At 43.4% G+C, this 72,089-nt stretch overlaps 1 protein-coding gene across 2 annotated transcripts; it reads left to right on the top strand.

The window, feature by feature from the left end:
- Positions 1-18,578: 18,578 nt before the first annotated feature.
- tshz3a (teashirt zinc finger homeobox 3a) lies at positions 18,579-44,587 on the top strand. 2 transcript variants are annotated; one of them, XM_070973077.1, is made up of 2 exons: positions 18,579-18,937; positions 40,464-44,587. In XM_070973077.1, the coding sequence occupies exons 1-2, from the start codon at positions 18,898-18,900 to the stop codon at positions 43,748-43,750; spliced, it is 3,327 nt and encodes a 1,108-aa protein (XP_070829178.1). In that variant the 5' UTR covers positions 18,579-18,897; the 3' UTR covers positions 43,751-44,587. The 2 variants fall into 2 exon arrangements, with proteins under 2 accessions (XP_070829178.1, XP_070829179.1); XM_070973078.1 differs by having other exon boundaries at positions 18,868-18,958; positions 40,488-44,581.
- The last annotated feature ends 27,502 nt before the right edge of the window (positions 44,588-72,089 follow it).

The following is a 72,089-nucleotide window of genomic DNA, read 5'->3' as shown; positions in this document are numbered from 1 at the left end:
AACTGTAAATAAATACTTTGAATGATTTTGACATATATGTAGTCCCCTTTGTAATTAATAGTAAAGCAAGCGTATCCATCCATGTTCAAAGATATTTGAAGGTAAACTGATTCACAGTTTATCTCTCTGTTGATCTTCATTTGTAGAGCCAAGATCATTTTATTGGTTGAACACTCCTGGATGTAACTTTTCCCTGTAGCTGTTACATTTGGTATTGCTATGCAAGGTGACCAGAAAATAACAAGATGTGGCAATTGTCTTACTGCCTATTAATTTTCCCATATAACGGGTCATCTTAATCATCAGAACAGTTGCCCCCCCTGAGAAATTTGTCAGGAGCCGCCACTGTTGGTGAGTATGACATTAGCATTGTGTCTGTGCATTATATTGGGGCATGTAACAGGCCCATGAGAGCACCAGTCTCCCCCACTCCACATCCACCCACCCAAATATCTCGACATGTTATCATTTGTTACCAAAAGCTATAGCCACTCCATGTAGAGTACTTCAGATAGATTTCCCATTTTAGATGAGAGCAAAGTGGAGTCAGCTTTGATTGGACCCGACATCAGAGGAGTTCTTCAGGGCAAACCAGCTGTGACTGGGTTGATGTGTAGTTGTCACTATATTGTAACGTGATATAATATGAAATGATATTGAGCAGTGTTGGTTTGGCACTAAATTGATAGCAGGGCTTCAGGTGTGACAGCAGCCAGTTTATGGCTTTAATCCCAAGGTCTTTAAAACCTTGTTTGACATAAATTGAGTTTGGCTTCTTGGCACAGGAAAAAAGAGCAATGACAGAGAAAACATTGTATGTTCTTCTGTCTTGTTTGACTTAAATCTTAATTTTTTTTCTGTCTCTGAAGCCTCAGTAAATGTAGATGCTAATGTCAAAGTGGTGCAGTGGGGAATTTGCTGTCACTGCATCTGTTTAAGCCATGACAGGCAATTTTGACACCATCTTTACACTATCTCACAGATCACATACCAATAAATACTGATCAATCATTCAGACCTTCAATTACAGTACTGAATCTAAACAACTTTAGACGGTCATCTAATCTCATTGTCAAATCACTGGCTAATGCCAGTGATTTGTAACAAATCTTGTACATAAAGCTCAGTGAAATCCCTGAACAGAGGTCTGAGGGACCTGTTACAACACTTCAGCAAAGTCAATTTCTCAGCAATAATGTTCATAATGGAGTACTCCAGTGCTGTTATTGTGTGAATAATTTAAATGGTGATTTAGGTTTTAGGCAGTAAGGTCACAACTGCAACACCTAATCACTCGTTCCAGATGAGATACAGTATAAACATATTTTGAGATGCTTCTGAGAGGGCAAAATGGCTGCAGATGACAGAAAAAAAATAATTTGGTGTGTCGCCTCAATGTTCCAGCAACATCTGTTTTTAAGGGCAAACTGCAGTTATGGCACATTAATTGACTTTGTAATGAATGACTGAATGTCATTGCAGGCCATGAAATCACCAAGAGGGAAGTGTGTGTGTGTGTGTGTGTGTGTGTGTGTGTGTGTGTGTGTGTGTGTGTGTGTGTGTGTGTGTGTGAGAGAGAGAGAGAGAGAGAGAGAGAGAGAGAGAGAGAGACATGGGGCTCTATTTTGGTAAACCGAGGCGTATAGGGGTGCGCCAGGATGGGCGTTGCGGCGCAGTAGGGGGGAGGTGTCGGCATAATGAGCCGTCGCATTGGAATTTTCAACCATTTCGGTCTGCGCCGGCGGCGTAAAAGTGCGCTGAAAGCTCACCACCTCAGACTTGGTCAACTCTGTGCGCCGGTGGCGCAAGTGGATTTTCGTAAACCGGGTGAGTCGTGCACTCACGTCACCAACACCTCACAGTCAGGTTTCCACAGTGTCTGGCATTTCACTGCGATCAATTAAAAGCAACAGCCGCAATTCAATGCAACTATCTGAGTCAGCACATACAGTCAGACCTAAATTTATATATTTTGATCAGTATCTCATCTGACCACATCGAAAGCGCATTCGGCACGCGTAATGATCACTCAACCTGACTGAATGTACTTGTTACACTTGTACAATGACGACAACTTTCATCCAGGTGCCAGTGTCTTTATTGTCCAGCGAACACAGTAAAACTGCAAAACAGAACATGGGACCTTGAATGACTGTCGGCTTTCTGTATTACGATCTTGAACCGTCTTGTGCTTTCCGACTGGACTTGCTTCCTGCTACAACAGGATTACAGCCACGAATCATACAGTCACCAGTAACATAACTAGCACTGTCCTTCAGTTAACAAATAATGCAATTATTACAATTGTACAGTTAAACAAATACCTAACACACAACAGAACAAGGTGCAGTCTACCACAATAACAAATTCCACATTTTTAGCTGCTTCATGTCTACAAACCTCTGAACTTATTTATTCGTTCACAAGATAACAGTAACAGCACAAGGTAAGGCTACTATAACTGCAGCGCGGCGTCATTAACTATCATTTTACACTCACACAAGGCGCTCAGTCGACTTCTACAGCGGGCACGACATGCTACGTGCCATATTAGCAGCTGAGGCTAGCAGTAGTTAGCTGCCTTACTTGTCAACATCAACTACATTATAAATTTACAGATATGGCACCACAACCTAAGAATAAACTTAATATCACTGTACAAGGCACTTGTGCACTTTGCTCACCTGCAAAACAGAACATGGGACCTTGAATGAGTGTCGGCTTTCTGTATTACGATCTTGAACCATCTTGTGCTTGCTACAACAGGATTACAGCAAGTCAGCCTCACTACAAAGCCGACACTGCCACCTTCTGACGCAAATGGGTATTGTCCCACAAATACTTTAGGTGAAGCAGGTCACAAAGGGCTCTATTTTCGACTCCGCCGCCGGCGCGGCGCAGGCTGCGCAGTGGTATTTTCGAGCGGTGCAGGCAGGCGCACGGCGCATTTGGTATTTTGGTAGACCGAGGCGAACAGAGGTGCGCCAGGATGGGCGTTGCGGCACAGTAGGGGGGAGGTGTCGGCATAATAATTGGAATTTTCGACCATTTCGGTCTGCGCCGGCGGCATAAAAGTGCGCTGAAAGCTCGCCACCTCAGACCTGGTCAACTCTGTGTGCCGGCGGCGCAAATGGATTTTTGTAAACCGGCGGAGTTGTGTGCTCACGTCACCAATACCTCACAGGCAGGTTTCCACAGTGTCTGGCATTTCACTGCGATCAATTATTAGCAACAGCCGCGATTCAATGCAACTATCTGAGTCAGCACATACAGTCAGACCTAAATATATATATATTTATTTATATATTTTGATCCGTATCTCATCTGACCACATCGAAAGCGCGTTCGGCACGCGTAATGGTCACTCACCCTGACCGAATGTACACAGGTGAAACAGGAATGCGAACTTATCGGTTAACGTCACTGTGCCAACAGAAACAGCCGTGGCATCCTACAGAGCATATACTGCATCTATCTCAGAGCACTCGAGAGACAGAGAGATACAGACACATGAAAAAACGTAATTGATGATGTTGTCCGCTATTACCCACGTCATTTCATTCCAAATACAAATGTTATCATTGTAATGCGTTATCTACAAAGATGGAGTACATCATTGCTTTGAGGATGATGATGATGATGAGGAGGATTTACCATATAAGGACCTCATATTTAGTCATCAGAATCAGAATCAGAAATCCTTTATTCATCCCCAAGGGTAAATGTTTTTGTTGCAGTGCTCCTTACAAGAATAGAATTAGAAAAGAAAGAAAATAGAGAGAACTATATATATAAAAAGCAGATATTAAAGTATATATACACACACACACACACACACACACACACATATATATACACACACACACACACACACACACATATATATATATATATATATATATACATACAACAGCAAGAAGGTTGCCGGTTCGATCCCCGGGTCAGGCGGGGCCTTTCTGTGTGAAGTTTGCATGTTCTTCCCGTGCATGCGTGGGTTCTCTCCGGGTACTCCGGCTTCCTCCCACAGACCAAAAACATGCTCATTAGGTTAATTGATGACTCTAAATTGTCCGTAGGTGTGAATGTGAGTGTGAATGTTTGTTTGTCCTTACATGTGGCCCTGCAATTGGCTGGCGACCGGTTCAGGGTGTACCCCGCCTCTCGCCCATTGTAGCTGGGATAGGCTCCAGCCCCTGTAACCCCGAAAGGGATAGGCGGTATAGATAATGGATGGATATATATATTAAAAACAAAATATACCACAAAATATAGAACATCATATAAAACAATATATATACTGAAAAAAAATAAACAGTATATACAAACGGGTGTGCAAAGTAATACCAACGGATGTCAGGAGACATGAGTGACGTCAGTCTCCTGGAAACTTGCCATGCGCCTCGCCAGCGGTGTTCTTAAAGGTGAGGCCAGGAGCTGCTGTGATTGGTGAAGATTTGACTCGGCTGTACCAAACCCACTCCACGCCTTCTCCCCTCCCTCTTTCCGAGTTGCGCCGCTGGGTGGGACTGAAATGAGAAGGAGGTGGAGATGCGCCGCCGGCGCAGCTCACGAAAATACCAAAGTCTGCGCCGCCACGCCCCATCAGGTTAGGTACAGGGTTAGGAATAGGCAGATAGTGGTTATGGTTAGGGTAAGGCTCCAGGAAATGAATGTAAGTCTATGTAATGTCCCCACAAGTGATAAAAACACAACGTGTGTGTGTGTGTGTGTGTGTGTGTGTGTGTGTGTGTGTGTGTGTGTGTGTGTGTGTGTGTGTGTGTGCGTGTGCGTGTGCGTGTGTGCGTGTGTGTGCACATGCAACATGATGCTTTTCCATCTGTTGGCAAAAACATTCCCCTTCTAACACTGGCATCATTGATTGCTGTGCAGTGGCCAGAATGGGGAGGGATTCAAGATGGCCTAATGGGGATTGGGGATTGAAAGACAAAGATCGAGTGGACATTATGCCTCTGAATCTAAGTTAAGGGTGCTTCACACATTTATCTCATTAAATTACAGAGAAACCAATACAACAGAATCAAATGGGGCTAACAAAAAATTTGTTGAGAATGCATACACAGGATCTTCATACTTCCAAGATATACATCACACAAATGTAGACATATTACCATAATAACAGGAGCTTTGTGAGGTACAAGATGGATGCTGCTGCAACTGTTCAACAGAGAGTAACTGCATCTCAGTCACACATAACTATAATTATGTAATTAGTTTCGTTCTCTTTTGTTTGTGTTTGTATTTGTTTGTTTGTGTGTCAATGGTTGAAAGATTGGTGCCGGTAATGGTTAAATGGGATCTTAAATGTTTGTTAGTTTGTTTGTTTGTTTTGTTTTTTTCCTGTGCTAAGATCTGGTACAACTCACTAACCATGTTTTTTCTGAGAAAAACAGGATGCTGTTTCATGAGTAGCTGACTGCAGTCCAAGACCACTTTGCACCTGGACTGACAGGCTGCCATCAGTGTGCTAATATGAATTCTGATCACTCCGTGATTCTCCACACATGACAATGTCAGTGGGCACACTGTAAAACCCAGGTAAATGGAGATGGCTAAACAGTCAGACCCAGATTCTTCTCTCTTCAGTGGTAGCACTACAAGATATGCTCTATAATATAATAACTTGGGAGCTCTGCCCTGAAGATTTCAAACTAATGACAAATCTGTATGGCAAACCAATTACTTAAACAATTCTGTCTTTCAATCTTCATGCCTACATGAGCCTAGGGGTGTCAAAGGCTAATTACCAAACAAGATAAGGAGCAGAGGAGACTTGAATGTCTTCCATCCCATAATTCACAAGGATAGAGGTACCTCACAAAATGCATCCATAGAAATAAGCCAAGTAATGTTCTAATATGTAGTTAACTTCAGATTTGCTGTACTGCTGAATTTGTTACCTCTGGACTGTGCCAGCTGTTTCCCCGTATCTCCTGTCTTTGTGCAAAACTAAGCTCCTGGCTATAACTTCATTAGCAGTGGTTTCACAGGGTAGGGTGACACTGAGTGGTGTCAGTCTTCTTGTCTAATTTTTGGCAAGAAAGCAAATAATCCTATTTTGCAAAATGTTCAACTAATCCTTCAATAGTACTTAATGCATACCTATCAGTATCTATCTTTAAAAACTGTTATTTTATATTACACAAACAATATCAATAATTTAATATTACATATTATATTAATATTACACAAGCAATTGGTTTCACATATGAACTCCATGACTGACCAAGATAACAAAGAAAAAAGCCCAACCTGACATTAAGTCAAGCCAACATGATAGAGATGACGCTCACTCTGCACCATTGTTCCTCCACTTGTCTCCTCCACGAGAATTCTTGCTTCACTCAGGAGAATGATCATCCTGTCTGCTCTGCTAAGTCTCCCTCTGCTTGACATCTCAACACGAGAAGAGGGATGTTCCTGTCTGTCTCGTCACATCACAGCTGTCCTGATTCAGATTCCTCCCATCCAACACTCTGTGATGCTTCTCTTTAGAAAGCTGCCCGTCCATCATAAATATCCTCCTTTTTATGTTCTCCGCCTAGGGGGGGCTGACAGCACTAAGCAGACTGATATGACAGAGGCACGGTGTGCCATATGTAGCTTTGAATTTCCTTTACTAGGTAACACCAAAATTTTACTCAATCAGTAAAACCATAGCTCCTAAAACTTATTGAAATATTTGCACAATTCAAATACCAGCAAACGCACAATAGAGTTACACCTGATCCTGCATTTTTTTTCTCTCTGAGAAGTGATAATCATATAAATCATTGTGTTTTCATCAGTCTTTTTCTAAATATTCTGAGCAATTCAGCAAGAACTTAAACTAACTTAAATTAAATCTCGCACATTGAATCCATATAAATGTAAAACTGTCAATAAAGGAGATATAAATAGATAGGGGGGTTCATAACCCACCTAAATATTTCAAAAGGGTCATTTGGACAATGAGGCAGAGAAAGAGAACTGAAGAGACTTGATCAAATGTCTGAGTTCTGCCTCTACAATCAGAATTGTGCTAACTGAAATGGTGTGGTCATTTACCATCCATAAGGGATGAACCACAGCAGATTTTTTTAGAATAATTTATCACAAAATGATAGAAATCCTCTTTCATCTCACAAATACCTTTCCTCTCCTGCCTGGACAATGATTGAGACAGAGTTACTTGTTGGCTGTCTGAGAGGAAGCAGTGAGAAATGTTACAATGCCTGACCCATTCAGTTTGTGAATGTTAATGGTTTTTAATGAAGACATGAACTGAAAACTCAATTATGCAGCCTGAAATGGGGGAAAGGGATGAAAACTAAAAGGAAAGTGACAACATTACAGCTGAAAAGTATTTTTTTATATAGTTTGTAGTTAATGCTTAAGGGCACAAATGGCCCCACAGACAGATATGTAGCATGCCAAAGTCTTCCATGAGTGTTTACGGTGGATTGCTGCACTGTAAATGATTGCTGTAAATTTACAGCAGGATTTCAACAGTAATAAGGTGTTTTTTTTAAAATACAATGCTTTACTGTTAATACTAGAAAATCTGTTAAATTACACCCTATTTACTGTTTTTTAACAGAACTGTAATGTATTCCTAAATTACAGCACTTTACCGTTAAAGTATCTTAACTAACAGTATCATGCAGTATTTTTTTGCATTCTGAGAAATGCATCACCTGAGCTGCACATGTGAAGCTAGATACTCGCCTTTCCTGATCCATCCCCATCTTACTAATTATTTGGTGAGTAGCAATTTTATTTGATTTATAAATTGGTGCAAAGAATGTAGCTACTGTAAGCAATGTTTTCTTTTGTTTGCATTGATGATTACAGCATGTGCACATCATGCTAGAAGGATTCAGCTGCTACATTTTCAAAGATGATTGCCAATTAATCAAACAACACAAGGGGCTCTATTTTCAACTCCGCCGCCGGCGCGGCGCAGGCTGCGCCGCTGGCGCAGTGGTATTTTCGAGCGGCGCAGGCAGGCGCACGGCGCATTTGGTATTTTGGTAGACCGAGGCCTACAGAGGTGCGCCAGGATGGGCGTTGCGGCGCAGTAGGGGGGAGGTGTCGGCATAATGGTCGGGCGCATTGGAATTTTCGACCATTTTGGTCTGCGCCGGCGGCGTAAAAGTGCGCTGAAAGCTCGCCACCTCAGACCTGGTCATCTCTGTGCGCCGGCGGCGCAAGTGGATTTTTGTAAACCGGCGGAGTTGTGCGCTCACGTCACCAATACCTCACAGGCAGGTTTCCACAGTGTCTGGCATTTCACTGCGATCAATTATTAGCAACAGCCGCGATTCAATGCAACTATCTGAGTCAGCACATACAGTCAGACCTAAATTTATATATTTTGATCCGTATCTCATCTGACCACATCGAAAGCGCGTTCGGCACGCGTAATGGTCACTCACCCTGACCGAATGTACACAGGTGAAACAGGGATGTCTGGTGATCTGTGACTCAAATTGCCTGGTGACGAATGTGTATGCCACTTTCCCCGGGTCGGCACATGACTCGTTCATCCGGCGAATTCTAGCATCCCTACAGTCTTTCAGGGGGACACCTCTCTGGATGTGTGGCTGCTAGGTAATAACGGCTATCCACTGAAAACGTGATGACGTCATATATCACACCGTCAACAAGACGGCAGCGTGGTTTTAACGGTGTTTTCAGCAGTGCTCGGTCAGTCATCGAACGCACACTGCGATCAATAATTAGCAACAGCGACGATTCAATGTAACTGTCTGAGTCAGCACATACAAGCGCGTTCGGCACGCGTAATGGTCACTCACCCTGACCGAATGTACACAGGTGAAACAGGGATGCGAACTAATCGTTTAACGTCGCTGTTCCAACCAGAAACAGCCGTGGCATCCTACAGAGCATATATACTGCATCTGCCTCAGAGCACTCGAGAGACAGAGAGAGACAGACACATGAAAAAAACGTAAGTGATGATCGTTGTCCGCTATTACCCACGACATTTCATTCCAAATACAAATGTTATCATTATAATGCTTAACGTTATCTGCAACGATGGAGTACATCATTGCTTTGAGGAGGATGAAGAGGAGGCCGAGGATTTACCATCTAAGGACCTCATATTTAGACATCAGAATCAGAATCAGAAATTCTTTATTTATCTCCGAGGGGAAGTTTTTGTTTGTTTTTGTTGCAGTGCTCCTTACAAGAATAGAATTAGAATAAAATTAGAGAAGAAAGAAAAGAAAGATAACTATATATATAAAAAGCAAATATAAAAATAAAATATTTATATTGAAAATATAAATATATATACAAAATATACCACAAAATATAGAACACAATATAAAACAATATATACATATATATATACTGAGAAAAATTAAACAGTATATACAAACGGTTGTGCAAAGTAATACAAAGGGATGTCAGGAGACATGAGTGACGTCAGTCTCCTGGAAACTTGCCATGCGCCTCGCCAGCGGCGTTCTTAAAGGTCAGGCGAGGAGCTGCTGTGATTGGTGAAGATTTGACTCGGCTGTGCCAAACTCACTCCACGCCTTGTCCCCTCCCTCTTTCCGAGTTGCGCCGCTGGGTGGGACTGAAATGAGAAGGAGGTGGAGATGCGCCGGCGGCTCAGCTCACGAAAATACCAAAGTCTGCGCCGCCACGCCCCATCGGCGCAGCAGACCTGTCAAAAATCAATCTAAATACAGTCAATTGAGATGATGCACAGTGCACAGTGGAGAAACAATCAGGGATACAGCAAAGCAAATCTTCAGTACTTAATTTGTGATCCAAAAATGATCTTAAAAATAATCTTGCCTTTATTTGAATCTGTACTGTGACACACAATAATTAGCATGCACTGTAGTCTTACAAAATATTAGTCTAATTCAGCTGTTGAAGTGACTTACATAGACTGTAAAATGTTTACACAAGACTATCATAAAGCTTCATGAATTCACTGGCAAAATGCAGGTGTCAACCTACGTTGACTAAGTAGAAATTAAAATGTGCTCCTTGTGTTGTTTGATTAATTGATAATCATCTTTGAAAATGTAGCCGCTAAATCCTTCTAGCATGATGTGCACATGCTGTAATCATCAATGCAAACAAAAGAAAACATTGCTTACAGTAGCTACATACTTTGCACCAATTTAAAAATCTAATAAAATTGCTACTCACCAAATAATTAGTAAGATGGGGATGGATCAGGAAAGGTGAGTATCTAGCTTCACGTGTGCAGCTCAGGTGATGCATTTCCCAGAATGCAAAAAATACTGCATGATACTGTTAGTTAAGATACTTTAACGGTAAAGTGCTGTAATTTAGGAATACATTACAGTACAAAACAGTAAATGGAGTGTAATTTAACAGATTTTTCTTTAGTATTAACAGTAAAGTACTGTATTTAAAAAAAAAAAAAAACACCTTAATACTGTTGAAATCCTGCTGTAAATTTACAGCAATCATTTACAGTGTAGGAGAAGGAACAGAAGAACCATGTGCCTTAATGTAACATGAGTTTAATCTGCAACCCAAGACCAAAGGCAAGAACTTCATCTCACCAATTTTCTTTTCAGGAGTGGAAATTACTCTGTGCCATACATAGCTGATTCATACAAATTAATGACCTGGGTTATTAATAGGCAGATATTCATATATTAAACACTATGAGTAAAGGTAGCTTTAATTATGCATCCTTTATAAAACCTGTTTAACTTCAGCACCTGTCATGTAGGTGCAATTTCAAAATGAATCAGATTCTTGAAAAAAGAGAGACTTAATATAGTAATTGTGCCTCCTTCTCCTTCTATAGAAAAAGACTCAGGCAGTTATTTATTTCTATGGCTTGGTTTAGCTACAGTGTTGGCCAAAGTAGGTCAAATAGTATTTTCTTCATAGTGTTTATAGTGTAGATATTCTTTTAACTTTACTATGGATACAACATATTTAGATAAATGCTTTTCACATTTTACTGGACACATTGGAGCCATTGTGTGAGTGAGAGTTCCTGCCCTGCCCCATCTGTTGTCCAAAGGCACTGCTGCATTGACAATGTCGTCACTTCTCCCCCAGGAGGACACCTCAGAGTGATTTGTGGTCCGGGAAAACTGATGAACTGCTATTGCCACCCTGTTTCTTTGCAAGATCAATTTTACATGTAGCAGTGTTTTATGAATGATGGAAACTTCCTCAACCCATCCATACAGCTGCCCAAAGACACAGCTCTGGAACCCATAGCACCTACAAGGCAGGAATAAAGCAATCACTCTTCTCAACAGGGCCATATATTACACACCAACACCCACACATGAATACACCTACATGAATACACAGATAATCCAAAACAACATGCACATAAACACCTCTATTTGCGGGAAATAAATGGAAACCTTATTCAGTATCATTTTGCTGCCTTTTGAGTTTTATTCAGTATCATTTTCAACACATAAAGCAGCAAACCTTGGCACATTATGGAAGATTAGTCCTTAGATTGGACAAAGGAGTGTTGAACAGGACTCATAAACTGAATATTTGCACTCTGACACTGCACTGCATTCCACTGCTTTTCTGGACAAGCCCATGAATGTGTGTATGCCAGTAAGAGTGATCTGATGATACTGATGGATCGCTTGCAGCACACATCTGAAGGCTGAATAACGTTGTGAATAAGAGTAGCATACATAGATGTCATGAGTCCTGCCTCCCACAGAGAGATTGAAAGCGAAAAGTGGAACGCAATACTTGGAGTGTTCTGGAGGCTATGACATTGAAAGGTCTCTCCCCTTTTTTGACAAAAGATTTCAATAGAAAATAGAAGCGGTTCATGCTTTTTAATCACAACTTTAAGATTGATTGGGCGAAAGTGTGTGAAAATCAATGCAGACTGACAGACGTTTCACTTTTATGATCATCCAGGTGTCAAGAGCAAAAAGATACATAGTCCCTAAAAAAAATATACACACTTCCGGTATGAAATTACATTTCCTAAAACAACGGAGTAATACATTCTGTAAGAACTATATGCTTTAACTCTAACTCTAACTTAAAGAACAATCTATTTCAGACTTTCATCATTGCAATAACATTATAGCACTAGTGAAATAGTGTCCCCATTTTTTATGATCCAACCAGGTTGCAGTTGGTAGATGTAAGAGTTTTAATGCACAGAGCAAAGCAAGACATGCTGAGATAACTTTCATTTACAGTATAAGCCTAGGAGAGCCACAGTGTAGAGGCCATATAGTATTTATGAGTTAATCAATACAGTAGCTGGATGACACCTTGTCCCCACTGCTTTCTGTCATGATTCCCGCTCTCTAATTTTGAAACAGCTGCTTTCTCTTCCTGCAAGATGGTTTCATTTGGCTATAAAAATGCCAATCCCTGGGTTACTTCTTGTTCCTGGGGGAGATCATGATGGGGGCAAGTCCATAGGATGAAATGTATTCACATAGTCCTCTTAGAGACACTGCTTAACCCCTGACATCCCATTTGGATTGTAATTTCATGTTGTTAAAGTGGCAGGGACCCAGCTTCTGTGAGCCTCTTAAAGACAAGGAGGCAGGAGTGAGTCCTGATCACGGAGGCCTTTAATTCTTGTTGTTAGGGTGAGGATCTTAGTGCGTGCATGCACAAGTATGTGTGTGTGGGTCAGCACACATTACATATACAGGGGGAGACCTGGGACCATCCTAGCCTACAAGATACTGCTTTCTTGTTTTTTGTTTTTTATCCAGGCAAGCAGTGCAAAAAAAAAAAAAAGACCTCATTTGTCCTAACGCTTCCTTAAACTGGCTTTGATCTCTGCCTATTGTAGACATATGGGAGAAGTGATGCTTTTATTGTTATGAACACTAACATTTAATTGCTCAGATTAAATCAGAGAGGAAAAGATGTCAGGCATGTTTGCTTTTTGAGGCAGTGGTGAGATAGTTGCAAAACAAATTTTTTGCACCAGTTTTAAAATATAGACACTACGAGAGCATGTTTTTCCCCAATATAAACACAATTGCAAAAAAAAAAGCAACTAAAGCAGTGTATATAAAGGCAATTGCACTCGGGTCTCATTGCCTTCTGTATCAGCACTTGCTTTGTTAAATAGATATAATGACCAGGCTCATTAAACTGCATATTCTATTTATTTGTTCCTAGGCCTGCATAGTTGATATATCATAGCTTCATCAAGTACATTTTGCATACTGTATTCATTTTACACAATACGTGATGGATGGACAACAAACAGCAGAACAGTTTCAGAACATTTACTTTTTTATTATTTCAAATAATTCATTACACACTCGAAGTTTGTTTCAAAAGATGGATAAACTCCATACAGTGTAAAGGTGCTCATATATTAAAGGATATTTAACATGAAATTAACTCTATCAACTATGGAAATAAAAGTGCTTTTAAGGACACTGAAAAAACAAGCAAATTATGACTGAAAAGGGTCACCTCTTAAGACTTATTATAAAGGATAAAAACTCAAAAATATTTGACAAATGTACACTCAAAGAACGGATGAACTCCAGAAACTACGACTACACTTCAACAGGCAAACTATGTCTTGACTGATACACTTTAATAAATTGCACATACAAAAATGCTACAGAGAATGTTCAAGGATATTTAACAAATAATGACTCAGCTGCTGTTTGTTACACAATTGCATTTGGTAATTTCTATCATCCTATCACATAGTTACATTGTACAAATACATTTTATCTGACCATGTAACTTGTGATAGATAAATTACAACTACTACTACCACCACTACTATTATTACTATTAGGCTGTTACAAAGTGCAATTAAATTTTCAATTCAATATTCCTCTATTTGTCCCTCTAGGGGAAATTCCAGATTTCACAGCAGCATCAATAAGTGAATAGAATATTCAAAAAGACAACAAGTGCATTCAATTAACACAGTATATACAAAGGGGTGTAATAGAAAGAGAAAGAGAAACAACATCATCCTAAGAAAATGTACCGAAAATATTGCACAGGTTATTGCCCAGGTGCATAGATTGTTTCACATGTTCATGTTCAGTTCAGGTATTGCACAGATTGTTTCACATGTTCATGTTCATGTTCAGCTCAGTTATTGCACAGATTGTTTCCCATGTTCAGTTCAGTTATTGCACAGATTGTTTCCCATGTTCAGTTAAGCTATTGCACAGATTGTAATACAAATTATTGTAACCCCTACTTGGAGCAGTTTCTGTTGTAAAGTCTGACAGCTGCAGGAAGGAATGACCTGCGATACCGCTCCTTCACACACTTTGGATGTAGCATCCTCTCACTGATGGAGCTCCTTAGTGCAGTAAGTGTGTGTTGGAGGGGGTGGGAGTCATTGTCTGTCATGGAGGACAGCTTGGCTGTCATCCTCCTCTCCCCCACCTCCTCCACCTGTTCCAGAGGGCATCCCAGGACAGAGCTGGCCTTTCTGATGAGTTTGTCCAGCCTCTTCCTGTCAGCTGCTGTGATGCTGCTCCCCCAGCAGACTACTCCATAGAACAAGGCAGAGGCCACAACAGAGTCATAGAAGGTCTTCAGGAGTGCCCCCCGCACCCCAAAAGACCTCAGCCTCCTGAGCAGATAGAGTCTGCTCTGTCCTTTTTTATAAAGTGCAGTGGTGTTATGAGTCCAGTCCAGTTTGTTGTTCAGATGAACACCCAGGTACTTATAAGATGTGACCATCTCAATGTCCCTTCCCTGGATGTTCACTGGTGATGGGGGCGACGGTGGTGGAAGTCCACAACCAGCTCCTTGGTTTTATCCGCATTAATCAGCAGGTGGTTCTGCTGACACCAGTCCACAAAATCCTGGATGAGTCCTCTGTATGACCTATCGTCCCCATCTGTGATGAGGCCGACAATGGCAGAGTCATCAGAGAACTTCTGCAGGTGGCAGGTGGGTGACAGGTGGGAAAAGTCAGCTGTATAGAGGGTGGCTGGCCTGATGGTGTTGAAAGCACTGCTGAGATCCAGGAAAAGGACCCAAACAGAGCTCCCCGGCAACTCCAGGTGAGACAGAGCTCGATGGAGGAGGAAGATGAGGGCATCGTCCACTCCAATGCCAGGCTGGTACGCAAACTGCAGCGGGTCCATGGACGAGCTCACCAGGGGACGCAGGTGGGCAAGGACCAGCCGCTCCAGGGCCTTCATGAGTGCCACTAACATCGCACAGCTTGTAGCGGCGAGGATCCTTGGGATGTGGGGTCTTTGGCACAGGTACCACGCAGGACGTCTTCCAGAGTCGCGGCACCTTTCCCAGCCTCAGACTCAGGTTGAACAAATGTCCAATGATCCCGCTCAGCTGATCAGAGCAGGATCTGAGGTGTCTGGTACTGAGGCCGTCCAGTCCTGCAGCCATCCTGGTCTTTAACCTCCTCAGCTGATTTCTCACCTGGAGAGGTGTGAGAGACAAGTTGGAGCATGGGGGCTGAGTGTCTGGGGGCTGGGAGGAACAGTGTTGGGTGGCGTTGGAGGTGGTGAGCTGAATACTGGCGGGGGGGGGCTGGCAGATCAGAGCAGGGCTGCTGCAGTGCTGGTACAACTGGGGGAGGGGCCGATGTTTCCTCAAACCTGCAGAAGTAGCTGTTCAGCTCATTCACCCACTTTGAATCCCCAGATGCCTGAGAGTTTGTTCTCCTGCAGCTGTTCCTCCATTCTCCTCCTGTATCTGTCCTTACCCTCTCTAATTTTCCTTCTGAGCTCCCTCTGAACAGTTTTCAGCTCCTCTTTGTTTCCTGACTTGAAGGCCCTCTTCTTCTCCTTTAAAAGAGCCTTAATGTCAGGATTAATCCAGGGTTTGTTGTTGGAGTAACACTGTACAGTCCTGGTGGGTACAGTGTTCTCCACACAAAAGTTTATGTAGTCCATGATGCTGTCTGTCAAACTGTCGATGTCCTCCTCATGAGAGTCGTTGAATATATCCCACACAGTTGTCTCGAAGCAGTCCTTCAGAGCCTCTTCAGTCGTGTCAGACCACCTCTTCACTCTGCGGGACACAGCTGGTTGCCTGTTGACAAGGGGCTTGTAGACAGGCAGGAGATGAACCAGGTTGTGATCGGCTCTTCCCAGAAGAGGGAGGGGTGATGATTTGTATGCCTCCTTGGTGTTGGCATAGAATAAGTCCAGTGTTTTATTGTCTCTGGTGGCACATGTGACATACTGGATGAATTTTGGCAGAGTGGAGGACAGAGAGGCATGATTAAAATCCCCGGAGATCAGTAAGAGGGCCTGTGGTCTGCAGCCTGCTGATCACAGAGTTGATGATGTCACAGGCTGCTTTGGCGTTAGCAGAGGGAGGAATATACACAGCCACCACTATGGCGTGTGAGAACTCCCGCGGCATATAATATGGCCTCAGACTAACAGCCAACAGCTCAATGTCCGGACAGCAGTGCTGCTCTTTGATAGTGATGTGCATGGAGTTACACCATCTATCGTTCACAAACACTGCCAGCCCTCCTCCTTTCCTCTTACCGCTCTTCTCTGTCTGGTCCGCCTGTATGAGTGAAAATCCATCCAGCGCTACAGTCGTGTCTGTGTGCTGCGTTCCCAGCCAAGTCTCTGTGAACAGTAGCAAACTGCACCACCGGTAATCCTGTTCATGTCGGGTCAGTGCTGCCAGCTCATCCATCTTGTTGGGGAGAGATCTTACATCCCCATGATGATGGCCAGGAGAGTTGGTCTGTAAGCTCTCCTCCTGTCGCGACGTTTAATACCTGCGTGGCACCCCCGCATCCTCCTCCTTATCTCACGGGGGACATCAGGTCGCTCCTCCGGCTGCACAGCTGTGTTACGCAGGGCCAGCAGCTGATCCCTACTGTAAACAATGGGAGCCATTGTCTCTCACGGACCCACAGACGCGGCGAAAGTTGCACGGGTTGTAAAAATGGTAGCAAAGTAGCGCCAGAGTTGCCGTGTTTAGCGTCTCTGATGCGCCAGATATTTACAAACACTTTGAACAAAAAGAATAAAAAAAAGACGAACAAGAAAAACAGAAAGATAAGAAAAACTAAGAGTCTAGAGTCTAGCGAGCTGCTGTAAAAGGCTGCCGCTCGTATGACACCGGAAGTTGTAACAGAGTAAGTGGAGTAAGTACTACTGATTAATATTAGTAGTGTTAATGTGATGTCATTATGAAAGTAATAATAGCTTATAATAATAACAATTAAAAAAAAACAGTAAAAATAGTACTAGTCATACTTCATGAAGGATCTTGCGTTCTTTCTCTACCAGGTGCCGGCCTATATTTATATTGCCTGAGTGCATCTGGCCAATTAAAACAAACAAACAAACATATACATATATTAGTATATTCCTGGAGGGGAACTTTATAGAAGAGTGAACACCACCACTCTCACCAAAAACACCCCATTGTGTTGCTAGTTGAGAACTCACTAAACAGAATGCCTTGTAACTATAATGAATGTAGAGACTGCAGCCTATTTTTCAGAACTATTCTCAATTCAATATTCCTTTATTCGTCCTGCAAGGGGAAATTCCATTCTCCATTCTGAGGGTTTTCAAAACCAGAAGGGGGGGTCGAAGCACTGGAGATATTACTGACAGCACATTAACTGGCGCTCTAGGCTATGATTTTTTGTGCATTGTGGAAGTTGTGGAATAAGCTAAGGAGTCCACTGCCCAGAACCATGGCTAAACTCAGACGCAGTAGCCTGCTTATGCTGGCAAAAATAGAGTTCACGTATCTGCAACATCTAACTAAGATAATAAGAGATAATTAAAATGAACGTAACAATGCAACCTCTCTCACAACCTGCACTATTCAAAGCGTACGTTATCCAGATACTTGTCTTACGACATTTACATCTACGTAGGTTATCACTGAAGTTATGTTTGCTAACTATACATAGCACGCTAGCCAAGTAACAGTCGCTAGCTAGCCATAACTTAGTGACAGCAATGAAACGTCCAGTGTTAGGTGATGCACAATACTAACTTAATTTCGTATAAGACTTACCTTTTATGATAATGAATAATGGTTAAGGGCAACAAAAAGCAAGGGCGACACTAGAGGGCGCCGCCAACACATTTGTCGCCCTAGGCAATGGCTGAGGTCACCTATAGCAATCGCTGGCCCTGTATCCCTTCCTAATAACACTGTTCCTGTCACTGTTTTTTTCTTTGCTTTTTGTTCATTCTGTACATTCGTTATTTTCACATAAAAACAGTGTCCTCGAATATTTTCAAATCACTTAAACATTTAAAGAGGCCAATGGTAATACTTAGAAATAAGCGTTAGTCCTGGGATATTACCGTGAAAGATTAAACCTACAATGTGACAACGGTCAAATTCAATGATGTTGAGAGATGAGAGACATATTTTGACATTTTTAGAATATTATTCAGATTGTTGGTGTGTCCTATGGCCTGTGTGTAATATAGCTCACGGATGTGATTCATATAAAGCAGAGGTAGGAGGACACTCGCCCCTCGTATCCGCGCCTCTCTGAGAAGTAAAGAGTTAACTGAGCGGTGGGTTTGCCCATTCCCCTGCTTTAGGTGACGCGATCATCTCTCTTATTCCTCAACTTTGCCTGTTGCCAGACCAGGCACCCGAGGTGGACTCATCGCTGACGTTCTTAACGCGATCACACTACAACATTTCATCCCCCACCCCTCACACCTCCCTGCCTCGACCATTAATTTTTCCGCTGACTTTTCCCTCAGGCTGCCATTCCGTAACGATGATTTTTAGTTTTTATTTCCATCGGACTCCCCGACCGTGTGCAATCTACCGCATGAAGGCGTAAATCTGGTTGCATGGAGGTGGATCTTCCCGGATACGGCGAGAGGGTGTATTAAATAAAAAAAGAGAAGAGTTTCACGGAAATCCCCACAAATAAAAATGCCACGAAGGAAACAAGAAGCGCCCAAGCGCGCAGCAGGTATGTATATCCAACTGTAATGTGCGTAAAAACAAGGGTTATTATCATAAAACTGTGGATGTTTCCTTTGTTTTGTAGAGCTCACTATACAGTCACTGCATTTCCGTTTTCAAATTGTGTTTTTTTCCCCCCTCTCTCTTTCTAACGATGTGCTTTGTCACTCTTGGCTGCTCTTGAGAGAGCTCATAAAAACAGTTGTACAGTTCCTATACAACACTCTGAGATTCTGTGGTTCTCCACGCTGGCAACTACTTTAGTCCCATCGGATGAGTTGACTTCTGTAAACTTTCGCTTCGTATTGTTCCAAACGTGAATCCCTAATAGTTAACCGATCCTAACTATAATCTAAATTTGATCTGCGAGAGTAAACCCACTGGAAACAAGTAGTGTTTTCTTGTTTGTGAGTGCCCGAGGCGTGTCACAAGGGATACATAAGGGCTTTGTGCGCATTTAATTCCAGCGGGTAACTCTTTTGCACAAGCGGGGGAGACAGTCTTACCTCTGAGCTTTTTTCTTTTCTTGGGATAACATAAACAATTTGAAAGCAGACAATGGGACTTCGTAGGTTGGAAGGAGCCTTAATCGACAGTTGCCATGTCTGATTTGACGGTTGATTGATTGGCTGTCATGCGGCTTTGATCTGATCTTTCCCGATTTGCATCAGAAAATCACTTCTCTCCATGTGCTTCAGGCCCCTGACGTCACGTTTAAACCACTTTGAAAGGCCCTGTGTAGTCTCTCTCTCTCTCTCTCTCTCTCTCTTTCTCTCTGTCTGTCTGTCACACACACACACACACACACACACACACACACACACACACACACACACACACACACACACACACACACACACTTTCTGATGGCCAACTGACTCTAGAAAAAGTGTGAGTGTGTGTATGTGTGTTTGTGTTTGTGTGTGTGTCTGTGTGGGGGGGCATCATACTCCTGTGTAGCTACACATGTTCACTTATTCACTTTGAACACACACACACGCAGGCATGCACGCGCACACACACACATACACAGTGGGTAGAGGAGGCAGCAGGAGTGGGTTAGAGGTTGTAAAAGGAGCCATGTGCTATGTAATGGAGGGGAGGAATGGGTTTGCTCTGTCAAACTGGGCCGTCACAACAGCTTTGTTTCATGTTTGATTTAATTGTCTCTCCCCTGACAGGCCCATTCATCAATGGCTTTAATGGTCAATCAGAGACAGGCTGAGTGAGTGCTCCCATTCTTTTTAGCCATAAGCTGGCCTGGGCTTTTATTTCATCAAAATGCCCACCCTAATGTGCGTGCTCACTGGCTCAGTGAGTGACTGTGGGGAGCACATAAAGAATGACTGAAGGCTTTCTGATTTCAGATCAGTGAGAAGGATAGTCTCCTCATCTCTCTACTCTCTCTTCCTTGCTACAAGGCTGTTTCTCTATTGACAAAAGGGAATAAAGGCTGTAATATAGATCGTTTTGTGTTTTTAGAAAACAACTTTTTTTCCCCCTGAAACTACGCTTCTTTGTTCATTCATTCATCTATTCTTCTTTCTTCATTTTTTCACACTCCCCTTCTACCCCTGTCAGTCAGCCCGTGCAGCTGCAAGTTATAAAGTTGTCAACTGTTCAATGGCACACAAAGGGTGATGATGAATTGATTGCAGCACAGAGCTTGGTGATAGAGAGAGCAAAGAAAAGGATGACAGATGATGAGCCTTGATTAGGGACTTAGGGGGAGAGTCAGCCCACTGCAACCTTGAGACTTGCATGAAACCCCCCCCCCACCACCACCACCTAATCCACACATACACACATGCATGCATGTGCACACCCACTCATATACACACACCACTTTGCTCTCTCATTGTCTCTCTGCTTCTACCTCTTTCTTTCCTTCCTCCGTCTTAGAGAGATTCTCTTTGCACTGGAGAAAACTTGTTTTGCTTGCTTCATTAGCATTGGTCCTGTTAGCCGTGAGGCTGATGGAGTCCTGACAGTCCCTGTGATTGGAGATGACAAGCTCAGGGTGCCCAGCCCAGTGAGGTTTGCCACCACTTTGATGTAATCAACTTGATATTACACAGAGCCTCTTGCCTTAAGTTGTGCTGTAATTCAGTTTTCCGCTACAGGTGACAAATGGGCCTGCCTACCTAGGTCGGGTCTGAATGCTGCTAACTATGAGGGCAGCTGGTGAACAAACATGCGAAAGAGACACTCCTAGCTGTAGAAATACAGGCATCCTTCCTTTGTGGTGGTTGGCCATTAACTCTGCCAAAGCCTGGGGCCTGAATCTGTTGAAATGGCTGCAGAAATTTAAAACAGTCCACCAACTTAACATGAAATCAACATCAGCTTTACAACATCTCGGCAAAGATGTGGCTATTTCACTGAAATGTCTAACCTGTACAGTATGTCTGCAGAATGGTTGGCAGTGTGTTTACAGTGTTCAGAGTGTTGCATGTGTCAGTGCACAGTTCTCTGTCATAACCTACTCTCTGGCCATGGGTGTGTAAGTGTGTATCAGAGTCCAACGCAGAGGGAGAGTGGTGGGGAGGTTAGTCTGGTTTGGACCAGGCTCCACAGCAACAGTCTTCACTTTCTGCAGAGTCAGGATTATAGCTTGGCCAGATTGGCAGCCATCACTCATGTCTGTCATGAGAGAGAGAGAGAGAGAGATAGAGATAGAGAGAGAGAGAGAGAGAGAGAGAGAGAGAGAGAGAGAGAGTGTGTGTGTGTGTGTGTGTGTGTGTGTGTGTGTGTGTGTGTGTGTGTGTGTGTGTGTGTGTGTGTGTGTGTGTGTGTGTGTGCTCAAATCAGTGAGCATACACTTTGTCATTTGTTGGGTTTGAAGTGTGTGTGTGTGTGCATGTGTTTGTGGTTTTGTTTGTGAAAGTGATGAAAGGAATTGTAACTGTAAACCATCTACTGGGGTTTGGCCATACAGTAATTCACTGAACTGTTGCTCAGGTTCTTCCTCTCTTTCAGCTCTCTGAATCTTTGCCTCTATACAGCATTTTCAAATCAAGGAACACAGCACATGGCACACAAATATGTGTTACTGCTTGTGAAGATGTGAGCATTCGCAGCACACATTGCAAACACATGCACACATGTGGTTGTAAAAGCACTAAGTGAAATTAAGCTGTTTTTAAGTCTGTCTGCCTTCCTGTTGTTTATGTGTGAAAATAATGCCTGTACAAAGGCACTGGGGGACTTAATTATTCAACCAGCATATGGACTGACAGCATTTGCAAACTTTAAAAACAATAAGCCTCAGGACCAGTCCGGCTTTATCACTGCACATGATGAGACACGTTACACAACAAAAACAGGAGACACTGATTTTGAGTTTGGATTCAGAGAAAGCATTCAATTCATTGAGATGGTCCTTTTTATACAAAGTACTATCAGAATTTGGCTTTCATGCAACTATAATTGACACATTTGCAGCACTATACAAAAAACCAACGGCTGGGATTAAAATCAGTGGAGATTTAACCAATTCATTCACTCTGGAAAGAGGTACTAGACAGGGGTGTTGTGCATCGCCGCTCCTCTTCACCTTATTTATAGAACCCTTGAGTCAATGGATTAGGCAGAGGTCAGATATAAAGGGGGTAACAATGACATCCGGGAGCAAAAATTGCCCTTATTTTCTGATGATTTATTGATAAGCATAACACAACCCACACAGACACTCCCAAAACTGATGAAATTATTAGAGGAATTTGGTTCCATTTCTGGTTAGAAAAATAACATTAACAAAACTCAAGTATTAACGTTGAACTATAACCCCCCCATCCTCAATCAAGACTATAATTGGAAATGGGACGCAGAGTCCATTACATATTTGGGTGTCTCGCTGCCCAGGGACTTCTCAAGACTATATGACATTAACTACGACCCATTAAAATCAAAGATAAAGTCTAATATACAAAGATGGAATGTTATTCCCTTTCTAAATATAAGCTGATGAATATTCTTCCATGGATGCTATATCTTTTTCAATGTCTGCCAGTCAAAATACCACCTAAGCAATTCTTAGAATTGGACAGATTAATAGCAAGGTATCTGTGGCAAGGGAAAAGGTCCAGAATCAAATTTAAGACACTGCAATTAAGAAAAGGGTGGAATGGGTCTTCCCTGCTTACAGCAATACTACCATGCAGCCCAACTGAGACCTTTAGTCTGCCTGTGTTCACCAACATACACTGCAGCACGGAAGGGAATAGAAGGCACAATGATAAAGGGAATCTCAATAACAGCCTTACTAAGTGACAACATTACAACATTACAGGGAGAACAGGAGATTCCAGAAGACTCTATATCAGGCAGTTTTTTTGAGGTCTTGGCAGGAAATAACCAAAATCTGCAGATTAAGAGAAGCTTCAAAAATTATGAGGTGGTGTGCTTATGATACAGATTTTGCACCAAATAGAACTGACGATACATTTAAGATATGGATCTCAAAAGGTTTAATTACCTATTATTCATTTATCCACAAGGGGGCCTTTCAGAGTTTTGAAGCCCGACAGAACGTGGACTGGGAAGAGATGATTTTTTTAGGTACCTGCAAGTGAGACATTATTTTGTCCAAAAATCTTAAAGAGGTGTCAGGAAAAGGCGAGTCAGGGTTCATAGAATCATTTTTATCATTAACTAGACCCAGGTCATGCGACAAAATTATCTCAAAATTATATAACGCCATACAATTATCTAAACAAGGGAATACAGGATACATAAAGAAGAAATGGGAAAGAGAAGCAAAAGTACTTGTTCACATCAGAGAGCTGGGAGAAAATATGCCAGCTACAGTGGTTCTCAACTGGGTCAAAAACATGGCGGTAGTTCGGCTGGAAAAATACTGCAAGATTTTTTATCACTCCCATTCAGAAAATACATCAAGGTAGCAGAGATGCTTTTTGGAGACTCTGTGGGTCTAATGGAGCCAAACACTTTCATATTTTCTGGGACTATCAGACTATAAGGCCTTACTGGGAAGAGATCCACAAACACATAAATAATGTTTTTGGTGTAAATATTCCATTTAAATGTAAAATTTGATATTTGGGTGATGTATTGTTTGAAACATGGAACAACAAAGATGAAAAACTGCTGGCTATACTTCTGGCAGCCAGTAAGAAGTCCATCACAAGGAAATGGTTAAAAATAGAACCACCCACCACTGATGACTGGATTGACATTGTGCAGAAGATTTATGTCATGGAGAAGATTTCCTTTTCCCTCAAGGTTGAAAAAGAGAACTTTTATAGGATCTGGACGAAATGGACTATGTAAAACCGATTAGATCTGATTTCATTTAACTGTACTCATGCCCTGTGTAATTCTTTCCTCTATTTTATGTGTTGATTTGACGGTCTAAGGTGGTGCGCTCCCATGTTTTATTTTGTTATTGCTCATAACTCAATTCAATTCAATTTCAATTTCAATTCAATTCAGTTTTATATGTATAGCGCCAAATCACAACAAAAGTTGTCTCAGGACACTTTCCATACAGAGCTGGTACAGGCCGAGCTCTTTTATCTACAGAGACCCAACAATTCCCTCATGAGCAAGCACTTGGCGACAATGGCCAGGAAAAACTTCCTTTTAACAGGCAGAAACCTCAGGCAGAACCAGGCTCTGGGTGGGCGGCCATCTGCCTCGATCGGTTGGGTTAGAGAGGGAGAGCAAGAGAGGGAGAGTGAGACAGACAGAAAGAGAGAGACAGACAGAAATGCAGTCAGAGAGAGAGAGAGACCGAGACAGACAGAGAGAGACAGACAGACATGCAGTCACAGTAACAGTGACAGTGGATGTAATAACAGTAGTAGCAGTTGCAGTGGACGTCAGGCAGGGCCAAGGCAGCAGACGCAGGTGCACTCCACAATCCAGCTTCAGCCACTGTCCATGGGAACCTGCGAGATGACAAAGCACAGAGACTCCGGGAAAGGAGCTAAGTTAGTAACACTCCATGGTAGGACATGAAAGCGTGCAGATGGAGAGGGAGAGAAAGACAGAGGAGCTTGGTGTATCTTTGGAGGTCCCCCGACAGTCTAATCCAATAGCAGCGTAACTAGGGGCTGGTCCAGTACTGCCATTTCCTTTCTATTTTCCATGAAGTTTGCTTTAATTTGCGGGTTTGAGGAGTATACCATGGAGCTAACCTCCTCTGTTTAATTATCTTCTTTTTTAGGGGAGCAACAGAGTCAAGTGTCATACGCAATGAACCTGTAGCACTATCAACCAGGTAGTCAATCTGGAGAGGACTATGGTTAGCATAAGAATCCTCTGTTGTATTGAGACATGGCATTGAATTAAATACTGATTGGATCATATCCTTAAATTTAGCTACAGCACTATCAGACAGGAGTCTCGTATAAGAATTTTTGCCTACTGGATGGTAGTCTTGTAATATGAATTCAAAAGTTATTAAATAATGGTCATGGTCAAGCTAGCTTCATCGGCGTGTAAATATCTTTAGCTTGCGAGCTAAAGCAATAAGTATCTGAGTCCAAGATATGTATATTGTATAAAATGGTTCGATTTTATGAAATCAATAATAGCTATGCACGTTATTATTGAAGTTACCTGTGAAGTCTCTCCAGGGCTGGTGGCGTTGTCCTGCATGTTTGCGTCTGGGGCATGCACAGTTGGAGGTATCGCCGATCGATTACTTTCTCCTGCGACAACTTCCGGGCACTGAGCTGTCACTCAAAAACTCACTAGCCTATGGCAACGCACCCCTGAAAAAGCCCGCCCACGTGAGAGATTTGTGTCAGAATCGCAAACAAAAACTCAGGGAGTGCAAACAAGAGAGCTGGCAGCGAGACTGTAAAGCTGACGGTGAGAGCAAAAATCTGAGCAGTGAGAAAGAAACAGAGGATATGACAAAAAGTAAAAGACCAATAGTTTACTCAATTGCACAAATAATTTGTTTGGAAGTTACAAGTTTTACTTTTTTGCTTCAGTGAGTTTTATTCTCTCAAATTTTTATTTTTGTTTGATATTGAAGAAGTTTTGTTTGATTATTTTGACACAAATCTGATTCCATACCAACTGAGTCTAATACTGAGATAAACGCAGTGCTAAGGCTGTCATTATCAACATCGACATGAACATTAAAGTCACCTACAATAATTGCTTTATCTGCTTTAAGTACTAAACCTGATAGAAACTCTGAGAACTCAGCTATGAATTCGGGACCAGGAGAGCGGTATACTAAAACAAATAAAACTGGCTGCACTGTTTTCCATTTTTCATGAGAAAGACTGAGAACAAAGCTTTCAAATGAGTTATAGTTTAGGTTTAGGGTTGATTAAAAGGCTTGAGTCAAAAATGGCTGCAACTCCACCTCCTCTGCCGCTGCCTCAAGGAATGTGAGTATTAATATGGCTTGGAGGAGTAGCTTCATTTAGGCTCACATACTCTTCAGGACACAGCCAGGTTTCAGTCAGACAAAAAAATCAATATTATGGTCTGATATTAACTCATTTATTAAAACAGCTTTAGAGGACAGAGATCTGGGGCCCGTTGCACAAAACTAGGATTAAGACATCCAGGATAAGTGACTGAGCTGAATTCAACGAATCCAAAACATGAGCATCCAGGCTTAATTGGGTGCACAAAGACCAAGCCAGGATGAGCAGATTCAACAAGCCAGGTGAAACCTATCCAGGATAAGTATGTGCACGCGGCTTCCTCAAACGCCATCGATCACAGATTCACCGATTCACCATGGCAACTAGAGCGGCGTACTGTTCCCCGTCAGAGGCAGAAGTCCTCATGGAGGCTTACGAGGAGGTGAAGGACCAAATTAAAAAGAAAGGCAACACCGCCACAGTTATAAAACAACGAGACAATGCGTGGCAAAGTATTGCAGACTGCCTGAATGCGTAAGTAGCGCACAAATACCCACTTACTGCTCCGCTGAAACCATCACAATTACAATCCAAATAGTTGAATAACATCTCCGAAAACGTACTTGTACTCTGATTATGAATAATTTGAAATTGTAAGTGAAATTGTGTAAATGTAACTCCATCAGACTGCCTTGTTATACCATGATATACTCGATTCTGTTTGGCTGCAGGGTGTCCGTTAAAAAGTGTTATAGGACACCTATAAAAAAGTTCTGGTCAATTAGCCTGATTGTTCTAAATTAGTTTATTTATCACATTGGCAAGACATTCATGATCAATGGCAATGTTACATTTAGTTTTCAATAGTTCGTCACCTGTCTTTCTGTCTTGCTTATTTTACTTACTTGCTTGATACAGAGTGAATGGTGGATAATATTTATAAAAACAATTTAGGATAGACTTACTTGCTTGAGACACATTTAATGATCAGAGTCAATGGTGGATAATATTTCTTGCAATTAAAACGATTTAGGAAACTATCTGTGGACTTTGATTCTTTGAAACAAAATTTTGCATCATCCTCTGGACACACACAAGCGGTAAGAGGTGCACTTGCCCTCTGAAATGATACTTTGTATCACGTAACATAACGTTAAGCGATCATCTCACTTCCCTCCACTGATTAGGCCCAATATAACAGCTGCGGCCGACCGAGCTGCAGGTTCTGTGGCCAGAGCCGGTTACCTTGGCAACTCATCGCAATGAGAGATATTAAATAGTCCACTCAGCCACTTCTTGTGGAAAAACTTTCTTTCTTCTTCTTCTTACTTTCTTGTGGATTTTAACGGTAAATAACAACATTAACGTATTAATAATTAATTTAATATTTATTTCTTTCATAAGTGACCATGGTTTAAGCGGGATAACGCCCTTCGAGGTGTCCATTATCAGAAATGAATGGACGACGCTGAGGCGTGAACTGTCCGACACGAAGCAGTTGCTTCCGTACGTATAATATGCTTTGATTCTGTGCTTTCTATCTTGTAGAGTCACTGTGTGACTTCAGTTTGGAAAGGAACTGATGCTTTGATTTGTCCTTATTCAATAAAGGAACATCATGTTACTCTTTGATGTGTATTTATATTTATATTGGATGTGTATTTTATATATAGTCTATGGGAAACTGTCTATCTGATGATTGCAACATCACCTAAAATCATCATTTATCCGCAATGATTGAAATTAATGAAATTAATTAAAATTGAAATTAATGATGCTTATGTTTTGTGTCAATGTTTAAATAATGACAGTGGATCTAGTTGAATGTGATAACAATGTGCAGTGGGCAATGGAATAACTATTGGTTTCCATTTGTGATGACTGCTGACTGAGATGAGGGATGAGATTAAATAGATCCTGGAATTTAGCCTGGTCTGGAGCGGGCTAGCTCCACAGAATAAATCTCCATGGTAACTTAACCCATAACATATCCCACTTTCCACTATCCTGCTTTTGTGCAACCGGATCACAGATAAGTTGAGCCAGGATAATGAACATGTCCTGGCTTAATCCCTTATCCTAGTTTTGTGCAAGGGGCCCCAGATCTTAAGGAATCCACATTTAATTCTCCTATCTTGTTGTACTATTGCAGTGGTTGTTTTAATTTTAATTAGATTTTTATGTTTAACTCCTCATCTCTGTAGTTTTGGTTTACTTAGTTTATGTGGTCGGGGGGCAGACACAGTCTCTATGGAGTGTCGGGTGGGTAACTGCTCTAATGGAGGCGCAGAGACGCGTGTAGGACTGCAGCTCTGCCTCCTGGTCTCAACTCTGAGTTGTCGCTAACTTTACGTTTCTCAAAATGGAGCTGCCAATAATCAGAGTTGGTTTCTCAGCGGGTGTGTCGCTGAGTGGGGAGAACCTGTTAGAAACATGAAGTGGTTGGTGGTGACCTGTGGGCTTCAGCTTGGGACTATGCTTCCTTCGAACAGTCACCCAGCCTCCCTGGTTTCCCGGCTGCTCGGGAGCTGTCGAGGGACAGCACACCAAGCAGGAGAGAGATGGAGAGGGACAGAAAGAAGTCATCGCTAGCTGCTAGGCTAAGCTGGTGTAGCTAGCAGAGCAGACAAGCGCGTAGACAAATAAAATTAACGGTCGCTAAATAAACAGACTTATGGGTGCTTGAGCAGAACTAATGTTACTTTAGAGCGCGGATAATAGGCCGCTGTAACAAAACACTGAGCAAATTACACTCGGAGGAGAAAGAGCGACAAACGCACACTACTACTAACGCAGCAACCGGAAACAGGGAGTGAGACGATACGTTTACCTCGGCAAGTCAGCACGTCAGATTAGTGAAATGGAGATCACCTGTGATTTGCTATTATAATTAGTTTGTAAAAGAAGTCCCAGAAGGGCAATATAGTCAAAATCATCTGGATTGTCTGTATCCAATGCCTACCTATTAGAATGACTATGGCTGTATATATGGTATGTGGTGGAACTATGCCTTTCCAAATAAAAAGAGAATTAAAAAAAAACAAATCAAAGTCCTGTGGCTGATTTCCGGTGAGGTTAAGTCACGTCTGTGATCTCTGTGTCTGATAAGAGCATACCCATGAGGCTGTAAACTCCAGTGGAATAAGGAAGACTGAGAACGGGTTCCCTACAGGTGTTGACAGATAACTTGTTGTTTTTGCTATAAGCCTTGACTGATTAACCTGCCTGTGTAATGACAGAAATGCCCCCTGCTGGCAGCAAGTCAATGACAAAGAGAGTGTAAGATAAGATATACCTTTATTAGTCCCACAGTGGGGAAATTTCAGATAAGATAAGATAAGAGAAGACTCAAAGAAGGCAGAAGGTTAGGAAGAGGATGAGGTGCTGGTGTCGGGGATGATGAGGAGAGGAAGAGCAGGAGCAGTGGAATCAGAGACAGTTAAGTGATGAGATGGCACACTTAAGAGTCACCACAACCTGTTCCTTTAGGAGACTTGTAGCAGAATCTAGTCACTCCAATGGGAGAGATGAACATGAACACAGATTATGACTGATTCTTTTGACCTGTAGTCACTGATGTAAATATTGGATGCATTTATCACCAGCAGCTTATCTTCCAAACATTCTTTATCAGACAAACAAATCAGGAGTTCAAGACCTTTTCTCTTTCTCTGCAACATATTTTTGTGAGATCTAGAGTAGGCACATTGTGCTAGCAGATATAAACAAGCAGTAAAATAAAGCATGAACATAAACATTTGTACTGCGCAAACATTAAATTTGTTTTGCAACTACAGTTGAATTGTTTTGTCATGGACAAACAATAGTCTCTCAATAATGTGTCAGTGTTAAAAATGGGAGGGGGGTGACAGCACCCAGTTAGGAGACAGAAATTGTATACCATTTTGTACCATTGGCATAGCTTGGCAATCTTATGTTATAGAACATAATTTGGTGAAATGGACTCTCTTATTAACACAAATTTGACAGATGTTAAGCCATAGGGCTGGGCTCCAGGAGAGAAAGAGCAGTGCTGTAGTACTGTCACAAATAGAAAAGCGTTTCTCTTTCAGCTCTCAATGTGCTTTCAGCTGAGGTTTCTCGCCAGGACTGCTGTCTGGGAACTGAGGAGTCTTTGTAAAGATAGTCCCACTACTGTTGTGATAGATGCAGCTACACTGTGGGACAGCGTGGATCCTTCCAACCTACCACCTCGCACCCACCCTTTCTCTCTCTGTCTCCCACTCCTCACAGAGGTAGTGAGCATCAGAGCCTGTGTTCTTTTTTTGGGGAAACTGAGCTGCACTGGTCTTCTAGTGTCCTGAAACCCAATCCAGGAGGAGAATAGCCCAGCAAGAGAGCCGATTTCCTTTTCAACATAGTCATTTATCACTGACCCACCCTTCGCTTCTGACACGGTGACGTATGTCATTTATCAAACAGGCTTTATCAGACACACAAAGAAGAGAGGTGTATAGGGGGCAGAGAGGAAGAGAAAGAGAGTAAAGGAGGGGAAAACAAGACAGAGTAGATTGAGAGAAACAAAGAGAAGGAGAGGAATTGAGAATGAGGTGCAGATTCAGTGGAGAGAGACAGGAACGAACTGACTGTTTGTGTGTGTGTGTGTGTGTGTGTGTGTGTGTGTGTGTGTGTGTGTGTGTGTGTGTGTGTGTGTGTGTGTGTGTGTGTGAGAGAGAGAGAGAGAGAGAGAGAGAGAGAGAGAGAGAGAGAGAGAGAGAGAGAGAGAGAGAGAGAGAGAGAGAGTTTTTCCAGGAAAGAGTGAGTTTTCCTGAAACCCTTAAGGAGACGCCGTTTGGGAGGGGAGATTTTTTCAAGATGTAGGATTGAGTTACACTGAGTTGTGTTTTGATGAGTGACAGTACTGTGTGCTCCTTCATGACAAATCTCGATATGTCTGAACGAAGGAAATTAAATATACTTTATGAGTACACAAGTCCAAAAAGGTGCTATATACGCATAATATATATGCATGAAAAACACACGTATGAGTACTGCAAAGGTGTGCCTGTGTGTGTGCATGTGTGCACACGTGACCATATGTTGTCAGTGTTTAATACCGTGTGTGTGTGTGTGTGTGTGTGTGTGTGTGTGTGTGTGTGTGTGTGTGTGTGTGTGTGTGTGTGTGTGTGTGTGTGTGCTGCTCCCTGATGAGCAGGTCTAACAGGCATCGCTCATCCAGCAGCCTGGCCTTTAAATGAACCCAAGCTGCTTTCCTCTCCTGTGGCCCTAACAGGTTCTCTCCAAGATGGATGCTTCTTTAAACATCAGATTAATGATGGATGCCAGGCTTATAGTTCCATTTATCATGAAGAATATTATTTAGGCCAGTAGTGTTTGGTTGTAACTGGAGATCCAGGACGAGAAGAAGCAGGGTGGAAAGCTGTAGATACTCACTGTGTGATGGATGGCTGAGTGCTCTCTATGAGTGTTACTAGACACCAGTGCTGCAGCAGTATGTCATAATCAGATAGCCCAAGGATGTTTTTTTCTACAACTACACTACCCAGATTGCCTTGCCTAGAGGGTTGCTTCATGCAAGGTGTAGTCCTATCATTATTATAATCTTTAGAAAGATAGCAGAATAATGAAAAAACTTGATGTATGTAGTTATCTCAATGGAGTGTGTTGCAAAATAATATATATACAAAACAAAATTACCAATTTGATCTAATCTAATTTACTTTCACGATTAGTTTCCATTTGGCTTTGCACGGAAGAGTCACTAGCCTAGCATCATCTCCTAAAATCATGAATGGAACAGTACAGGGAGGGGGCAAGACGAGACCAGCCACTGCTACAGATAAGTGAAAAGAGAACCTTTTTTGTCCTCTTCTTGGTCCCCCTCTCTTTCTCTCCCTCCTTTCTACTGTGACTTATGATAGCCATCAATCTTGAGGCTGCGTCCATCACCTCCTCATTGTCAGGCAATCATGGCAGCAGCTGTGAGAGGGTTTGGTCTTCCTAATCTGAAGCCCCTGACTTTATTCCCTTCACCACTAATTTATCCCTAATTCTCAACTGTAGCCCTCGTTTGAGCTACTGATGCATTGTCAGGTCTTCAGGCTTACAGTGGGCTTGAGTGTGGGAAATTTATTCTCTGCCTTTAACCCATCCTTGGACTGTCCTTCCTCCGTGGCGGACCAGGAGTGGTGGGCTGCCAGCCGACCAGCGCCCGGGGACCAGTTCCTGTTATCACCATTGTTCAGGTGGTGATCTTCTTGCATGTTTTCAGTGGGGGTACATTTTATGGAGGATACCCCAGGTGAACACGGGGAGAACATGCAAACTCCACACAGAAAGGCTCCCTTTTGCCTCGAGCAAGCAGGCCTTGAAGGCATGGTGAAGGACACACCACCAGCGCCCACAGTGGGATTCGAACCGAGACCTTCTAGCTGTGAGGCGACAGTGTCACCACCTGTGCCACTGATAGATTGATAGCTTGTGATAGCTTGTAGCATCATAGTTTTAGTCACAATTCCTATTTGTCATGATAACTTCATGATAATAATGACATGACAACACCTGTCCATTCTAACTTGACACAGGCATGACATTAAATGAGATAAGAAGAAAGAAATAAAGATGAGCAAAGGCAGGTAAACAGATTAAATTTAATCCATACTCAATTGGAGGTTAAAATAGATATGGAAAATCCATTAACTGGGAGCACTAAAACCTGGCAGTATCAATGGCCTTGACACCAACCTCACAGAGGTTAAATACCTGGGACTCCCCACCAGTCATTTACAGCTGAAGAAGCCACTTGGAGGTGAAAGGTGATTTTGAAATATCTACAACCAAGTCGAGTTGCCCTAGATTCAACCCTCCTTGGACATCCATTTACTAAGCTGATCATTGTAAACTTACACCACTTTGACCCAGTGTGCTTACTGTCTGAACACATGCAGTTATGCAATGCACTTGACAACTAGTAGTGAAACCAGTGTTTGTGCAATGTGGTGTAAAGCTGTGTTTTACTGTGAGTAAAATGTTGCATTTTTGACAAAAAAAACAACAGTATATACTGCAACACATAGAAATCACTGTACGCACACACAGAATAGCACTAGATAATACATTACTGCTTTTTCAGGTTTAGTTACAGCTTCTATTTTCCATTCTCTCTCTATTTTTACACATGCCTGTGAAAATGCAAAGTTTCACAGGCAAGTGAAATTAAGAACTGAAATGTGGAAACATCCTCAATACTGGACCAAGTTTTACTGTATCCTTAGCTTAGCGTCAGCATTATATTCAATCACAGCTGAACTCAACCCCATTCACACCACCATCTGACCTTTTAACCCATTTTTGTATAAAGCCTTAACAGTTGAAGGAATGACGCCAGTTCTGTTCCATGTAAGACCTAGAGAGGAAGAAGAATTCCTATGACACCAGGAGCGGTGGGCCCGGGTCAACCAGCGCCCGGGGACCAGTTCCTCTTTGTCATCATTGGTCAGGTGGTGATCTTCTTGCATGTTTTTAGTGGGGGTATTTTTATGGAGGATACCCCAGGTGAACACGGGGAGAACATGCACTCCACCAAAGGCATGGTGGAGGACACACCCAGGGCCCACAGCAGGATTTGAACTGGGGACCTTCTAGCTTTGAGGCAATTCAATTCAGTATTCCTTTATTCGTCCCTCGAGGGGAAATTCCAAACTTCACAGCAGCATCAATAAGTGAATAGAGTATTCAAAAAGACAACAAGTGCATGCAATTAACACAGTATATACAAAGGGGTGTAATCGAAAGAGAAAGAAACAACATCATCCTAAGAAAATGTACCGAAAATATTGCACAGGTTATTGCCCAGGTGCACAGTGAGCTGCTGTAAAAGGCTGCTGCTTGTACGGCGCGGGAAGTAAGGCCACCGAGCCACTGTGTTCTCGAGACAGACGGAGAGATGAGGGATAGTTTAAGGAAGTTGGACTGATTACATATGATCAGACGACACTAGCTCAATGTAGAATGTACAGCTTCACTCATAAACGTGTCTCATTTTTCTCTACCTTTCTCTCAGCCTTGCCGTCTGTGTTTGTCTCTCTCTCTCTAGTCCTATGATTTTTATTGACAAAGTGCAGCCTGAAGCTTTGCCTGGGGCCAGAATGATCACTCTGTTTTACCCAGTTCCTATATCACACATCCTGCATTACAATGTATTCACAATGCCATCAGGGGGTTGAGAACACACACACACACAAAAAAAACTGACAAAGACATCTATGATCACTGTATAAGCTTAATGTAATTAAAGAGTAATGTATTAAAAACCTAAAAAATGAGTAACACAAGATAGCCCACTCTGGTCAGATCTGAAGAAGTGAATTACGGCAGGACTTGTTAATTTTTTTGAGTGGCCACAGGCCACCTGTTTCATTTTTTTGTACAGGGCTGCCTGTAAAGATAAAAGGGAAAACAGTTTGATTGAATATGGTGCTTTACCATATTGGTGGTACGATGGCTCGGTGGTAACACTGTCGCCTCACAGCTAGAAGATCCCCGGTTCGAATCCCACTGTGTGTGATGTATGCCTGCTGCTGGTGCCTGCTGCTGCTGGTGCCTGCTGCTCAAGGAAAAATAAGGGGCCTTTCTGTGTGGAGTTTGCATGTCCTCCATAAAAAACACCCCCACTAAAAACATGCAAGAAGATCACCACCTGACCAATGGTGACAAATGAGAGTTGGGTCCCTGGGCGCTGGTCGACTGGCAGCCCACCGCTCCTGGCCTGCCGTGGAGGAAGAACTGACCATGGATGGGTCAAAAAGCGGGAAAGAATTTCACGATTGCATGGAGTATACAGTTTCCCTCCTCAACTATGCATGTTGTGTGTAATGTGACGAATAAAGGAATTCTTAACTTTCTTAACTTACTAATTTGCTGCTATTTTGACAGAATGTCTGAATGTCTGTTTTGGACTGAATTATTTAAATCTTATTTAAAGAGTTTTAGGCTGCTGGGAAACTTGAGAGAGTGAGTGGAAGTCGATACGTTTTTGGGTTTGTGGTTGAGACTAAGGTGACTTGCTGTCCTGTAGTGTTCTAGAGTTGTTTCCCATCAATAAAAGCCCTCTGCCGTGTTGGTTAAAGACACCATAGTTCAGTTAAAATACTGTGTCAAGAAGCACTGTCATGTTGTGACAAAGTTTAACTTTCCAACATGTGATCAAGGTCTTGGCAACTATGTATAACCCCTTTTCCTCTGTTCTTCAACTAGATATCATTAAAATTATGAATTCTTAGTTTATAATTATTAACAGAATTAGAAACTTTGCTTGGAGAACTTGTTAAAACACTAAAAACACACACAAACAAATCTCTGTGCTTTCTTTTTTCCTGTTGCTTAATTTTTGTGTTGTCTTTGAACAAGGCCATAAAAGGCATTTGTAATCTTTACATTAAGGACCACCCATTCAGATACTTTCCTCTTCTCTCCCTCTATCTCAATTGCATCTTTGTGCACATTACAGTTCTCTATATGTACTGTGCTTAAGTTAGACAAAGATGCAGTCAAGCTACCAAACTCATATAAACATTCCATTTGCAATAGTTGTGTTTTCTTAAAATTCCCCATAAGATGTTCTGTGTTCTTCAAATCTATGTGATGATTAGAAATGTACACACAGAATTTACATTACACATTACATTGTTTATGAATTAAGTACAGTTTTATAGAGTCTATTTCACATAATAGCAGCTCCATGTGATTTTGAACCAGTCCTCTTTTCACCTTCTTTGCACAATGACATGTTGCACTCATGACAACCTCACAAATGACACACCTGTTTTTATATCGCTATGCCTGCAAGGTTGGCCCTGTTTCATCAGCCAGGCAGTCATTTGAGTATAAGGGTCATAAATAGGTAGAGTTTTTAAAGACACATCCTGTTTATCCTACCGCTGTTGGGTGTGATCTGGCTCCCTTACTGTTTTCCAAGCTGTGGAGACCAGACCAGGAATATACACTTTGATCATCAAGGGATGGATTCAAGAAAAGGAACAGTACTCGGTAAGATAAGATAAGATAAGATAAGATAAGATAAGATAAGATAAGATAAGATAAGATAAGATAAGATAAGATAAGATAGACTTTATTTATCCCACAATGGGGGAAATTCACATGTTACAGCAGCAACAAGACAGAGTGCAAGAAGTCAGAGGACAAGAAGACAAAAAATAAAAAAAATTAAAAATATTGCACAAATGTTATATACCCTATGGTAATAGATGACAATCGAAAAATGACGATTGCACATGAAAACAAAGGAAGAATGTGAGATGTGATCAGGTTATCAGTATGTTATACTGATAACCTGATCTGTTATACCATCAGACTGTTATACAGTCTGATGGCTGTGGGCAGGAATGACCTGCGGTAGCGCTCCTTCCTGCACTGGAGATGTAAAAGTCTTGTGCTGAAGGAGCTGCTCAGGGTCCTCACAGTGTGGTGCAGGGGGTGGGAGGAGTTGTCCATGATGGATGTCAGCTTGGCTAACATCCTTCTGTCTGCCACCTCCTCGATGGAGTCCAGTGGGCAGCCCAGGACAGAGCTGGCTCTCTTAACCAGTTTGTTCAGTCTCTTCCTGTCTCTGTCCGTGCTGCCCCCTGCCCAGCACACTATGGCATAAAACACTGCAGAGGCCACCACAGTGTCATAGAAAGTCTGTAGTAGAGCCCTGCACACACTAAAGGACCTCAGTCTCCTCAGCAGGTGTAGACAACTCTAGCCCTTCCTATACAGGGTGTTAGTATTGTCTGTCCAGTCCAGTTTATTGTTAAGGCGAACACCCAGGTACTTAAATGAGTCCACAATGTCAACGTCCGAGCCCAGGATGTTCACCAGTGTGTGAGAGGAAGGTTTCCTTCGGAAATCAGTAACCATATCCCTGGTCTTGCTGGTTTTCAGTATCAGGTGGTTCTGCTGACACGAGTCCACGAAGTCTGTGATACTGTACTCCTGTACTCCTGCTCATTCTCCTCTGACACAAAGCCAACAATGGCACTGTCATCAGAGAATTTCTGCAGAGGGTGGAGTTGTACATGAAGTCCGAGGTGTAGAGGTCAAAAACGAATGGTGACAGCAACGTTCCCCATAACAGCTTGATGAAGAGGTATTGGATTGTGCATTCACAAATTCACATTTAAATGTATTCACTTACTCAAGTTGTGATAATCCTGCAAAGAAAGTGGTGCATATCATATCATCACTCTTGAGACCAATGTAAAATGCAGTGTCAAAAACAGACAGTAATACTTGAGGAGAAATAAGCCATGGAATAGAGAGAGACACAGAGAGGCTCTGATTCATAGGCAGCCACAGCATCATCCTGCTTAAACCTCTCCTGCCCATGAGCCCTGGGAGTCTTACAAAGTGATGCCAGAGGGTCCTGACCAAGTGTACACATGTGATGAGTTATAAGTAAGAATGCATTGTTTTTTTTCCTGATCTTCAGAAAAGCACTGCAGTATTTTTATCAGATGATCTCTCCCTCATCCACAGCCGTTACATTTATGAAAATTATAGTGTCACTGCCTTTCCTCAATGCTTATACCTGCATGTACAAGCATAATTGTGTGTGAGAGAGGGGGGTTGAGCTGGTGTCATAGCTGACCGACCACCACGTATTTATTTAATTATGTGGGAGGTGCTTTGAGGCTGCGTAACTTAAGGTGAAATTTGTGTTTCTGCATGTGTGAGACATATGGACTGCAGCTTGTATGTTTGTGTGAATGTTTTATTGCTGTTTCTGTGTGAGCCATGACTGAGATGTGGATTGTTGAGTGCATCTTCTACCATTCTCATAATAAGAGAGAGTGTGCACTTTTTCTCTTGACACCATATGCTCAGATATTAGTTAAAACTGCATCCAAGAGTATTGTTTTAATCATAATCCTTCACTCGTTTTAATTTTAAGACGGCCTCTGTACTCGTGTCACCTTCTATTAGCTGGATAAACCACCTCTGTTGTCAGTCAAGCCAGGGAGAATAATTGGATGTGGTTGTCACCATGCGTGATGGATCAGTCATTGAGGATTAAATTAACAGATAGTACTCAGACATAATGTTTTTTGTTTAGCATTTTAAATTGCCTGGGAGCACAGCTGGACTCTGTATGATTTTTAGCCAGTCCTTATGGACTTCTTTCCTGTTCTCTGTGCCATCTAAGCTTAGTGGCAACTGAACAATAACATTTAGTTCCGCAGCTCTATCAGTATGAAATGTGAAACATGTTTTACCAAGTAATGGGACAGCCTGGGGAGGCTTATGAATGTGATAAAATGACATGAAAGTAGATATAGGAGTGGTGGCAATGGCAAGCTATTTCATCAGCTTGACATTGTGAAGAAATATGTTGAAAACTTTCTTTGCTGAAGAGAAAGGTGACCTGACAATTTCATCAAGCAGTGTGCCAGGTTCAACTTACGCAAGCCGACATCTGTGCCCAGCTAGTCAAGACATAAACACATTAACTGGCTCACCCTGGCTTGATTTCCTCTTTAAAATGAGAATCTGGCTCAAATGCCTTTTAGACGTGAAGAAGAAAGTAAAGCAAAAGGAAAGAGGGCATGAGCAGTAGTAACAGTGAGATATCTCCCTTGTCTGTTTGCTCGAGCGTGAGCTCCTAGTCTGCTTCTCCACCCTCCCTCCCTCCCTCCGCTCCATATTTGCATTATCATAATTGCATCCAGAACATGAGGGGCCAGAGAAGTGATCATGTCATTTTATTTACACCCTGCTTTGCCCTTTGTACAAACGACATGCCACTGACTGCCAAGCGGACTGGGGCCTGACGACATCTTTTGATCAGGGATGTCTGGGCCTATCAACGGAAAACGACAGGTAATGGATACCCGGTGACAAACCAAATCGTCAGGAGAGTGGGCTGCACCTGCCAGGTCTCCATTAGGTTGGCCTCTCAGTGGGACTGTTTGCTGACTGTGCCCTCAGGGTTCAAATCAGACAAGCACCAGTTTCATGGCCGCCAAGAGCTAAATTTTAGCTGTAAACACTGGAAAAGAGAATTATTTCAGCTATGACATTTTTGTTTAGACTGGATGTGTATGCATGGGATGGTGGGGAGAATGAGGGATTTAGTCACTGTCTGTGTGTGTCTCTGTCTGTGTCTGTGTCTGTCTCTGCCTGTTTGTGTCCTGACTGTGTGAGTGCCAAAAAATATAACTATATCTACAGCTTATTTCTATGGCGTTTGTGTTTGTTTACAATATTGTCCAAATGGGCTCAGACCTGTCTATATGCCATACGCTATTTTAAGAGATAATTTGTTTTCCTTAAATTGAGTGGTTTTGTGAATGATGTGGTCAGAAAATACAGAGGGTGGCATAGTGAAACTATGCAGAAGGGTTGACAACAATATTCTGACATCCTTTTCTTGTGGCTTGTGTCTTCACCACCTGGCCAATGGTGACAGAAAGGAACTGGTTCCCCGGGCGCTGCTGACGGCTGGCAGCCCACCATTTCTGGTCTGCCGCAGAGGAACGACATTCCAGGATAGGTCAAATGTGGAGAAATAATTTCACAAAAAAGCATGGCGTGTACATGTAGTGTGCGCTTGTTTGTGTGTCGTGATAATAAAAGTACATCTATTCTCTTCTTGAAATTCTCAAGATATGTTGTTTATGCACATGCATGTGTATGTAATCAGAGAAGAGGCAGATGAAGAGGCGTCAGACATATTAACTGACAGATGGAGTTTGATCCAACTCATTTATTACCACAGAGGAGAATGCCACAGTGAGATTGGGCTTCATTAATTTCAGATTTAGTTTTCATTTCAAGCTGTTGCGTCCTGAGATAAATAAAATGGTGCATCATGTTTTTGCCAGGATATTTCTTTTTTGTTTTCCTCCAGTAGGAGTGAAAAGTGGGGAGGCATAAGTTCAGTGGCTGGGGTGGTATATAAATACAAGCTTGCCTAGAGGAAAATAACACCTCAACGGTTGATGAGGTGAAATGGGATGACTGTAATTTCTCAGCTCAGCTTTAAAGGCTCCTACACAGATGGCTCATTTATCCCTGAGAGTCCTCGGGCGCACATAGCAGGGAAACTTTTTCTTCAGTTATTCTAAAATAGCCTGTTCACTGTCTGCAATTTAACTCATCTCTTTCTTTCTCTCTTTGTCTCCATTCTCCTTGCAGCCTATTCTCCTGAGGAGCTGACAGAGCACATTGCGGAGGATGAGGAGACAGATGCAGACAACCTGCCCTCAGCCCCTCAGAATGACCTTCCAATGAAAGATGAGTTCGTGGAGCAAAGCGTAGGGCCTGCCAAAGAGCAAGAATGTGTCCAACAATCGGCTGGGGCAGCAGAGCTCTCAGGACAAGAGATCGACAGTGAGTCACATGTGAGTGATACCAGTAACTGTCTCTCAGACTTTGAGAGCCCCTCACGAAAAGCAGAGGGCAACTTAGTCACAGCACCTCTGAAAAGTGGCACTAAAACATCTCCCATAAGTATGGACACCTTAGAGCAAATGAAGGCTATCTACTCCAACTTCCTGAGCAGTCCCTTGTGGTCACCGCTGAACTTTAATTCTACACCACCACAGGCACAATCCTTGGCTTCTACAGAGAAGCCAGCTCGTAGCAACAGCACTAGTAGTAGTAGTAGCTGCAGCAGCAGCAGCTATGATTGGCACCAGTCTGCAGTGGCAAAGACACTACAACAGCATCCTCCCCAGAGCCGGCACTTTTCTCAGTCTGAGCCCAGCCTCTTTAGCACAGTCCAGCTACACAGGCAAAACCCAAAGCTGTTTGGTTCAATCTTCACTGGGGCCAGTAAATTCCGCTGTAAGGGCTGTAGTGCTGCTTATGACACACTGGTGGAGCTCACAGTTCACATGAATGATACAGGTCACTACCGTGATGACAACCAAGACAGGGCAGGCAGCGGTGGAAAGTGCTGGTCTAAACCACGTAAGCGGTCCCTATTGGAAATGGAGGGGAAGGAGGATGCCCAGAAAGTTTTGAAGTGCATGTATTGTGGCCACTCCTTTGAATCCCTCCAGGACCTTAGTGTCCACATGATCAAGACCAAACACTACCAGAAAGTGCCTCTGAAGGAGCCCATGGCCTCTGTGGCAACCAAAATCATGTCTTCTAAGAAAAGGGGACTTGTGGGGTTAGACCTCACTGCCTTACCACATTCTAGAGAAGGAACCCCCAAAGCTAAGCATCCACAGACAGACCTGTGTGCACCCTCACAAAAAGCCTCCTCTAATACTCAGTCTGGCCACCAGAATGGTGCGAGCTATGCTTGGCAATTTGAATCCAACAAATTCCAGATACTTAAATGTATGGACTGTGGCAGTTCCCATAATACACTACAAGAGCTGAGAACCCACATGATGCTGACAGGACACTTCCTGAGGTACAGCTCTGCAGGAAAGAAAATCAAAATACTTCCTGAGGTCACTCCCCCCAATCCTGTAAGGGTTGCCATACCTAATGAGCAGAAGGTCCAGTCTGTCCCACTCGCACCGTCCACCTTCTCTCCTCTGCATCAGCAAACTACCACAACTCCCCCCACTATCTCCTCTTCACTTAAAGAGATCAAAAAGGAGGAGAGTGAGGAGGAGTGCACTAAGCAAGAGGCTCTAGAAAATGAGAAGCCAGTTGCAGCTTTAGTTGGGAAGGAGGAGGATGCTGAGAAGGAGGAAAAATATGACATCTCAATGTATAACTATCTTTCTGAGGAGGACCTGAAAGAGAGCCCAAAAGGGGGCTTTGATATTCTCAAATCACTGGAAAACACTGTGACATCAGCCATCAATAAGGCACAGAGTGGGAATCCAAGCTGGGGGGGATACCCTAGCATCCATGCAGCCTACCAGTTCCCCAGTGCCCTCAAGCTACAATATGGCAGCATGGAAAAGAATTCCCCAATGAAGTTCTTGTTCAGTGTAAGGGATGGCACATTGTCCTCCCTTGCCAAGAACCAACCCCTGATTTCCCCACTACTTAGTCAGTCCTCCCCCTTCCCCAGCAACAGCTTCCAAGCAATGGAGGATTTAGTGAAAAAAGTGACTGAGAAAGTAGAAAAAGTAGAGCAAAGGGTAAAGCAGTTGTCTCCTAAGATGGAGAATCATCTCTCTCCCGATAGTAGTGAGGCTGGAGAATCACATAAAGGAGGAGATGCTGACTCACCTCGGGAATGGAGGGCAGTTACCCCAGCCAATAGCGAAGGGGGAAGGAATAGCGATGGATCCCCAGCAACAGAAGTGACGGAAACGGTCAAATTCCCAATTGCCTCTACACTGAGATGCAGTACCGCCATTAGCACTGGTCATACTCCTCCAGAGCAGCCCTTTGTCAACCCTCTAAGTGCTCTTCAGTCAATAATGAACATTCATTTGGGGACAACAGCCAAACCCGCCTTGTCAAACCAAGATCCCCTGAGAGTGCTCTCCAGGCTTAACCAGAGCATGGCTGAGAGGGCTGCAGTGGCTGCTCCTCCAGCACAGACCAAAAATCAGGAAAATGTAGTTGATAATAGTTTTTGCCAGCCCAGTGATGACCAGCCTATGGACCTCACAAAAGGGAAAAGCAATAAAGGAGGCTCTGTTGGCTCAGCCCCCCTAACCCCTTCATCCACAGCCTCCTGTATCTCCCCTTCCTCCCTTGTTACTCCAGTAAAGCTAACAGTGGTTTCTCCCTACATATCTAGCAGCCCTCTGCATGAAAACGCATTGTCAGATATCTCAGACATGTTGAGAAACCTGACACAGTCCCACCATGTACCAAAGCCTCCCTCACGGCCCTGCATCACAGATAAAATAGAGATTGTGGGCTCGACTCATAACGATTACGATGCATCCCTACATGGCCAAAAACGAAAAGGTCGGCATTCTAACTGGAACCCCCAGCACCTCCTCCTTCTGCAGGCCCATTTTGCCTCAAGCTTGAGGCTGACATCAGAGGCAAAATACATCATCAGTGACGTCAGCCCACAGGAAAGAGTGCATGTGTCTCGTTTCACAGGCCTCTCCCTAACCACCATCAGCCACTGGCTGGCTAATGTTAAGTACCAGCTAAGGAGAACTGGTAGAACCAAGTTCCTCAAGAACCTGGACTCTGGTCAACCAATTTTCTTCTGCAGTGACTGTGCCTCACAGATCCGAACCCCAGCAGCGTACGTATGCCACCTGGAAGCCCACTTAGGGTTCAGAGTAAGGGACCTGGGTAAGCTGTCCCCCAAACAGACTTTCAGGGACTCCCACACCCTCACTGAGAAACTAGTTCCCGTTGAGTCCTACCTTTCTCCTCAGCCACAAGATGACTGCAGTATTAATGGTGCAGTGTACAGCTGCCAACTCTGTGTACGTAAATTTGCCACAAAGCACGCCGCCAAGCTTCATCTCAGCAAGAGCCACAGGAAGTCTCCTGAGGACCATCTGCTATATGTGTGTGAATTAGAGAAACATTGAATTACTCTCAGCAGTGGTTATACTGGAAAACACTTGTAGAATGGCTGTCATGAAACATAAAAAGAGAGCATTTGATAAAAGATGGTATGAACGACTGTTTAAAATGTCAGCACAAGGTGATTATATCTCTTCAGCCTATAAACATTTCTAGTTTCTCTGTGTTTAAAGACATTTATTTCACATCAATATATATTGCAGGTCAAAGATAATCAGCTTGATTTATTGTCAGGTCTGTTTTCTCCTTCATCCTATGTATACCTTTGGTAATGTGAGAGGACAGATTGTGGTGAATCTCTTAACTAGAAGGTCAGTTAATAACTTGACTTGAAATGTATTAACTTAATTGTATTTATTTTGTATTTTGTGATATTGTTTTTTATTTGCTGGTAGACTGCATGTTCGCCAAGTTTTACTGTTACATTTGTACAGTCCTGTCTTGTCCTGTTCAGATTTTAAAATGCCCCTATAACAACTTAAAACAGCCAATGCCTGGAAAAGCTCCTTAAAGGAATATGTCACTCAGCAAAAGTTCATTGTTTGTTTTTATAGTGTTCTCTGTACAGTCATTTGCTGCCTTGATCTTTCTCACTGCGAAAGGGGCACTTAAAATCCAGGTCTCTGTAAAAATGTATGTATAGTGTATAAACTTACAACTTGCTGTTTAAATTATGCATTCTTGTTATATTTCCTAATTTAAGAGGACTGTGAGCCTTTGAAGAAGATTAAAAGGACATTGTTTTGCACAATAGTTTTATAAATGTTATTTGATAAAAAAAAAGCAATACAAATATGTCAAAGCCTTTTGTGTCTATGATTAAATTGAATTTACCGCTGCATAAAACATTTGTTTTCTTTCATATTTACCAATCAGATAAATTTCTTGATTTAAAAAGCAACATTTCAACAAGTGACAGTTTGTCAGTGAAGAGAGATAACTGAAACAGTATTGTCCAAAACATAATTTCCAAGCTGTTAACCCTCTCAATTGTAAGTCCATTGTTGGTAAATCCAAGCATTTACAAATCAGCTGACAGATTGCTCACAAAGCTGCATCTGCAGAAACACTGAGCAGATTTAAAAAAAACCCTCACCCTTTTCATCCGCAGTTGTCTACACAACCAGTTGTCTAGATATTCCTTGTGATTTCTGTGTCGGCATGTTGTTGTGGGATGGACTCAAGAGGTGTGAGCGGTTCCTTTGCCTGGAAGGCATCTGGCAGGTGGTGTGTGCTGCATGTAAACCACCAGATGTTTCTGAAATGAGCCACTGGAGGAGGAGGAGGAGGAGGAGGAGGAGGAGGAGGAGGAGGAGGAGCAGAAGCTCTACAACAGCAGGCAGAGTGGGCTGATTACCACATGGGCTTGGATGCCATCAGGAGCCCTGGGCACAGACAGTAGATTTGGCACACACCTGGACTCCAAGACTGTCCTTTGGAAAAAATGGAGCTGATCCTGAATACATGCACTGAGACAAGCTGACAGTGGTGCAGAATGCACAGACATGTGCTATTCCCTCAAAGCAGGCTTTTGGATTTAACAGTATTACTTGCAGGTGTTGACTTAATCAAAGTAGTCACAATTCAGGCTCAGTGCCATGCAAAGAGAAAGGTTTTTTTTTTATAAGTATGCATTTTAAAGGCCCGCAGGCACACACACACACACACACACACACACACACACACACACACACACACACACACACACACACACACACACACACACACACACACACACACACACACACATTTACTTCTCAGATTATCTCCCATCTACCTTTGTTTAATTTGAAGATGCCTGGGGACATCATGTCATTTCTGTTTAATGTTTCTGGGCTTTGGATAAGCTATCTGGTTACTATGGTGATGACCAGTTGCCCAGCCTCTAACCTTGCTCACTCACTCAACAGAGGACAGCCTGAGTGCAGCACACCCACTTATTCTCTTAAATCTCATCATCTCGCTTCAGTTCCTCCCAACCAGGAACAGATTAATTAACACACACACACACACACACACACACACACACACACACACACACACACACACACACACACACTGTTTCCTGACCCCGTCTTCTCACACAAACTCATTAACGCCTCAGACTTGCCCTCCGACGTTGACGATACATTTGTCTAATGCTGTGGGAGAACTCAGTGATGACAAGCAGAATAAAGCCCTTAACAAAGAACAATAATTGAAAGACTGGATTCTGACCAGTTGCCATTGATAATACAAATGAAAATGGCTGAGCTGTCTCATTGAATACCTTGTGAATGTTACAAGCTTACTGAGTCCTTGAAGATACAGAATTATCCTTTTTTTCAGCACTATAGGTTGATGAATGCTTTAGGCTTAGTGATGGACTGGTTGGGGTTGTTAATGAGGTAGTTGACACGTTCGAGGTTAATGAGGGGCCAAATGAGTGGACTTCTGCTTGGATGAGCATTACAGTGGCTGCTACAGGAGAGCACTGTAGAAGCTGTGGATCAGCTGTAGTCAATTATTTTTTATGAAAGACACAAAAATCTTCTCAGTTGTATTTTTCAGCGATAATAAAGAGATGAGATGTGTTATCTATTGTTCTTTTGTTTTGAATATCCTTGAGGGTTGGGTAGTTATAGATGCTGATGCGCCTCAATGCTCCTAAAACAAAGTCAACAGTGAAGGGGTAGAAAGGAGGCGGACAGGACAGGGATTGGATAGGAGGAGAATGAGTCCCCCCACTCCTCCTCTACAGATCTCCCATCAGCTCTTGTCATCCCCTTAATGAATATCAGTTAAATTGCTCTGTGGATCTAAGGAGGTTGGATGTCAATGTAATTTGTGTGAGTGAGGCGGATGGAGCAGCCCAGACTAATGAAAGGCGAGCCTAGCCTGACAGAGCGATGAGCATCAAGCACATCAGACGAATTACACAAAAATGGCTGACAGCACTGACAGACAGACAGATGAGGGTGGAAAACTGATGTATTTAGGAAAATAAAATGGCTGGCAAAATAGGGGTGGATGTATTTAGAACACATTGATATATATCATTCCTATCTTAGTGTGCTTCTAGAAATTGATGCATACAGCTGTGTCACATACAAAACTATAGTTCTGAAAATACATGAAATGTAATTTCGGTAAAATTTCTAAAAGCCAGCATTGTCATGTGTTTTAATACTTAATACAAAGTCTAAACAATATCAACAGGTGAAGAAAATGGGATAATTCCTATTTAAAATGAACAAAAATTAAGTGCTTCTCTGTGTAGTAAGTGATAAAAAAGTAGAAAGAGTTTAAGACGAAGACTGATTTTTTTCAGAAAGCAGTGTCACAGTATATTGCTGTTGCCTGAGATAGCTGTCAGAGGTATTTTGGTGTGATATCTGACAGGCACTCATCTCAGGGCACTATATGTTGTTCGTTAAATGCACAATGACATGACATCCATTATATCCTGTCTCCCATCACATTAGTTGTACATAACATAACAAGGAAAATGCTGACATAAAGGAAAATGTGCCTAAGCTGTTCACAGAGTTAATGTCTTTTTAAGAAGTTCCTCCCTTCTCTCTGCTTCTTTGTCTTTCTGTCTTGCGCTTTGCTGCTCTTTTGCTCATCCCACCTCAGAGCCAAAAACAATGCATAAATAATACATCTAGATAATGGACTGTGTTTTTTACTTCTTAAAAATGTATTTGTACAAAACTCAAAAATGTATTAGGGATATTATTATTATTATTATTATTATTATTTAATCTAATTTCTTGGAGCTCCAGTTTGAGAGTGCTCTGATCCCATTAAATTAGTGAGGAGCTACCAAATGATTTGGAGTGGAATCAAAATCCATTTGACCTGTATGGCAACGGCTTATCAGAAACAAATGACATTTATGAGGGCACTGTAATCTAGGCTCATGAATCTAATACATGTAATGTTATAAACATGGAGCTGTGTTTGTTCAGCAGCTATAGAAGGATCTGCCTCTTTGAAAGGACAGAACTGTAGCCTATAAACTTTTCAGTGTGGGTGTACATAGGCCATTGTCCTTTAAGTAATTAAGCTTTTATTTAAGAAAAAGTAGCACTAGCACACTGTAAAGAAACTGCTATTGTGAGTAAAAGTCATACATGCACTTAAAGTTGTAATCCTTAAGATTCAATCAATTTTCATACTGCACTTGCCACTATATTGTCTTCAGCAAGCTGATTTAACTGACTTGTTTCAAACAAAAAGAATATTGTTATGGCTTAGTAGTCAGCTGTAGATTTCGTTATGATTAATAAATCCTGTAACAGAAAATCCAACCCCATTTTCAACACAGAGCTTACTATTTCAGAGAAATAAGGTTAATCTTGGACACTCATTGTTTCTATATATGCTTTTTTCAGTGTCTTTTACAAGCAAATCTTGACAGTTCCACAAGAGGAAGGCAAAGTCAGGACATCTGCTTCTCTGCTTCACTCAGACATGGCAGGCATTTTGACACAGGGTGTCAGGATAATCTGACAAGATGGGCCTCATGTTTTATCTGTGTTCAAAAAATGTGCCATCATTGTTCTGGCTCATGTCGTCCATACATCATTCTGTCCTCTCCTTGACTATTATGCATTGTGTAGGTGGCACTGAAATGGAATGTACTGTAAAACAAATGAAAGAGGGGAGACAAGGAAACAGAGGGAGAGAAAGAAAAAGAGGAGTCAGACCTATGACCTCTTCGGCCATGCGATGTCTCTGAAGCTGGCAGGGGATGCAATTGAGAGTGACACTCCTGGTTGAAGCTGCCAAACTGCCACTTCCTGTCCTCTTTATTCACACTCAGTAGGAATTTAAGTTGGATGTTTAAAGAGCAGAGAACAGACATGTGTCTCCATGTACAGCCACTGTTTCTGATTGTCATGATTGTGGATCATGACCACTCTATCAATGTTGCAGTCCAACATCTGTTTGCCAAGCAATGGAATGCAATGAAAAACGGTCGTAGTGTTGTCTTTACACATAGACACATATTCTCTCACTCACACCCACATAGTATCCTTGGGCTATTAACAGGAAAGGCAATTTGATCCAAGGAAGTGGATGTCATTTTACTCATATATTTTCAAGCCCAGTGACTTTTTCAAATGTTACTGCTTAAATCTATTCTGAATGGAGTCTATCAGCCTGTCATTTTCAAACATGCTTAGATTCAGTGTTTTATACCAATTGAAAATGGTTTGGTGATTCTGAAGCTTTCAGCACAATGTGTGGTGATTTGTACTACTGATGTGTGTTGTGCAGTGTGTGGGACTGGTCCTCTTTCGGCAGAGGTTGGGCGGGGCTGGGGAGCTGGCCCGGACACAGCTGGCTCCGATCACAATCCTGTACGAGATATATACAGGGAACAGCGGAGGACTCAGCGCCAGATTATTGTCGCCTTGCAGTGGTATGATCGGCTCCTCCACGTGTTCTTCGGTGAATCATTTATCACTTTGTGAATGATATCTTGGATAGTCACTTGGTTATCTCATCTGCTCTTCTTCGCCTCGCCTCCGCAGAGGGTCCACCTGTTCCTGTCACCAGCTTCCAGGCTCCAGCACCTGCATCCCAGCTGCCTCATCACTCGACCCCACTCCGCCACCAGCCTCCAGCTTGCTACTGGCACCAGTGTCTCTCATCTGTGTCTCCCCACCACGTGTCATGTCCCCTTATGGAGATTCCCTCTTCACCAATCTAGGATTTTCATCATTCTTGTCATCTGCTTGTCTGAGGGCACACTGTGCACATTAAACTGTGAACCAGTCTCTCCGAAAGTCTCCGAGTCTGCGTCTGAGTCCAAATTACACCCTTGTACACAACACAATGTTTTCTATTCATCTGTCATCAGTGAAGACCAGCTCTGTCTGCCCATTTTCTAGTGACAAGAGAATGGTTGCTGAGACTTCAGAAAAGTAGATATTGCAGTCAGGAGAAGCAAGTTGCAGAGAAAGTTAGAGTCAAGACAAGAATTTGTTTATCAATGCCAACTATTACTATTTACTATGTCTATTCATAAACATTGCTCCACAAGAGTGATAGCTAGTTACAACAGCTCAGGGTTTTTTGTGCTTTTGTCATGTTTCTTCTGTCATATAGCAACAATAAACAATTCTTATCGGTACACTTGCACAAAATCCGGGATTTTGTAAAATTATAGTCAGATGCTACAGACCGGTGACCCTAACGTCCCACCTTATGAAGGCCCTGGATCGGCTGGTCCTTGCCCATCTGCACACCCTGGTGAGCTCGTCCATGGACCTGCTGCATCGGAGTGGACGATGCCCTCATCATCCTCCTCCATCCAGCTCTGTCTCACCTGGAGTTGCCTGGGAGCTCTGTTTGGGTCCTTTTCCTGGACCTCAGCAGTGCTTTCAACACCATCAGGCCAGCCATCCTGAGAAACAAGCTAGAGCTTTCGGGGGTGGACCAACATCTCACATGCTGGATAGTGGACTACCTCTCCAACCACCCACAGTATGTGAGGACATGGGACTGTGTGTCAGGGACTGTCCTTTGCAGTGTAGGGGCCTCCTCTTCACCCCCTGTACGGCTGACTTTTCCCACCTGCCACCTGCAGAAGGTCTCTGATGACTCTGCCATTGTCGGCCTCATCACAGATGGGGACGACAGGTCATACAGAGGACTCATCCAGGATTTTGTGGATTGGTGCCGGCAGAACCACCTCCTGATTAATGCTGGAAAAAACAAAGAGCTGGTTGTAGACTTCCATCACCGCCTGTACTCTCCCCCATCATCAGTGAACATCCAGGGAAGGGACATTGAGTTGGTGACATCTTATAAGTACCTGGGGGTTCATCTGAACAACAAACTGGATTGGACTCATAACACCACTGCACTTTATAAAAAAGGAAAGAGCAGACTTGATCTGCTCAGGAGGCTGAGGTCTTTTGGGGTGCAAGGGGCACTCCTGAAGACCTTCTATGACTCTGTTGTGGCCTCTGCCATTTTCTACAGTGTAGTCTGCTGGGGGAGCAGCATCACAACAGCTGACAGGAAGAGGCTGGACAAACTCATTAGGAAGGCCGGCTCTGTCCTGGGAAGCCCTGAACTGGTGTAGGTGGTGAGGGAGAAGAGGATGACAGCCAAACTGTCCTCCATAAATGTCAATGACTCCCACCCCCTCCAACACACACTCACTGCACTGAGGAACTCCATCAGTGACAGGATGCTACATCCAAAGTGTGTGAAGGAGTGGTATTGCAGGTCATTCCTTCTTGCAGCTGTCAGACTACACAACAAAACTGCTCCAAGTAATCTGTAAATTATCTGTGCAATAATCTGGGCAATAATCTGGGCAATAATCTGTGCAATCCAACCTGTACATAACAGTCTGCAAAATATAATTTCTAATTTCTTAAGATGATGTTTATTTTTATTACACTTTTTTGTATATACTTATTGTTTTTACTCTATCCGCTTTATTGGTGCTGCTGTAAACTGGAATGTCCCCTTGCGGGACTAATTAAGGAATATTGAATTGAATTGAATTGAATTGAATTGAATTGAATTGAATTGAATTGAATTGAATTGAATATTAATTCAATGTGCCTTGGTGGAATTTGTGAAAGTGATGTGCTGGAAGTGGTTCAAAAGTTTAAGAACAAAAAATTCATCGATGGTAACAGTATTGATACTTGTAAACTTGTAAAAGAAGTGATGGATTGTGTCCTTGAGCCATGTACTTATATGTAATAAATCTTTTTCAACAGGCATTTTTTCCAACAAAATGAAAATGACCAAAGTGATTCCAATCTATAAAAATGGTGACAAACATATGGTATCAAAATATAGACCTGTATCTTTCCTACCTTAATTTTCAAAAATTCTTGAAAAATAATTTGTAAATAGACTTGATAACGTCATTGAGAAATATGAGTTATTGAGTGACCATCAATATGGGTTTAGGAGCAATCGATCAACATCTTTAGCAGTGATGGATCTTGTAGAAAATATTGCTACGGCAGTAGATAAGAAGCAATGCACTGTTGGTGTATTTATTGATTTATATAAAGCTTTTGACACAACTGATCATTCCTTACTTCTCCAGAAATTGGAACGCTACGGCATAAGAGGTGTCACACAACAGTGGTTAGGAAGTTATTTAAGACAGGTTTCAATATGTTGAAATTAATAAGACTACGTCACACCCCAGAAGAGTAACCTGCGGTGTACCACAAGGCTCAGTATTGAGATCTAAGTTATTTATATCATCACTCCATCCATCCATCCATCCATTTTCTATGCCGCTTATCCCTTTCGGGGTCACAGGGGGGCCGGAGCCTATCTCGGCTGTCAACGGGCGAGAGGTGGGGTACACCCTGGACCGGTCGCCAGCCGATCGCAGGGCACATACACACAATCATTCACACTCACACTCACACCTAGGGGCAATTTAGAGTCAACCTAATGAGCATGTTTTTGGTCTGTGGGAGGAAGCCGGAGTACCCGGAGAGAACCCACGCATGCACAGGAAGAACATGCAAACTTCACACAGAAAGGCCTGGATTCAAACCTGCGACCTTCTTGCTGTGAGGCACACGCACTACCTGCTGCGCCACCATGCAGCCCTATTTACATCATATATCATTTAAATGATATTTGTACAGTGTCTAATGAGTTAAAATTTGTTATTTTTGCTGATGACATGTATTTTGTTCAGGGGATGATTTGGCAGAAGTACTGATGACAGTAGGGGCTCTATTTTCACGGCGCACTTGGTATTTTGGTAAACCGAGGCGTACAGAGGTGCGCCAGGATGGGCGTTGCGGGGCAGTAGGGGGGAGGTGTCGGCATAATGAGCCGGCGCATTGGAATATTCGACCATTACGGTCTGCACCGTCGGCATAAAAGTGCGCTGAAAGCTCGCCACCTCAGACCTGGTCAACTCTGTGCGCCAGCGGCGCAAGTGGATTTTCGTAAACCAGTGGAGTCGTGCACTCACGTCACCAACACCTCACAGTCAGGTTTCCACAGTGTCTGGCATTTCACTGCGATCAATAATTAGCAACAGCCGCAATTCAATGCAACTATCTGAGTAAGCACATACAGTCAGACCTAAATTTATATATTTTGATCAGTATCTCATCTGACCACATCGCAAGCGTGTTCGGCATGCGTAATGGTCACTCAACCTGACCAAATGTACACTGGTGAAACAGGGATGTCTGGTGATCTGTGACTCAAATTGCCTGGTGACAAACATGTATGCCACTTTCCCCGGGTCGGCACATGACTCGTTCATCCTGGCAAATTCTAGCATCCCTACAGTCTTTCAGGGGGACACCCCTCTGGATGGGTGACTACTAGGTGATAATGGCTATCCACTGAAAACGTGGTTGATGAAGCTATATATCACAACTTCAACAAGACAGCAGCGTGGTTTTCAGCAGTGCTCGGTCAGTCATCGAACCCACACTGCGATCAATATTTAGCAACAGCCACGATTCAATGCAACTATCTGAGTCAGCACATACAGTCAGACCTAAATTTATGTATTTGATCAGTATCGCATCTGACCACATCGCATGCGCGTTCGGCACGCGTAATGGTCACTCACCCTGACCGAATGTACACGGATGAAACAGGGATGCCAAATAATCAATTAACGTCGCTGTGCCAACCAGAAACAGCCGCGGCATCAGAGCATATATACTGCATCTATCTCAGAACACTCGAGAGACAGAGATTGTTATCTACAAAGACAGAGTACATCATTGCTTTGAGGAGGATGAGGAGGAGGAGGAGGAGGCAGAGGATTTACCATCTAAGGTCCTCATATTTAGACATGAGTGACATCAGTCTCCTCCTGGGAGAAGTTTGGGCGTTGGACACTTTCCTGCGCGGGCTCAGTCATCCTCGAAACTTGCCATGCGCCTCGCCAGCAGCGTTTTTAAAGGTGAGGCGAGGAGCTGGTGTGACTGGTGAAGATTTGACTCGGCTGTGTCAAACCCACTCCACGCCTTCTCCCCTCCCTCATTCTGAGTTGCACCGCTGGGTGGGACTGAGGTGAGAAGGGGGAGTAGATGCGTCGGTGGCGCAGTGCATGAAAATACCAAAGTCTGCGCCGCCACACCCCATTGGCGAAGTGGACCTGACTGTGTGCTCCGCCTGCGCCGCACCAGTGGCGGAATCGAAAACAGAGCCCCAAGGATCATCCTCCTTGTAATTCTCTTAGTGTAGCATAATAAAATTTACCCCACAAATAGACATGATCCTGCAGTACTTGTGTCACTCAGAGTTCAAAATTCTGGGAGCATACTCGAAGGACAGGACACACACTCATAATAACATACAATTTGATTATAGCATTTGAATAAACATTTATTACATTTTACACTGCTTATGCTGCATGAGCACCAGCACAAATAGACATAGTACATATATGAGAAAGTTCATTCAGAAATATACACACATGCTCAGTATGTGTACATGACCAGCATAGATTATCCAGGGCATTGCTGACTAATAGAAGCACTCCTTGCAGCCTGCAAACATAAGTCTGTTATCAGTGATGAATTCCATCTCACCTACCCACCCTGACAGCAGTCCAGCAGACAGCCTCCTTGGCTGCTATCTGCCTTCTGCAGCCCTGCTCCTGGGCTGCTTGGGAATGAGTGGCAAGTGTGTGTAAATGCTTGTGCTGATGTGTCACAGGCACCAATCTGTCTCAATGAATTCCACTGGGAGTTCAGCCTGCGTATCACACAGTGGTGGTCACAAAATAATTTCTGTTGCCAATACTCCCATGTAGGTGAGAAATATTTTTATATTTGCAGCTGTTCCATGGGTGTGGTTGTGATAGTGATGGAGAAAATGTCAGCTTTTTGCACCCTTAAATGCTGCTCTTTGTCTCAGCCTATTTCTTTTCATTGATCGCTGCCTCTGCCTCAGAATCAATAAGGTGCACCAGACTAAGAATGCATTGCTGTTTTCCCCTCTCAAACCTTTTAAAGATACAGGATTTCACACTTTACTTTCTTTGCCTAATTAGTTATCCTATATGGGCCCAGTTTGTGGAAGGTAACATGTACAAAGGGACAAATAGCATTGTAATTCCACAGCTTGCACCACCGTAGAGCAGTCTAATGCACACATTGTGTTTTGGGAAATTTGTATTGTCACTTCACTGTCCTTGGTTCTTCTTTGTTTTGTGTGTTTTATCTAACTGTGTTAACATTTACCCCAATAATAACTGCACAAAAAACAGACAACAGTACTTCCCTTCTTTCCTCCAGCTACTTAAAACTTGGCAGCAGCATGTTGATTGTAACTGACCCAAACTTGCACCTTCACAGGATGAAGGGTTATTCAGTCGGTGTTGCTACTCAGCTGCAGTCCCTCAGTCAATTCACCTGTCAGGTCCTACTGTGAAGAGGGAAGAACAAAAGAAATAGAGCAGTAACAATTTAAAACTCGATGTTGGACTGACAGTCCATTGACTGTGGCCCTGATCAGATGTCCCTCGACGTCAGTTAAATAGACATAGAAAGTAAATTAAACAGACATAATTTAAGTAACATACATATTTCCTCAGATGAGTGAAAGGTTTAGCTGAATTGTTGATTCTGGGGTCATTCAGGGGACGGCAGGGGGAGTGGAGGAAGACATGAAACTGATCCCTCCTGACACTTAATGGACAATGTTTTGTTTTCATAGATATGTGTGTGACAAAATATGTAACAGTAGATATACAGTAAATCTTTTATTTATCTTTCATGAAGAAAGGAAACAGATGTACAATACCTGGAAGCACCAAACTCCATTAGGTTCAGGTTTGGCCCCAGAAAGCATAATACGGCCTCTAAAATTGTCATGTTTCATGCATGGTCTTCCAGAATTCAGTCAGTGTTTGTGTTGTCAATATGAGTAGGTGTCTCTTGTTTCAAGTAAGAGGTTTTTGTCTGGGCAGAGACAGTTAATGCGAATGTGTTACTGTGAGCTTCGTTGTTGGACAAGCTTTACTGTATTGTAAAATTAACGAACTAACAAGACACACTGTTGCTATTTGAGATACCTCAATCATTGTACTTGCTGCTTTTTTCTGCATGCCTAACACTTTCTATTGATTATGTCTCGGACACCACTGGGTTTTGTTTTGTTTAGTGTTAATTTTCTGCCACCATGGTAAAGCCAGTAAGCCGCTCTTATCAGGTTAAAGACCAGTGTCACAGATGACAAACTCTGAGCTCAGTTTGCACGCCAGGATTCTGTGCGATAAAGAGACAGTTACTGTGTCTCCATAGCAATAAAAATCTCTTTTTGCTCTGCTTTGAGTGCCTTTCTGTTTCTTTCTTTTACTAACACACACACACATCTACTTTTCATTTGCAGACATTCAAGCGACTTAAAGGTGCTGATAGCAGTAGTACAACTAAGTGGGCTACCCGCCATCTTGTGTTCAGAGACGTGTTAATAGATCCCCCATTGAAATAATTGTATCTCATTGTCAAGTCTTGATGCTGTTGATGTAGCTACTGATGCTCTCTCTCTAACACACACACATACACACACGTACACTCACATGTGCAACGAGTTTGCTTGCTGCCTTTAAGCTTATAAGCGTTTGTGTTTTATATCAGCTTGTGTTGTAGTATAAGTTGAACGATAGATGTTTATTGAATGAAGGATTATTGATTGTTGATCAGTTTTGCTGAAGGTAAATAAATGCTATTGTACATTTAAAGATGAGCTGTCTGCGATTATTTGTGTATATGTGTTATGGTGGTTGATGATCAATTAATTAATCATCAACAATTGATATGCTTAATTCATATTAATAACTTTATTGATATTAATTCAGTTATTGATATTCATTCATTCATTCATTCATTCATTCATTGACCATCCTTAATATCTGCTAATAACCAAACCTGTTCCTACCAGATCCTGACATGATCATTGATATAAAATAGCCTAGATGAAGAATCAGTGAATTAAATTTTGCAATTTTCTCTGACACACAGACACAAACATCAGTCCTTGAGAAGAGTGCAAGAGGTCTTCAGAACATTTTAGGTAGGGTGCAACAGCTTGTCAGAGTAGCCCAGTGTCAGGTGACAAGGCGTACTGCCACCTCAAATAGAAATGAGCCAGTAAAATTTCAAGACAATTAACCATGAGCTTAAGCTTTGTCCCTTCATCACAGCTGAATACAAATAGTGTACTCTTTACATCACTTTCTATATCTGGGAGCAGATTCAGGTATACAATATGTAAATTATTATGTATTAATAGATCAAGCTGCCCAACACTATATAACAACATTGGGATTAGTTTCCCTTGTACCAACTATAACATGAAAATGGTGCTTCCACAATAATAAATCAGTAAAAATAACACAACATTATCATCTATAATAACATTGATAGAAGGGCCATTCTGCTGCATGAGAAGTCTGCTGCATGAGAAGTCCTCCTTCTATGTCTTCCACCATTGATGCACTGATCATGTTAATTGTTTGGATTAACGTGACAACAGTCCCACATTGGAAATGGTCATGGGCTTTAAGAAGTACCCACCCAAGTCTGCTCCTTATTAGTCTTCCCTCCCTAGTGTATTTAAAGTTTATGTTTTCCTTTAGTCTGTGCCAGATCGCCCTTGTACCAGTCTCTTCTGAATTTCCTGGACGGCAGTCCATATGCTGAAGTATCCTTGGGCAAGATAAACCCCCAAAAATTGCCCCCAATACTGTGCCATCTGTTTGTGAGTGTATTTGAATGGGTAACGCTGGAAATGGGCACATTGCTTAGCTTTCATACAAATGTGTGTGCTAAATGGTGAATGCAGACTTTTGTTGTCAAAGCGCTTTGAGTGGTCGTCAGACCAGAAAAGCACTATACAACTTTACTTTGAATAAAAACTATTTTCCTTTGTTTTTGCAGCTAAAAGAAAAGAAATCCACAGAAATCTACTGTGCATCTGATTGAGCAATCAAATCATTTGGTTGAATATCATTTGAATGCTGGTACTATATGTTTTTGTCTGCCACACATCTTTATAGTATTCTGCCTAATCCTCTTTTCCACAGTCTAGTCTGAAAAAGGCCTTACATTCTGTGGCACATGGAAGGAACATGGATAATTGTTGATACAGAGACTGTTTCATAAAATCGTGCCACTGTAATCACACTCTGACAGATGCAAGCTTTCTACATGTAATCACAAACACACACACCTTTCCAATTGACTCCCTGTTCATATCAGCATAGCACCACAGACTGATCCAGCTCATAGGGGTTGAGGGGGGGAGCAACACTGGATTCTGATTATACAATGACTGATGTGTGTGGAGATGCTGGATGTAGTCCTAAACGAGTTTGTGTTCACAGTGTAAAATGTAAAAAGATACTCCACGGGTATTGATTGTACTGCACTTGAAAACAGGCCTAGTGTTACAACAATAATCTGCTTCATTCAATTGCAGAAAACAAAGTTAAGCTTCATATGATGGACCTCACAGTGTCAGACAGCACCTTTATGTTTCCTGAAACATCTAATTTTCTGTTATTGCACTGAATTATGAAAAGATTGATATTTGACCAAATGCAGAACAATAGCTTACAGCCTAACTCATTGCCCCTTGCTAAGTGGCAGTATACTGGTATAGATTCCGTGACGATGTGGCATGAATAGTAATTGTTTACCCTCAGTTGGTACAATGTCAACAGACTAATCCATCACATCCTGTCTACTTATTTCTAGACAAGGGCAATAAATTAGGCATGTGGATAAAAGTTGAAATGACAAAGACAAGGGCACAAATAGGAGTCCCATAGATAATCCTTTAAACATTTTAATCAAGAAGTCAGCAACAGCAAAGATGAATGAAACATCCATCTATCTGTAATTAAATGTGTGCATCATATCAATGTAGATATGTGATAAATAGCCTGGTGGTCATATACTAATAACAATAGTGCAGTGAGTGATATGAGCTTTATCATTACTTGAATTTTGCATTTTAATAATGCGTAATGCGTAATTGCATTTTAATAATGCGTAATGGGTAATCATTTGAGCTATTTTAACATTATGGGTTTACATTGTGAAACTTTATGTTAAATGATATAAACTACTGTATACCTTAGGTAAAATTTAGTGGATAATTGTAGCTATCAACACAAAATGAACTTTTCATGAACAGCTCCTATACATGTGAGAAACAACCCAGATTCCATAAATAAAACAGGGGCAACAAAAGACTAGGAAAGCTTCAGAATGTTCAAACAAAAATCCTCAAAAGGCTCAATCATTCCCAAGCAAGGATGTGGTGAGGTTCACGACTTTGCAAAACATGTATGAAGGATATGGGTTTAGGAAGACTTCAAAAAACCATTGTCAGTAAACACAGTTTGTTTCTGAATGATTACATTCAGTTTTTAGAATCACATTTTATGGAGTGTCCCAACCTTTTTGCATTCTGACTTACAGAACTCCTTACTGTTAAAAGATTGACAATTCTTCAGAACATCAACCGGATATAAAATTTGAATTATTATCTTATCTTGATTATCTGTTCGCAATTTGTTAAACTTGTGATTGGGTGGCTGTGGCTCAGGAGGTACAGCGGTCATCCACTTAGCAGAAGGTCAGTGGTTCGATCCCTGGCCTCGACAGTCTACGTGTCCTTGGTTAAGACAATGAACCTGTTGATACTGAATTGCTCCCAATGCTGTGGATCAGTGTGTGAATGGTTAACCCTCATAATGAGCAGGTGGCCTAGCTACCATTGTAAGAATGTGTGTGGGTGGGTGAATGCAGACTTGGGTTGTAAAAGCGCTTTGAGTGGTCATCGTACTAGAAAAGCGCTACATAAAATACAGTTCATTTATCATTCCTCAGTTGCCTTCAATAGTGTTGCTTCTTGCTTCTGTTGCTTATTGTGAATATTTCCCCTCATTTGATTATTGACAGGAGATAGGGAAACACTATGAGTGTTTATGGAGAAATTGAGCTAGCATAAATATTTTTCACATGAACATACTTTTTTCCACTCTTTTTATGTCTCCCAGACACTTTGGGATGTGTTGTCAGTAGGTATTTTCTCCAATGTCTTTTTCATCAAACTCAGGGAATAAGAGACAGCACAACCCTTTCAGACACTCAGCCATTCAGTATGACTAGGGATGAGAAGGAATGCAAAGAGACAGAAAAAAAAAAAAAAAAACACTGTTAGTGTCTGCCAAGTGTGTTTCTTTGACTGCTAGATTTAACATGATGGACCTATCTGCTTAAAAAAAAAAAAAAAAAAAAAAAAAAAAAAAACTTGTGTTACAATATTAACTTCCAATGTCATTAGATCTGTGTGTTTGGAGGAGGGTGAGATAGGGGTAGGACTGTGTGTAGGGGCTGAGATTACAGCAAATGCCACCCTATCTCCTTGCTCAATCATCCACTTTCAAACCATTGTCATCAGAATCAGAATCAGAATCAGAATTCCTGTATTGATCCCCAAGGGGAAACGGTTTTTGTTGCAGGTGCTCCTTACAAGAATAGAATTAGAATAAACTTAGAAAAGAAAGAGAAAGAAAATATGTATATATATATACATATATAAAGCAAATATTAAAAAACGAAATATTTATACTGAGAATATATATATTCATCCATCCATCTATTTTCTATACCCGACTATCCCTTTTCGGGGTTGCGGGGGGGATGGAGCCAGCTGTCAACAGGCAAGAGGCAGGGTACACCCTGAACCAGTTGCCAGTCGATCGCAGGGCAACATATATAGACAGACAACCATTCACACTCACACTCATACCTAAGGACAATTTAGAGTTACCAATTAACCTAATGAGCATGTCTTTTGGTCTGTGGGAGGAAGCCAGAGTGCCCGGAGAGAACCCACACATGCACGGGAACATGCTAACTTCACACAGAAAGGCCCTACCCCAGGGATCAAACCGGCGACCTTCTTGCTGTGAGGCACACGTACTACCGTGCCACCCTAGTGTTAGGCTTAGCAGCCGCCGAGTATTATGACCCAGAGATGCAGAAACCAGAGGCAGGAATCTGTGTAAAACCAAGAGTAAATTTATTAACAAACAAAGAACAGAAAACGCGCTCAACGAGTGGATAATAACAAACAAAAGGCGCACTCAAACGGAGTGGGAGAAGAAGCAAACAAAAGACGCACTCAAACGGAGTGGATGAACAGAAGGAGCACCGACGGAGCGGGTTAGACACGAGGCACGCGTGGAAGTGGCAGGCAGACACTGAAACAAAAGAAAACACAGCACAATAAATGGCTGGAAAAACAATGGACCAAAAACAATGACTTTTCTTAACAAGGAGAGGTAGACAAAGAGACTCGTACTTACGGACCAAACAACCAGACATCGACCATGGCATAAGGAATAATCCAGCAACGAGGAGAAGCAGGTCCATGTCTTTTATACTCTCCCTGATGAAGGGAGAGTGAATGCAGGTGAGTCGTCGTGGGAGGAGCTGGCAGCAGGTGAGGGGCTGCCCGGCCACGACTCCAGGGGTAAACAGACAGACAGACACTCAGGGTGCTTTTCATTACGTTTAATTGTGCCTCCTCGTCTCCTCTCTCCTTCGTCGACCCGGAAGTCGTTTCCCCTCCGCCATGATGAAGGATCTTCCAATTGCTTAAATGCACCTGAGGGAGACGAGGAGCGAGGAGAGAGGAGGCTTCTGAAGGAGATCAGAGTGAGGATACACCGGTGTAGCCTACGCGGAAGTCTTTTATTATTTAAGGGACGTGTCGTATGTGGCACACGTTTGAATCATGGCGGGAGCAGGTCTTCACAAATGTAATCTTGATTCTTGTTTCAACTGTGTCCTTTTAACAATTGTATCTGTCACCAAGAAATTAATGAAAATTCTTGGTATATTATGGTTTTTTAAGGCAAGGCTATAAGGCTGTTGGTTTAATCTACCACACGCCCATCCTCTGTTACGCCTCTAATGGCATATAATTGAAAAATCATCAATAGCAATCAGGAGTAGAACAGTCTGACTGCAGATCTGACCATAATATGACGTTTTACAGCTTTTACAGCTGTGCAAACGTCATCAGTAATTGACGTCGCTTCGGACTGATGCTGTGGAGCGAGGATTTTTCATTTTGGAGTTTCGTTTCCTTCGTCCTCAGGTCCCTTCCTCGCATCCCTCTTTCATGTCCTCGCTGGGCGGAGCTAAGACGCGAGGAGAGGAAGCAAGTGGAGGAGACAAGGAGACCAATTTATGGAATGAAAAGCACCCACACACAGGGAAAAAGGGAGAGGAGACACACTGGGAGAGACAGGAAGGCAGGATCATAACACCTAGAATATATACTGAATACTACTACTGAATATACTGTCATCCTGGGGTTTGTGAGACACCTTGGTGATGATGCCAGTAAAATAGGATCAATAGCATGTGATATTAGCAACAGACTAGACAATCTCTTACCCCCTTGAACTTCTGTACCCATGATTGATTTGTCTCCTGCCACAGTAGAGGAGAAATTAAGAAACGTGTGTGGCTGCACCTGTGTGGGGGGCCTGTGCACCTGTGTATTTGAATTAAATAATGTTTTTGTCAACGTGTGATGTCTGTGTGCGTGTGTGTGTGAGGGAGAGAGACAGAGAGAGAGTGAGAGAAGAAGGGTGTGTGTGTGTGTGTGTGTGTGTGTGTGTGTGTGTGTGTGTGTGTGTGTGCGTGTGCTCTCAGTGATTGATGATCTGAAGCGCACACACATCATCAGCAAGGCATTTGTGAGGTGCGTGAGTCAGGAGCTGTCATCCCCCTCAGTCTCCCCAAGCACAGGCCTCGGCTGCTGATTTATAGTAAATCATTAAAATCTGCTTATTATTGCAGCAGCTCAGCACCCTCCCCCTCCCTCAGTCCCGATAAGCAGCCCCACCCCCAAAACTTGCCACCCCACTGCAGAGGCATACAAAGTGGAGATTCGCTGACCAGTCCAGCAACACTAACTTATACACAGTGCTGGTCAGCAGGTTCTGACAAATTCCATCCATTTTTGGGGTGTGTTTAAAAATAAACACACTGATGTCTTGTTTCATAAACATTCGCTGAGAAAGCTAATGACAGAATCTGCTTGTGTTCCTGTACAGCTGGAGCAGACTAGATGTATTTATCCTCAAAAAAAAGGGAGGAAAAAAAAACATTCTTACAGGTATTCATGCTCCCAAACACACACAAACACACACACACATACACACACACACACACACACACACACACACCTGCACACCTCTGCAGTCTTCTGTCTGTGAAACTGAAAATCTGATGTGACTTGAACAATGACAGGTGTGTTTGTCAAGGATATGGCTGTCACTTCAAATCAATGAATAGACCATCATCGCTTTTTAAGGTTTAACTGGTTCTGATGTGTTTTTCTGAAACTTGGTTGCATCAGGACATAACCAACGACAACATCTCCTTCAGTGGTTTTCAGACTGTTTGGGCTGACTGGAATTGCACCGAGAGCGGTAAGGGGGGGGGCTCGTCGTTCTAGTCATCAACCGATGGTGTAATCCTGGTCACATTACCATCAAGGTAAGCTGTTGCCCAGACATTGAACTGTTGGCTGTTGGGCTCAGGCCATATTATTTGCCCAGGGAGTTCTCACATGCCATTATTGTTGCTGTTTACATTCCCCCCTCTGCCAACCCGACGTCGGCATGTGATGTCATTCACTCCGTCGTAGCCCGTCTGCAAACTCAACACCCGAGTGCATTCCTCGCTATCTCGGATGACTTCAACCACGTAACCATGGCAACAACACTGCCGAATTTCACTCAGTATGTGAGCTGTCCTACAGCTCTATGCAACACTAAGGATGCATAGAGCTGCTCCCCCCTCCCCCCTCTGGGCAGGTCAGACCACAACCTTGTGCACCTCACTCCCTGCTATGTGCCTCTAGTGAAGAGTCAGTCTGTAACCACAAGGACAGTGAGGAGATGGTCAGAGGAGACATATGAGACACTGCAGGGCTGTTTTGAGGTGACAGACTGGCATGCACTCTGGAGGTACTCTGTGAGCCACATGGGGAGGACATTGATGGGCTCACAGAGTGCATCACGGACTATATCACTTTCTGTGTGGACTCCACTGTCCCAGCCAGGACTATCCATTGTTATCCAAATAACAAGCCGTGAGTGACAAAGGACATCAAAGTCATCCTCAATGAGAAGAAGAGGGCTTTCAGAGCTGGTAACAGGGAGGAGGTGAAAACAATACAGAGGGAACTGAAGGTGAAAATCAAGGAGGCCAAGGAGGAAGGAGGAGGAAGCTGGAGTGGAAACTTCAGCAGAACAACTTGAGAGAGGTCTGGAGTAGAATGAGGACCGTCACTGGCTTCAGAACAACCAACAGCAGAGGAGTTGAAGGCAGCGTTGACAGAGCCGATGAACTGAATCTATAGATCTAATAGATTTGACACTTCAGGCCTGGCTCATCCCCCCTCCGACTCCTCTGCTGCCTGTCCTGGACGACCACTATCAACCAATCCCCACTCTTAGACCCCCTCCAGTTTGCCTATCAGCCCCGACTTGGAGTTGAGGACGCCATCATCTACCTGCTCAACCGTGTCTACGCCCACCTGGACAAGCCGGCAAGCACTGTGAGGGTTATGTTTTTTGACGTCTCCAGTGCATTTAACACCATTCATCCAGCTCTACTGGGTGACAAACTGACAACTATGCAGGTGGACGCCCCCCTAGTGTCCTGGATAGTGGACTACCTGACTGACAGACCACAGTATGTGCGCCTGCAACACTGTGTGTCAGACAGAGTGGCCAGCAACACTGGGCCCAGCAGGGGACTGTTCTCTCTCCCTTCCTCTTCACCCTCTGCACCACGGACTTCAACTATTGCACACCTGACCTGCCATCTTCAGAAGTTTTCTGATGACTCTGCGATAGTTGGATGTATCAGTAAGGGTGATGAGGATGAGTACAGGGCTGCTGTGGACAACTTTGTCATTTGGTGTGAGCAGAATCATCTGCAACTAAATGTGGCAAAGACTAAGGAACTGGTAGTGGACCTGAGGAGAACCAAGGCACCGGTGACCCCTGTTTCCATCCAGGGGGTCAGTGTGGACATTGTGGAGGATTACAAGTACCTGGGGGTACATATTGACAATAAACTGGACTGGGCAAAGAACACTGACACTCTCTACAGGAAGGGCCAGAGTTGTCTATATTTTCTGATGCGACTGAGGTCCTTCAACATCTGCTGGACTATGCTCAGGATTTTCTATGAGTCTGTGGTGGCTAGTGCTATTGTATATGCTGTTGCGTACTGGGGCAGCAGGCTGAGGATGGCGGACGCCAACAGACTCAACAAACTGATCCACAAGGCCAGTGACGTTGCGGGAATGGAGTGTGACTCTCTGATGATGGTGTCAGAGAGGAGGATGCTGACTAAATTACGGACTATCTTGCACCCATTTCATGATGTGCCGGTCAACGAGAGTACTTTCAGTGAGAGACTCATCCCACCAAAATGCAAGACTGAACGCCACAGGGAATCATTCCTGCCTGTGGCCATCAAACTGTACAACCCCTCCCTCTGAACGGCCCTTGGACTGTTTTTTCCCTGTTAGATCACACATATTTATACTTCAGTTCACTGTTGACCTAATTCAATATACAAGCACATTCTTCTTGTGGCACGTTGGACGCAGAAGATATACCAAGAGATGATGATGTACTGTCGACAACGCCACCCAGGGTAATGTCAACCCCAGGAAGTAGTGACTTCACCCTTACCAGGGACACCAAGAATGAGGCTCACAGGTTCAATGACACTTTGACAGAGACCAGAATCCAAAGTAACTGTACCAAAATTTATTGCCAACAATATAAATGCTATAAACAATTTGCAATTATAAAATGACAGAGCAACTATGGTCCAACATCTAATGTGCGTAGGGGCCTGAGGAGTAAAGCGGAGGGGTGCTTACCATGGAGGACGGACCAAAAAGGAACGAGGACAATTCCAAAGAAAAGAAACACACCACCTGTGAAAATTGGGAGGAACCCAACTTCGGCGCTTTATTCAAATTAGCCATGCAGTCGGTAAACGCTGTGCCCTTTCGCCTCTCCTCCTGTCTGCAGGTTCTCGGTTGTAATTTAGTTGACTGACCGAATGCAAATAAACACACGTGCAAACGAATGAACAATGAATGTATGAACAAACGAACGAATGAATGGATGACTTTTTTTTGGTTCCAAAAAGGTTTTAATCACAATGGCTGACTTTTCTGTTTTAAAAAGGCTTTTTAAACATTTAAACATTTTTAACAAACATGCAAACATTGTAAACAAACATCCCAGCTCTTTAAACATGTTAAAAAAACATTTTAAAACATTCAAACATCTTTAGTCCCACATAACACACACATAACACAACATACACACACACACACACACACACACACACACACACACAGTCACTCCTTCTTCTCGTCCTCTTTCTCCTCCCCATCCTCCTGTTTTTGTCTCTTCTCTGCCAGCCACAGATCAGACATCAGGCTGCTTCTTTATAGCAGATGTTTGGGCAGTCCTCCAGAACAATTGTGATCTCTCACCTATCAACCAGCATTCCTTCGACACCTATCACCATTGTTTCTCCGCATTTTGTCTTTGAGTGACATCATAATGTGGAGATTCATCCAGAGACAAAGTTGACAGTTTGGCACAGGTGGCCTAGTTTTATTTAAGAATCCAAAGCTCATCAGTCCCTGCAGGCTGGGACAGTCAGAGCAAGAATATTTACAATATTTATTGATACATTTAGAATAGGTCGTGGGCCAGGCTGTCGAGCAGGCCGTGGGCCAGGCTGAGGGAAGGGCCGAGCGACAGGCTGAGGGAAGGGCCGAGCGACAGGCTGAGGGAAGGGCCGAGCGACAGGCTGTGGGAAGGGCCGAGCGACAGCCTGAGGGGCAGGCTGTGGGGTAGGCAGGATGGCAGCCTGGGTGGTGGCTTGAGTCTGCAGAGTAAGACATGGCTGTCAGAAACAGGTGATCTCTCCAAATGTAACAAACGCTCAACAGCAATCATGTTGTCACAGTGACATCAAATTGATGTGTGAAACACGACATGAGGTCATTTTGGGGGTCCTTCGCTCTCTTCTCTGCCAGCCAGTCCTCCACCGAGCTGCCTTCGGCCTGGGAGCAGAAATGCTCTCCTCTGTAGCAGCTGTGGCCAAATTCTTTGGTCTTTGGCTGGCCACAGCGTTTGCACAGGAAGTGCTCAAAAGTCTTCCTTGGGGGTTTCTGGAGAGCACCCAACTCCTGGGCCTGTCGCTGCTGCGCCTCCCTGAGCTTCCTCTGCCAGGCTGTGGAGCGAGGCACACTGGGGCTGGCAGCAGAGGTGGCGGCGGTGGCGGTGGTGGAGGAGGAAGAGGAAGAGGAAGAGGAGGAGCCTGCAGCAGCACTGGTGGTGGCAATGCTGTACAGGCCTGGTGCCAGGGGTCCACGGTGAGTGACAGCCAGACCGGAGGCACCCTCAGGGACAGGGAACACAAAAGGCTGATCAGGCCGCAAAGGCTCCTTCCGCAGAGCCCTGGCTTGGTGTAGAACTCCACTCCCGGCGGGTCCTGAATGCAGCGGCGGTGACGACACTGGGTGCTCCAAATCTCCTCCATCCTGGTGTGGTCGATGAGCTGGACGCCCGCCCACGTGCAAGCACACCACCAGCTGCTCCCACTCACCGAACATGGCGGCGACCTGATCAGAGAATGAAACACATCTTTATAATCCACCTCCGCTGTCCAAGCGGGAATGAAAGAATGTGTTTTCAGTTGACACACAGTACTGTACCTTGCACTGTCCGGTGATGGCACAGCAGTCCCGGTCCACGTACAAAACCTTAGGAGGGGTCTTTCCAGTCTCTCTGTACCACCGCATCAGTCCACTCGCCATGGGCAACAGTCCGTCCCCCTCAGAGTCCGTGAGGACGGTAATGAGCACCTGCCCCTGCTCGTTGCCCACGTTGGTGACCCAGGCGGCTGAGCCGGTGGCGTCTCCTGCAAGCTTCTTGGACATCTGTACAGGAAAAGAAAGACACGTGACACAATCAAAACAACAACGACAAGATCAACAATCACATGACATTATCACGCTCACTATCATGTGAATGACAAAAGCTTGTCTTCTTTGTGGAGTCCATCTTCAAGATGTCCCCAAAGATGGATGTGACCCTGGCTTTGGTCTCTGCCAGCCGAGGGAGGGCCTCCCTCACATAGACCGACAGCAGCCAGGGAATGCTGCGGACCGGGTGCATGGGCGGGATGGACACCTGCCCCTGCTGTGCCACACCCGGTGTGCGAAGCTTGCGAAGCACAGAGAGGTAGCTCATCGACCGCACCATCCACTCTCTGGTGTGCTGCTCCACCAGAGCGGTGCGGAGGCGAGACGCACTGTTGCCCAAGGTGCACTCCTTCAGCATCCCAACCACCGTCTTATCGCAGGCCAGTCTGTGTTGTGAGGAAGGAGGGAGAGGCAAGAGGCAAACACAGATCAACAAAAATCGAGCTGTCAAATGATAAGTCTCAATGTCCAGTGTCCCATAGATCTGCTTACTTGTACGTGAGAACAGCTGGAAAGCACTCCCGGTGCACCGGGTCCAGCTGCTCTATGTCCTGGGCCCATGCCACGTACTTCTTGTGGCACGAACTGCACTCCAGGTACTCCGTGCCCATGAAGTACCAGCCGTTCATGTCCAAGACTCTCTGGATGGTCTTGTACAGGCCGGCGCCACTCAGCTTGTGCCCACAGCTGGGGCACACCAGCTTGTAAGCCCACATCCTGTAGGGCACCCACAGGAAGAAGCAGCTGTGGAAGAAGGCGTGAGCTGAGGCGGGGGGCTGGGCGTAGAGGGGCCGGTCGCCGGGAGGGAACCACCACAGGCGGAGGTCGGTGGTGAGGACAGACTTCCCGCTCGCGGCTCTGGTGAACAGCACCTGGCCCAGCCAGTCTTGCTGCTCCTCTGGCAGCGTCGTTCTCCAGCTCTTGGGCAGCAGCTGCGGAGAAATTGCAAATAAAGATTCGAACTGAACTGAGCTCATGTGGACCACAACTGTAGTATAATTTTTCTAACAAAGATATGTGATGTGCTGAAGAGATGTCATGTGGCAATGCTTTATGATAAATCATGTGTTGTGTATTAGATTAAGGAAGTCCATTAGTACGTTGTGTGCTCTGTTTTAGATTAAGAAAGTACATTAGTATAACAGAAGGACATGAGTTAATGAGGCTGAAATGCCTGTCACGAACTATCCATGTAACTTCACTGTGACTTTGTGCTATGAACTCTGTCCTGGTAACCTCACTGTGATCTTGATGTAATCCTAAGCGCATTTGCATAAAACTATTATTTTTTAAAAAAATATCATAAGCAACAGCCAAGAAATAATGGTGTCTGGAACTAGTAATAACTTAGACAAAACTAGAAAGCAAGACCAAAGAAGGAAAATACTGGCGTAATCTGTCTGAAGGAGACTATTAAATAAAAAGAGGACATGATCCAAGGATGTCCTTGTATTAAGGGAGCATCTGGAACAGGAAATGTAATAAGACACAGGAAAAACCATCTGCTAATATATGTTGAGAAACATATATAGGGCTGATGCACAAACAGTGCGTGTGCGCTCATGCTGAGATTCCACCTCCATCGTGGCGACGAGGAGCACATCGTCAGGGATCTTTGCGGATGCAGCGCCTGCCAGCAGAAAAGAAGCAAATGTGTACATTGGCATTTACACAACACACACAACTTATGCAATGCCTGTTGTGGGGGGAGGGTGTCTCACTTGATGGGGCCTGAGGAGCAGCAGAGGCGGCAGTGGCAGCAGCGGCCTCTTTGTCCCGGCCCATCACGTACAACTGCAGCCCATGCATGCGGGACCCCGTCTTGACATTCTGCCTCCTGAGCCACTGCAGGTAGCTACAGACGTGACAGTGGAAAAAAGGGCAAAGAGTTTGCTCACACATCATCTCACCTCCATCACCTGCCCCATCGCCACTGACAAACTTACGTGCGACTCTCAGTGCTGGTGCACTCGTACAGGGACCTGTAGGTCTTCTGGGCGTGGGCACCGAACCCCACCAGTGTCTCGTCCATGCCCCTCACCGACTCAGAGCTCTTGCGCAGCCTCGGCCGCTGGATGGCTGCCACCATCTCTGGAAAGAGCTGGGCGTAGGAGGCGAGGGCATCTTTGTTGGCAGAGAGGGGCGACTGAGAGGTGTCCCTGCCTTCCTTCTCCTTCTGGTGGGACGCCAGCAGGCTGCAGGCGTAGCCGGCATCGTGGCTGAGCAGCCACTTGAACGTTTGTCCCTGGTACCGGCCAAACTGGAGCTCACTCTCACTGAGCACCAGCTGCCAGCACGCACGGTCTCCTCCGGCCTGGAGGATGCGAGCCTTCGCCTCCTGCCTCACCTCTCAGGCATCTTCACCTGATAGGCCGCAGCCGGCGCTTGCCTGCGGTAGGCTTGCGCCAGCCTCGACGCCTCTGGCGAAGGCTGGAGGGTGAGCTCAGTCGACGAGGGCTGCAGTCGCACGCGTGGTCTGTAATCCATATTCTGCAAAGACTCAGACAGGAAGCCCGTGAGTCAGACAGGAACTACATTGATTTCTTCAAACATAAACATCCATCAAAGTCTCACGTCAGGACATTTCATTCACTGGCCTGGCGTTCATGCACTGTGTGGTGGAAATGAATGGGGTGTATTAATACTGTCACCAATGTCACATGGTTTCCTTTCTACTCCTTGAACTATTCCCTACTATGGATATTCTTTATGCACCTTCTACATTTGTGGTACTCTAGTGGCTAGTCAAAACCAAACAACAGCTCATACCGTACCTATGTATGCCCTGACAGCCAGCCAACCCTCGAACTGAGGACACTGGTCCGGTATCGGTCCGTACAGTTTATCTATAAGACCTGAGAATTCCTATCTGCTGTCTGCTAGAATGGCCTCCAAATATGATGTGACTGTGTCTCTGTCTGAGGCCTCTGTGTTGTCCAAGCCTGAGGCCTTTGGGCACCTAACTGTGCAGAAGACCTGTGACAGCAAATACCCTCAAACACACACACTCACACACACACACACACACACACACACACACACACACACACACACACACACACACACACACACACACTGCTGCAGCATTTATTTGAAAATACTGCATATTATAGAATTAAGGAAGCATTTTACAGACCTGACAGAATTCCTACATCTATCTTACTGTGCTAACATAACATAACATTGTAGGGGAACTACCTTAATTTGATGTTGCATTCGTTGATAAAATGACGGGGCACCACCTTCCTCAGCTAAGAAGGACTGCAGAAATTAACTGCTATAACGCTGATAAAATACTAACGAATGAACTAACAGTAAACCAGTCTGATAACCTGAGGTGTAAATTCTGGATACAGGGATCGTAGATATTCAGTTCAAAAGGACACCGTCTAACCAGGACTTAAATCAAAATATCATTTATTAAGCAGAATTATGGATAATGAGTGATATATCATGAATAATACGACAGAAGATATGAGGTGATATGACAGAACACACAAGAAACTTATGGCAACACAATGGTAAATAAGTTGGCGATAGTGAGAAGTAGTTGAAAGGGAATAATGGGGACGCGAACGTAGAGTTAAGGGGTTAAACGATTAATGGAGAGAATTTGGACGAATTGACCGTCTCTTAACTTCACGGACCAACTCTTATTCAAACCCGCTTAGCGTGCCTACTTGATTGATGGCGTCCCGTGAGTTCTGCTCCGAACTAACTCGAAGACGTTCCAGATGTTTGTCCGTGGCTCGGTCTGCTTGGTGGTCCGGTGGAAGGCCCAGGCACACCACGGTGAAGAGCTGATGTTGAACGGTGACGTCTCTGGAACTGATTCTACGGTGTCGGTTGCAGATGAGGGACGGCTCAGGATGGTTGTTAGCCGGACCAAGGATCAACAGCTGGCCGCAGGGTTTGGTTCGGTTGAGTCCATGACGGATTATTTTAGACTGATAGTACAAATTAAGAGTCTCTTCGATGGCCGGTCGAAGAAGGCTACAAAATTAGTATTACTTGCCTAAATTTACTGATGTTAAAACAAAACGTTTGGCTAAAAAAAAAAATTTATTTAACTTGAAAGCTTACGGCAAATTATAAGAATACGTCTTCTGAAGATAACTTACGCTACTCGGGATGGCTTTGAGTAGCTCGAAGACGAAAAACTTAAAGAGCAAAACGACTGTTTAAAACTAAGACAAAAGGCTGGATGAAGCTCAGCCGGAAAACCGCTAGGAGTTGTAAAGAAAA

This window comes from Chaetodon trifascialis, chromosome 10, assembly GCF_039877785.1.
Source record: "Chaetodon trifascialis isolate fChaTrf1 chromosome 10, fChaTrf1.hap1, whole genome shotgun sequence".
Lineage (NCBI taxonomy): Eukaryota > Metazoa > Chordata > Actinopteri > Chaetodontiformes > Chaetodontidae > Chaetodon > Chaetodon trifascialis.
Note: the sequence above shows the minus strand (reverse complement) of the source record. Positions and strands in the feature narration are given on the sequence as shown.

What these genes read in the sequence shown, in the direction of transcription:
- tshz3a (XM_070973077.1), top strand. Translation starts at nt 18,898, where the DNA reads ATGCCACGAAGGAAACAAGAAGCGCCCAAGCGCGCAGCAG. An exon ending in AGCGCCCAAGCGCGCAGCAG is followed by an intron (nt 18,938 to 40,463) that starts GTATGTATATCC and finishes TTCTCCTTGCAG; the next exon opens with CCTATTCTCCTGAGGAGCTG.